Genomic DNA, 72,089 nt, shown 5'->3' with positions numbered 1-72,089 from the left:
AACAAGAAACTGAAATGGCAAGATCAGTGAGCGAAGGAAAAGAAAGGGAGAACCTGATCTGGAAAAAGCTTTAGTTTTTTTTTCAGCGTTTTTCTTTCCCTCTCGACTTTCTCTCTCGGCCGAAGCTTGCTCAGTATTTCTTCCTCTCACTAAAGCTTTCTCGTTTTTCCTTTCCTTGCTTGGTTTCTCTGGTTTCCTTCGTTTCTTGCCCAGACGATTCCTTTCCCAGTTTCTTTTCCCTTTTCTCTCTCGCTCAGTTTTCTTTCTTCTTCTTGCTTTCTGGTTTTTCATCTCACTCTCACTCTCCCTCTAGTTTCTTTTTTGGTTTTCTTCCTCTCAAACTCCTATTTCTTGTTTCTCTACGCTTTTTTCTAACTCCAGCCGCAACCCGTTGCTCTTCTCCCGATTCTTTCCAGCTCCCTCTCAGCTTTCTTTTTGCTTCAACCGCCACACTTTTCTCTCCTCCCAAAATTTTCAGCCGTCACACCCTATCCGCCCTCTCCACCTTTTGCTTCTGCCGTCATTCTATATCTCTCTCCCACCCTCTTTTTTTCTAAACCCTCGCTACATTTGCCTTTTAAACCCTCCAACCCTTGGTTGAACGATGCGGATGAAGCCCCTTCTTCATCTGTTCTTAGAACCGTTTGATAGTTCTTGATGCCCAAGACAGTTGAGTCTTCTAGATTAAAGCCATATGGCTTGTACTACAACAATCCAACGGAGCCAAAAATGAGAAAAATTGATGAGAAAGAGCTGGAAAAATAACGCAGCTGCCATTCCGTTTCTGTACTGGCCGAAGCCAAAAGTTCCTCTTTTTTTAATTTTTTTTAATTTAACAAATAATGAAATAATTTTAACGACAAAAAATAAAAATAAAACAAGATTTATCAAATAAAATGAAATGCTAAAAAATTTTGTTGATTTTGATTAATGATTTTCCTAATTTTCACTTAATAAACAGTAAACTTTCATAAAAGAAATAAAGCATATTTTTGTGAACAATTTCTTCTTTCAATAAATTTTAATAAAAATTAAGAGACTAATGAGCGAAAAATGAAAAATAATTGTCATTAAAATAAAATAACATAAACTAATATAATAATAAAGCTAAATTAAAAATTTGGTATCTAAAGTGCTATAAAATGTCTAAAATAAAATCATGAGATTAATAAGTAAATAAAAATTTGGTGTCTATAGTTTGCCTCTCTTTGTTTGAGTTTCGGAGAAACTCGAGACAAAAAAGTAGACACCAAAATACTTACCTGTTATTTCGCTGCAAACTTAAAAAAATGTTAGTGGGATTGACGCAATATCTAATGATGACGGGATGAAGTGAACAGAAATGAAGTGTTAGTGGGACTGACCCATGTCTAACGATAAGATGTAATGCACATTAGTGGGATTAACCCATGTTTAATGGCAATGTGATGAAATGCTCACTAGTGGGACTTACCTATGTTTAGTGTCGATGTAAATGAAATGCTCACTAGTGGGACTAACCCATATTTAGTGGCAATGTAAATGAAATGCTCACTAGTGGGACTTACCCATGTTTAGTGTCGATGTAAATGAAATGCTCACTAGTGGGACTAACCCATGTTTAGTGGCAATGAAATGCTCACTAGTGGGACTAACCCATGTTTAGTGGCATTCATGCTCACTAGTGGGACTTACCCATATTTAGTGTCGATATAAATGAAATGCTCATTAGTGGGACTAACCCATGTTTAGTGGCAATGTAAATGAAATGCTCACTAGTGGGACTAACCCATGTTTAGTGGCAATGCAAATGAAATGCTGGTATGTATGAAGAAACTGTATAATACTTACTTGAAAAATTATTCAAAGATTTGCCCCAGTGTGATGTGCTGTCATTTTCATTTGAAACTTTCCTGCAAAAGAGAAAAACAAAGAAATTGCCACCATCATTGTATCCACTCGCTTTCGAAAATCGTGTAAACATGAGTCTTCGTGCGACCTTTCCCAATCTTATCATCCCTGATGTCCATTTTTTGTTCGGCAAGCTATTTTGTCATCAAGCCCTTTTGAGACTTTCGATTTCTGACATTCCATTGAGACAAACTTCTTTGTCTAGAATCAAGGTTGTCAACTGTTCGTTGTTCCATTGTGCTTTCCCAGGGATGAGCAGATCCAAATACTCTTTTAGTAAATCAAGGGATTGTCACTTGCCCAAATCCAATGATTATGATCATACATTGTGCGCAAGACTTATTTTATGACATAAAATGATCATGCAAAACCTATTTTGATATCATGATGCAAGATGCAGAAGAAACAAATTGAATTATAATTATGTTATCCATAAACTGACAATGTACAATGCAAAACCTTTATTGAACAAATGATTGCAAAATATTGTAAAACATCGTTGTAAAGAGAATCAAAATAAAGTGGCCTTTGCCATGAAACGTCATCCTTGGCCCTTTTGGATATCTCTGCTCCGGAGTTCTGTGTTAGCGAAACCACTACAAAGATGAGGAGAAATCCAAATAAACCGAGTCATCAGCTGTTTCAACTCATGCCTGCTCTTGAGAAAACCCTACCTTAGTGCCCTTTCGGGTTTTCGCTAAGGTCGCCCCTACCCTTTTTGTTTTGTTTTTCTTTTCTTTTTGCTCTTCTTTTTTCTTTTTTCCTTTTTTTTTTTTTTTTTTTTTTCGAGGTGCCCTTTCGGGTTTTCACCTAAGAAATAACGGAAAACCTTGACTATTATCGACTCAAGAATGTGAATTGAAGATTTCTGGCATCAGTCGAATGCTCTTCCCTCATAAATTTAGGTGAAGGCATTATGGACATCACTTGCCAGTTGATTAGAAAATTTCCAATAGAAATATAGCAAGTGACGAAAGTCAGGACTTTTAGTTTTTGCAATGAGGTCCGATGGGGTGTTTTGAAAAAGGTTGAAACTTGAAAGTAGATTTGATGAAAGGTGTGAAATAACCTGAGATTGCATCATTTTGAAATTATCTCCAATTTTTGAACGAAATTGAGGAAAATTTGCCCCAGTTTGATTGGATTTTTTTCTCTTTGCATTTTCCTCACTTTTGCATTTTTCTTTAAAAAACTAAATTTGCCCCAGTGTGGGGTTTTTCTTTTCTTTTTGATTTCTCTCTTTTTTCGATCATCTCTCTTTCAAAATAAATTTGTCCCAGTGTGGGGTTTGCAATTCTCAGGGGCTGCCAAACGAACATTATTGTTCTGATAGCTCAAAGGGGATGACTAGAGATGAAATGTTTTGATTGAAAAGGAAGATGGCCTGACTTTTGTCTCGTCCCTTGCGTAACTTCTAAAAGAAATTTGCATAATCAAATAAAGAACTTCTTACACATGTCTGAGTTGATAGGTTTAGGGAATATCTGTCCATCCATCTCTGTTAGAACAAGTGCTCCGCCCAGTAGCACCTTTTGAACGACAAATGGGCCTTGCCAGTTTGATGTAAGCTGCCCTCAGCCTCCTCTTTGCACAGGCAAAATCAATTTTAACACTTTATCTCCTTCTTCGAATAGTCGTGGCTTGCTCTTCTTATTGTGCCACTCTTTCTACTTCTCATTCAAATGAATGCTAATTTATTCCCTTGACATTGACCCTAGTCCGGCTCAAGTTTCTCTTTATACCATTCGGGCCGCTTTGAAATATTTTCGGATGTCCCCTTACTACTCCTTTCGTTTTGAAATTCAAATTCACATTCGTGAGATGTTGCTACTATCAAACTTCGGAGCAAGGATATTCAAAGGGTCAGAGGATTTTATTCTTGGCCATTTGAAAAGAATACGTAAGTAACACAGTATCTATAAAACTGTACATTTTATTGCATTTTAAGAAAGAAACAAAACCAAACTGAATATCATGTTACTTGCAAAACGAAACACGTCTTCAAAAACCAGTTGATTGAAAACTTAAAAAAACATAGTTAAATAAAAGACACATGTATGAACGATTTTTCATTGGTTTTAACCAAAATAATTCCCCAAATTTATCGAAACTTCCCTTCCAGAGGGAGGAATCTCACTAATTCAGCCCCTTCCAAGATTTTCAAATTTCTTCATTTGGGATAAATGCCTTGATGGTGTCCTTGTGTCCAGGAAAAGGATTCGTACTTGAGCTCAGTCCTTGTTCTTTCTTTTCCCCTAACACTATATCTCCTGTTTCGATCATGTCCTGGATCTTATGCTTTAGTACCCAATAGTTACTGGTCGAGTGACCGGGCGCTCCAGAATGATAGGCACAAGCAGCTAGAGGGTCGTACCCAACAGAGAAGTCTCGACGAGGGTAGTTTAGAGGAGGTATGTCATCAATTTTACCGGCGGTCTTGAGCTGTTCGTACAGTTGGTCGATAGGTTGGCCCAGATTGGTGAAAGTTCGAGATCTGCCGAGTTTTTGTATTTCTTTGGTTGGAGGATGGGCTCGGTTGTTTTGTTGAGTAGGTCTTGAATTATAAGGAGGGCGAAGTCGAGTTTGAAGATTGGGTTGAAAAGTTGGGACGGGTAGTATAGGTGGGTTTGCATAGTTTGGCCGAGGTCGAAGGTGATTAATAGTAGTATGGTAAGCAGGGCGTGGGTATGGGTAAGGATATGAGTGGGTAGGTTGATTAGTAGGTAAGGGATTATACTGAACACTAATACTTCTAGCAAACAGTTGGTCAATCATGTGCCTTTGCGTGGTCACCTCCGTGCTTAAGTCATTGATTTTGTTCAACACTTCGCTCAATTGAATTCCCAAATTTGCAACGTCTGTTGGAGGTACCGTGGTGGATCTATCAGATGATTCTCGATGTGCGCTCGTGTTTACACGATTTCTCGAAACTCGGTTATGTGATCGTGTAATGATGGGGTTTCTTTTTAACTATGTTTGAAAAACACCTGACATTTTAGAAAACCTTATTTAGCATCAGCTCTTGACCGGTTGTTGGCAAAGCAAGAAAAGAAAAGAAAGAAAAAAGAAAAAAAAAACACGAGTTAGTATATATTGAGGTAACTCGGATGCATGCCCTATTGGGGGGCCCTTTTGTGCCAAGGGTAGGCCTAGAATGAGAATGCAATCCTCTAGGGTAGGCATCATACAATACCTGATGGATCCGATCAATTTATTGCCATTCGATTGGAAAACAATTTAACAATTTTGGACCAACTGAACAACGGGAGACCTCTAACAGAAATGAGGACAAATCCGAATGAATGAATGGTTTTGGTTGGCACAGGAATTCGTACAAATCGATTTAACTTTGACAAACTTGCTATTGGAGAGATTGTAATTTCTGAACATGGATCGAAACCCTAATCTATCCAAATGGAATAAACGCAATGGTTGATTTTCTCAAAAAACAACTAGTCATTCCAGTTCTGAATTTGACATCGAAATCCTAAGTTGTCAAATGGATCGGATGAAATTGATGAACTGTGCTGGATTACCCTAAAAATGGGTAAACTGGACAAATGACATCGAATGAAGTTCAAAATCGACAGGATTGTCCTAAAATGAATAAATTGATAAAATGATTAGGTGAAATTGATGAATAAAATGGTCCAATGGATTGAATGGAATTGATGGTTTATTCAAAAATCGATTGAATTGTCCACCGATTGGTAGTTTCAAAAAAATTCATTGCAATGCATTAGTCTATGAGCCATCTAAAATCAAGATTTGGCCTCAATATGTTTACCATATCAACAATGAGGAATCATTTGTGAATTTCTTCAAGTTATTGTCCTTTAAGCAAGGGATTTTTACCAACTATATTTAAAATGGCCAAAAAATGATTGTTAGATGCTCATATTCTAATGTACAAAATTGTTCCATCATTCTCGGTGTCGCTATTGTGGAAGGGATCGGATCCTACCTTACCTTGTGCACTACCCCTTTGGATGGTACAAGAAATATAGACATGCAAGTCTCATTGGATTATATATCCGAGACACAAGGCGGCTTATTCCTATCATTGGATCCCCTAAATGGTATTCCCTCTAAGGTTTATGCATAATGCCAATTTTATCAAAGCAATTAAATATGCAACGAAAGCATGACCTAACGGGACTCTTTGTATGCCAGGGTGGGCCTAAAATGATATGCAATTATTAACCTATAAATGTTATACATCGAAATCTTAAGCATGCAATAACCTATCTAAAAGGGTAGGTTCTAGAAGAGGATCATGTCAAATCTCTTATTTGCTAGTGTTTGTGAAGGCAAAAGACGAGAAAACAAGGAAACGTTAGTTCAACAGATAACACATAACACATTAGGCAATTAGATGATACAAAAAGTAAAAAGAAAATTAAAGAAAGAGAGGTGGGATCCCTCCCTTCGTGCTTAGTGTTCCTAGTTGGGTATGGTCGACTCTAACCTAGGTAATCTAATCATGGATGCATGAGGTTGGGGCTCACTAATGCATCTAGACTCGATAAGCTCAAGTCCCCAAGCCTTCAGACTCGTGGCCAAGGGTCATCAATTCCAAGGCCCTTTATCGGTGGCTCGAGCGATTCTCCAAACACCGCTACGCACACATCATGTCACGGCTACGTGTTTGAGTGAATCTATCAAATAATCCTCAACCTTCGACCATAAGCAGAAGGCTATCAACTCAAAGTTTAAAGCGGAAAATTGAGTGACCTCTCAGATCATGCTACGCACACATCGTGTCACGATCACATGTCCAAGTAGATCGCCTAATCCTAATAGGGTGGAGTGGCGTGTGAAGCCACTAAAATTAAAAAAAGAAATGAGGGATATAAAGTAAAGAGTATGCACGTATGAAGTGCCCCTATCGAAGGGAAGGATCGAATACCATAGAATGCGGGCGACGGTTCTAGGGTGGCTAACCCCCCTCCCCAAAATGCAAGCGCGATACATATAAGTAAATAAAAGGAATAAATACATCATTTATCACCACATACGGATATCGAGACGATTTGTATGTGTGAAATGCAAGAAAATCCTAAAAAGGAAAAATGCAACCCTAAACCTTCAAATGTAATATATGAAAAGGTTAAAAGAAGAAAAAAATTGACTAAATCAAATTTGCTCGGACTCTCTAAGTCCCCAGTGGAGTCGCCAGCTGTCGCGCCCCATTTTTTTAAAAAAATAAAATAAAAGGTTTAAAAAAGTGAATTTTAATTCAATTTTTGATTGGAAAATGAATTTTTGATTTAAAAAGAAAATGGGCCTAAATGGGACTTGTAATGCGACAATTTGAGCCCAAATTATAGCTTAAAATGGGTTTTTGAATAAAAAATCTGAGTCGCCACTTGGTATAGAGTTAAGGTGTACCAAGTCACTTAAAAATGAATTTTAAAACAAAAAGTAGAAAACCCTTTTTAAACGACTCCAAATCAAAGAAAATCAAAGAGAAGTGTTCGGGAGTCACATTTGAAAAAAGGGAAGGCAAGGATAAAATCCAAGACACCCTTTCAATCTAGCCAAAACTAGTTGCGTGATTTAGTTAAAAATTTTCTTATTTTAACGTAAGAATTTATCACATTTGGACGTACTATATGAATGCAAACCCTAGACCTAAGAGGGTATCGAAGAGATCAAAATATCTCTTCAAAATTTAATTGGTGCCAATCACATTAATTGTGATGCCCAATAGGTATTCTTTGAAGAGGTCACGAATAATGCAAAAATATGATACTCTAAAGAAAGAAAAGAAAAATAATAAAGATAATTATAATTATACAAATATACATGACCTAAAGGAATGCATCATGTCAGGTATGGGGGACTAATGTTCGTGACTCAATTTTTCCTTCAATAGAGGGAATACGAGCGTGCTAAGGTTAGAAAGTCAAACTCGTCCATATCCCATATTCAAGGGGTGTTTCCCTATCTAATCAAGCAAATGCACTACCCTAATTCTAATTCTTAAATGAAATGCAAGTCTAATGTTATGTATCACGCATAGAGATATATATATATATATATGAAAATTTGGGATAAGGGGTATACGTATATAGAGGAAATGAGGGGAAAGGGTTATATGTATAAGGGGAACATGCGAACATGATAAAAGACCCTAGAAAGTAAAATATGCATGAGATGAAGTGATTTTATCACTCGATCACGATCTAACGCTCGTAGGGTTCCTAAGGGTCTAACGTTGGACTAACCCATATCTATGAATCCTCATTAGCATTGGACTAGTGGGAAAATCGGGAAAAGGGCCACAACTAACGTTGGACTAGTGTGGTATCGAGAAATGGATCACAACAAACGTTGGACTAGTGTGATAACATGTTACATATTAATTATAACTAATCAAATAATATAAAGCATAATAAAGCAAGTAAACACATGATATCACATAATCATGATGTGTAGATGCAAGGTCCTAAGAAAGCGGTAACATATAGCACGTAAGCATGCACATCACACAAAGCAAAATAAAGCAAATAAAACCCTAACTATTACACTAGGGAGGCCCTACTACAATCTAACGGGGGAAGGAATAAAATAAATAAACCCTAACTATTACAATTTTGGCATTTAATGCCTTTCCAATAATCAAAATTGAATTGAAATAAATATACAAAATTAAAATAAATAAAGCGAATACATAAATAAATAAATGAAAAACATTCAAAAGGTATGCAATTAAACACATAAAGTTACATAGGGGCACATAAAGTCAAAATAAGGGATAGAGTGTACCTCCCTTGAGTTGGTGCCCTAATGGAACGAAATTACTTATTTACCCTCCAAAATAACAAAAAGGATCAAGGCATCACTTTAATTAACAATTAATTATACGAAACGAAAATTAAACATGAAATGAAAATTAAACACGAAATGGAATCACTTAAAGTATTTACATAAAATAAACCATCCATGTGCAAGAAATTAAAGCAAACAAGGTCCTAAATAGAAAGTTTTAAGAATTTAAAATGCAATGCTACAATTTAAGGGTTTAAGATGGAACCTATCAAAATCACATGCTAAAAGTGTCACAGAAGAAAAATGGAAACTTATTTAATAAATTACCCTAAATTCCACTAAAACCCAAATCCAATCATAGATTAACAAATGTTGAACCTTCAAAAACATCATAAAATTCACTAAAATCAATCCAAAAGTCACATTAAATCATTTTAAAGAAACGAGTAACATGTGAAAGGGACAAATCGATTAATTTTTCTAATGTTTATGGGTCTTAGTAACATTAGCTAGAAACTAAAGGGCTAAAGTGTAATTTTCAGAATTATTTCCATGCATGTTACGAAGCAATCTTTTCTTCCTTGTTAGTTTCTTTCTGCAAATTTTCATTGCTACTTTCTGCAACTTCCGTAGCTTAACATCCCCAAAGGTTACACAGAGCAAAATCCCAGCAAAACAACATCCTATACTCATGCACTAAAGAGACACAAATGAAACGTAAAACAGACTAAACATCATGACTGGAGGAAAACGTGAAAATAAACAGAAGCAGTGGACTGAAACAGGAACAAGAAACTGAAATGGCAAGATCAGTGAGCGAAGGAAAAGAAAGGGAGAACCTGATCTGGAAAAAGCTTTAGTTTTTTTTTCAGCGTTTTTCTTTCCCTCTCGACTTTCTCTCTCGGCCGAAGCTTGCTCAGTATTTCTTCCTCTCACTAAAGCTTTCTCGTTTTTCCTTTCCTTGCTTGGTTTCTCTGGTTTCCTTCGTTTCTTGCCCAGACGATTCCTTTCCCAGTTTCTTTTCCCTTTTCTCTCTCGCTCAGTTTTCTTTCTTCTTCTTGCTTTCTGGTTTTTCATCTCACTCTCACTCTCCCTCTAGTTTCTTTTTTGGTTTTCTTCCTCTCAAACTCCTATTTCTTGTTTCTCTACGCTTTTTTCTAACTCCAGCCGCAACCCGTTGCTCTTCTCCCGATTCTTTCCAGCTCCCTCTCAGCTTTCTTTTTGCTTCAACCGCCACACTTTTCTCTCCTCCCAAAATTTTCAGCCGTCACACCCTATCCGCCCTCTCCACCTTTTGCTTCTGCCGTCATTCTATATCTCTCTCCCACCCTCTTTTTTTCTAAACCCTCGCTACATTTGCCTTTTAAACCCTCCAACCCTTGGTTGAACGATGCGGATGAAGCCCCTTCTTCATCTGTTCTTAGAACCGTTTGATAGTTCTTGATGCCCAAGACAGTTGAGTCTTCTAGATTAAAGCCATATGCCTTGTACTACAACAATCCAACGGAGCCAAAAATGAGAAAAATTGATGAGAAAGAGCTGGAAAAATAACGCAGCTGCCATTCCGTTTCTGTACTGGCCGAAGCCAAAAGTTCCTCTTTTTTTAATTTTTTTTAATTTAACAAATAATGAAATAATTTTAACGACAAAAAATAAAAATAAAACAAGATTAATCAAATCAAATGAAATGCTAAAAAATTTTGTTGATTTTGATTGATGGTTTTCCTAATTTTCACTTAATAAACAGTAAACTTTCATAAAAGAAATAAAGCATATTTTTGTGAACAATTTCTTTTTCAATAAATTTTAATAAAAATTAAGAGACTAATGAGCGAAAAATGAAAAATAATTGTCATTAAAATAAAATAACATAAACTAATATAATAATAAAGCTAAATTAAAAATTTGGTATCTAAAATGCTATAAAATGTCTAAAATAAAATCCTGAGATTAATAAGTAAAGGGCTTCGCAAACAACGGCGAAAATGATTTTTTCATAAAGGAAAGGGAGGAGAACCCGTGTGACCCCCACCCCGCGGTGTGGAAACAGATTCTAGTAACACCTATCAAAAGCAAAAGCAAAAGCAAAAACTTGACCACTGTTGAAGTCACGTTCTCATCAGATGATCCAGAGCCATAGGAATGGAAACTGTCCTGGGGAGAGTTGCCGGAGATTGGAGAGCTTGCAAGGCGGTTCTAACAGCTGCAAAACGACTCCTCAGATAAGCCAGATTAGCTTTCGGCTGTCACCTTAACCCAATTTCTGAATCAGCTTTGGACCCCTTAGGAGTATGTGCATGCAACGACCAAAAGAACACAATACGATGGTGACGAGGTAGTAGCAGAGATTTCTTAGTTAACTTCTGCTATTTTTGTCCCCTCTTCTCTACAATATACATACACACACTATAATCTTTAACAGCACTGAAATATTACAAACTCCATTTATATAAAATTTTAGGAATATCTAAGCTTGAAGAGCAAAGTGATGGTAAGATACAAAATTTTTACTTCTTTTTTCCCCTTATTCTCTTGCCGTATTGCAACTAGGGGGCATATTTCTAAAGCTCGACATTATTCTTCTTCGCTCTTATGGGATCATCCAAAATTCTCATAAGAATTTATTCAGCTACAATGACCAATGGTTTAAAAATACCTGAAAATCATTAGTTGGTAGTTCATAAGAGTTATTGGCAGAAAAGATAGAATGTATATCAATTAGAAATTAAATAACTAAATCAATTATTAGCATAAACAAGTATAGAATTCTTCTAAAGTGTTTAAATTTGTTGACGCAAAAATTAGATCAGTAAGCAAGATAAACAACCTATAAATTGCTTAGCATAGAATATTTATTGCATACAAATGCTAACAGTAGAAGCATTATTTCACATGCTATTATCTTTATAATCGGTTGTCAATAAAAAAAATCAATAAAATTCTCATAATATGGAAATCAACGAACCATAGGAAAACACAATATAAATATGAATAACAGAAGGGAATTATTAGAATTCAAACTTTTTGAGAAAGTTGAAACAATTGCCAATAGAAAGAGAGAAACCAGGAAAAGCAAATAAAGTTTTGTTATCTAGTTTTTTGGGATAAAAATCTTCCAAAGTTAAGGGAAAAAAAACTTTTGGTCTCCAATCACTTAATAGTTTATTGGAAAAAATTCCTTTGTGAGCTAGAGATTTTATGTTAGAACCATGTTGGTAAGGTAATTGGTAATAGGCGTCTACTACTTTATGTTACAATTGGTACGCTATTCTTTTGTTGATTTAACTTATTAAGCTTCTTTGCTTGGGAAAAAAAAACTTATTAAGCTCGCATTTTCTTATTGGATAGAATTGGTCAAGTTGGGACTCATAAAACAAATCCTTGGAAATGTTTGGAAAAAACAAATTACAAATTGCTATAGTTTTGCAAATTATCAAGGATAGTATGCTACGTGAATTTCGGTGCCATAGTGTGTGATATGAAAAATAGAATAAATGTGCTTCTATACGTACTTACTCAATCGAAATTCCTCCACAGCTAATTGGCCTTCAATGCAATCGTTACGCAGATTTTGTCATAGGCATTTTCCAGAAACCTGAAATATGCATAGCACCATGACTTCTTGAACTGAAGGAATCCCAAAACTCCCAAGAGCCCCACAGCATAACCCGGTCCTATACCAGCATAAAACCAAGACCAATTAGACTTGCCGTGGCCTATATCATCATGAATATGCCCATTTTCCGTAGGCAATTTATGTTCCAGGCAGTCATTTGGGATTGGCTTGCCACAGAGTCCAATGTTTCCTTCATAGATAGATGGATCGGTTAAGGTCTGAATTTGATTCCCTGATGGTATTGGCCCTGATAGCTTATTGTGTGACAAATTCAGGAAGTTCAACCAGTTTAAAGCAGATAAGCTTTCAGGGATTGCACCGAAGAGTTCATTCATTGATAGATCAAGTGACTCAACTTGCTTCAAGTTGCCAATCTTCTCGGGGATCCTTCCAGTCAAATGATTATGTGAAAGGTTCAAAGTTTGCAAATCAACCAGATCCATTATCCCATCAGGGATCTCACCCACTAAATTATTTGTCGAGAGGCTTATGGATTTAACGCGCAAAAGGTTCCGAGATGAGTACTCAAGTTCTCCTCCTCCCTTGAAGTTTTGAAGCCAGGTGAAATCGCTAAATACCCAGAGATCGGTTCCCAGTTCACTTGCTACCATCATTGAGAAGTTGATAAAACAATGAGGAATAGATCCTGTTAAATTCTTATGCGCTAGGTTCAGCACTTGAAGACTTGAGAGTAGGCAGAGCTCATAAGAAATGACTCCATGGAAGTTATTTGACTGACATCTTAGAAACTTTAACTAATATGAACGGCACCAACCTTGTGATGCAACCCGTACAGAAAGGCTAGGATCTAGAAGGCAGGGACTCACGTTGATGACAAACGAACGCAACGGAATTATCTAAACCCGTTGATCACGTGGTCAACGAACCTCGGTATTGGTAGAAGACGCCACAATCTAGCGCGGTCCTAGATTGATAATTCGAATTGAATACCTAAAAATGATTCTAAGATATTCAATGATGCTTCAATGAAGTTTTGAGAGAACTCTCAAGTATTTTTTATTAATCCTCAAAAACTCCATAATACCACTAAAATTGACCTATAAATACTAAGATAATTAACTATGACTAATGGGCCAAACTACTCACTAAGTGGCCCACATGCCCTAGCCCATTGACCCGAGGACTAACAACGACTAAGGTCCAAATCACAAGCTAGTTGGACCTCTTTATTATACTCTACTAAACTAATAATGGGCCATGGACCCCTTAGCCGAATCATGGGCTTCTACTCTTCAGTGATGGCCGAAACTAGGACAACAAACCTAGCTTCGTTGAGGCCCTCGATGGCCTTTGGCTCTCCACTCGACTCTCGGGCCGCATGAACCAATGTTTGTAGTGTCTCATTCAATCTCTTCGCGCGAGCTCGTGTCATAGGCCCCAATGGCACCTTCACTTGCTTCACTTGGATAGCTCTCTCGACCTCCTCATCATTAACTTTGATAACCTTTCCCCAATCCATGTTGGTATAATATCCGTGAGTCCATTGTCACCGAGATCAAGAATTTGTAAATTTCTCAGACGCTGCATTGAGGATGGAAGCTTCCCAACGAATTTATTTCAATTCAAATGCAGAATCCAAAGTTGCCCCAAGTTGCCTAGTGAACTCGGAATTTGACCGCATAGACTGTTATTTGCCAAGTTTAGGACCAACAAGTCTGGCAAATTCCCCAAACACAGAGGAACTCTTCCAGATAGGAAATTGTTGGATAGATCCAGATATTTTAAATTTTCCAACTTGCACAAGTCTTCCGGGATACTACTTGTGAAATGATTATCACTGAGTATGAGAAAAATAGTAGATGCAACAGTTTGACCAACATCAGGCAATGGAATATGTCCGGTAAGAAAATTTTGTGAAAGATCTAATTCGTAAATATAAGATGGAAACGATTTGAGAGATCCATCCAATTTGTTGGACTTTAGAACTGTGCTTGGAGAATTACCATCAGGAGGACTCTTCTTCATTTGTTTGAACTCCAACAGATTCCAAGTCAAGTTGTTGTTGAAGAAATCTACAAAATAAATTTCATAACAAAACACTCCAAACCAGCTGGGTATGCTATCCGAAATGCTCGCATTCTGCATGTCTAACCACTGAACCTCTTTTTCCGTTCGCAGCCAAGCAGGAAATAGCAGACCAACTTTGATGGATGACATCATAATATCTCGGAGTTGAAAACGAGGAACCCACCAGGAGCTCACATTCAGAGCGAATAAGTTTTCAGATTGGTTCAACGACTTTAGCTCTCCGAGTTTTGCAAAATGGTCTTCAGATAATACACCAGTTAATGAGTTGGAAGAAACATCTAATACTTGCAGCTTCGAAAGTTGGCCTATTTCACTTGGTATCGACCCTTGCATATCATTTAAACTCAAATCCAAATAATTAAGACTGCTTACATTGCAAAGTGACTTCAACGTTGATGCATCAAAGAGGTTTTCTCCTAGATTGAGATCAACTAGAGAGGTCATTTGTTCAAATAGGCCATGAATTGGACCAGAAAGATGATTAGAGCTAAGACCAAGATCATGGAGACCAGTAAGATTATGGAGCCAAGGAGGGACCATGTAGTTGTTGAAATTATTTTCACCGAGTTCAAGGGAAGAAAGAGATGTGAAATTGACCTGTGAAAGATGAGGATTCATGAAAAGTCCACAACCAACTAATTCTAGTCTTGTTAGTGAAGGAAGCATGTTAATTGTCTGTAACCCAACTTCAACGGCACTAAGATTCACCCCAGACAGGACTAAGCCTTCCAGAGAAGAGAGTCCAACAATCCACCTGAGATCCTTCATTGTCAATCGATTCCATGTTAAGGAGGGAGTTACACCTCCAAGTTCTAAATGCCGTAAACATGAGAGATTTCCTAGATGGCTTGGAATTTCATCGTCAAACACTACATTTACAAGATTTAAGTATCTCAAGTTTTTCAACAATCCAAGGAATGTGGGAACTTGGATTCCTGAAAAATTATTCTTGCTCAGGTCCAGGTATTGCAAATTGGTCAAATTGACCAAAAATGGACTTAATTGAGCTCCCAAGCAATTTTTGCAGTAAATAAATATATCATTTGAATGTAACGGGCTTGCATTGTATAGATCAAGTTTCACCAGACGGTTAGTGGTTTGATGGCAACCAATGCCTTCCCATGAACAACAGTTCTCTCCTATCCAAGATGACAGACGATTCGATTCATCTGTCAACCCATCTCTGAATCGAAGAAGAGTTTGTCGTTTGCTCTCAATACATGAGACATTTGAATAATTATAAGTTTGTTTGCTGCAGCCAAATGAGAAGTGAGAACTGGCTGGTGACAAGAATAGAACTGAATAACAACAGTATTAGTGAAGATGAAGGAGTACAATGAAGATGATGCTCCATTGGATTTCTTTTGGTATTGGTTTATTTGACAAAGTATGGTTAGCTGAGCGGTTTCATTTATACACATTTAAATGTGTCATGTCACCGTTCTGCGATTGAAGAAACTATATGAAAGTGATAAAATGCCGACGACCGGAATTCTTCATGGAAAAGTCGAGCCAGTAAAGATTAAGTGTTTAACTGACTACGATATAGGAATTAAGATGCAAAATTAACAATATTCTTCTACTTTTCTTATCTTCAACTCTTTTAATGGCTATGGATCATGGAGTTGGCGAGGCATTTGCATTTTAATCTTGCCCAATCCGACGGCTTAATGACTTGTTATTGCGGTTCATTATTTGATTGGGACCCATAAACGATCCAAAAGGGGTTGAATTGGAAACATAATCACAGATATGAACTGGAAAGAATAGATAATGGGATTCCGAAGGCTAGCATGAAATCAATAATTTGAGGTGAGTAGCTTTTATTTTACAAGTTAATTCTGGTTTATGTTTGCATTCGCATATTCGTTTCCCATTTGTCAATCGAACATGTAACAAAATACACTATGCTTGGGAGAAAAAATAATAAAGGGTTATTGGAAGACAGAATTAAAAAATAATAAAGGGTTATTGGAAGACAGAATTAACTCTGATAAAATTGTTTTTCTAACGTGGTGGTTAGATAGGCAAGCTAATAATTTCTTGACTTAAGCTGATAATATCTTGATTCTGGTCATTCAATCTGCCGATCTAGATTAAGATGACGCGACATTTAGAAAGAAGAGTAGTAAACAAACTTGATTAAGTTATGCAGAAAAGTGTTGTGTCCGACAATGTTAAATCAAGGTTAAAAGATATAAATTTTCATATTATTATTTAGCAATATTTTATGTTATGGTTTTAGTAATTCTGTTTGATTTAAATTATAGAAGTTTTATTGTTTAGAAATTAGTATTTTATTAGAAAGTTTCTTGTGGTTATAAGACTTATTTACCGAGTCATCTAGTCGAGTCTTATTATTATTACTACTATTAGTTGAAAAGAATGAAATTTGAGAGTCTTGTTATTGATATATTGTTAATTTATTTCTCTTCTCCCATATATCACATAGTTGTATGTGTGAAATTTGTCTGCCCATCTAGATTGGTCTATGAAATTTGTCTCCTATAACTTTCCATTGGAATTTTTTTGGGTCCCACACACTGGACAATGGAAGTCTCTCAACCCGCCGTGGAAAATCAAGATATTCTTGTGGAGAAAATCCTTGGAGACATATTCTGCATTCAACTAATGGAAATGTTCATTTCTTAGCAGCAGCTGGTCGTAAAATTGATTTGCTGATTCACGTTATCCTACAACTTCAACCCTCCCGTTTGCAATTTCAATTAGGATTAATCTTTTGTACCCTAATAGTGTATATGTTAACGGAGTTTGATGCATACTATATATGCAAAATATTTATATTTCGAACTCAAATTCATATCAGTGGTCATGTATCCGACCTTGATGGTATGTATCATCAGTATATAGAAAAATAAATTAATGTAAGAATATTTGACAGAAAATCAGCAAACCAATTGAAATTTCACAAATGGAAAAGATGACACTTTATACCTCTAACTTATGGGGTTACACCATTTTCGCCTTTAAAGTTTTATGAAAATACATTTAGTTCCAATAATTTTAATTTTTAACTATTTCAATACTATTAACGACAAATCATTTAATCTGGAAGGACAAAAAAATTTCGCAAGTAGTTCATTTAGTCCTTTGAATTAACCTTTTTTTTTTTTCTAAAGCATCTTTAATCTCCAATCTTTTATTTTATTCATGTAGACTTTTTATTTTTAATTCTTAGACTTGGATGGTCTAAGGATTGCAGCAAATAATATGCATCATTAAAATTCTTTTATTTAGTATAAACGCTAGATTTTCTGTTTAGTGGTTTATATTGTTAATTTCCGTCATCAGTCTAGCAAGCAAATGGTTTAACTATTTAATTGACTGCGATGTAGCAAATGGTATCTGCATAAGATGAAAAAACCAAAAGAGTATCCGCTTAAGATGTAAGACAATAGTAGTAAGTTATGATTAAACAAAGCTTAAGGGGCTAATTAACGATGTTGCTGATCTTAACTTCAACTGGAATGGATTGTGGGATTGGTGAGGCATTTTCGTTCCAATCAAGTCTATTGTGGTAACTGCCGATTGACTTGTAATATTCCCGGGCATTATTTGATACCATTTGCCCACAATGATCCAAAATTGCAGGGAGATGCAACCTCAATTATAAGATTTATTCATGACAAAGAAGACAGGACAAAGAAGACATCGTTTCTGATTCAGGTCCAATTATTGAGGACGTGCATTTAGCTTTATTAGATCAGCTTTATATTGATATTCAATGAATCAATGGATTCCAGGAGAAGCAAATTAAGGTAGCGCATACTTTAACCCATCATGCTAAGAGTGCTAATCTTTTTTAAGCTCTTTGAAATTCCCTTCCAAATTTTGTCAAGCAACTCATGAACGATTTCCTGTAACATCATTAATAAAATGTGTGTATCTTTTTCATCAAAAAAAAGCATATGCTAAAAAAAAAAAAAGATTTACATCAGAATTATTGGCATGGACCGCTTAGTTAATGGCTGGTTGGACTGGTCCATGTCCAAGAATAAAACCAACCAAAAATTGATGACTTGCAAAATAGGATCCACACACTTAAGGCACATGCTATAAAAAAAAAAAAAAAAAAAAAAAAAGGATTTGCATTAGAATTTTTGGCATCTACCACTTAGTCACTGGCTGGTTGGATTTGTCCATGTCCAAGAATAAACCAATCAAACTTGATGATAACTTAGAAGATAGGATCCACAGACTTATGGTTGGATTAATCAATGTCCAAGAATAAACCAACCAAAAATTGATAACTTACAAAATAGGATCCACACACTTTGCTAAGTAGATGAGCTTGCGATTGTTCTTCAATAAAGTAGACTGGTACACATATTAAAAAAAATTTTTGACTTTGTTTCATGAAAACTCTTTACATTGTTTATATGGAGCGTATAAATTTTTTTTATACAAGTAGGTTTAGATAAATGTCATATTATCACTGTTCAAATTTTGAATTCAATTTTTGCTCATATGTCATATAGTTACACCTGCTAGTATAAAAAATCTTTACAGTAATAATGTATACAACATGAATTTATAGTTGTGTATATATGTACTTCTTTATGTCTTCAATGAGACTCGATAAACCCTTTATTCTGACTTGATAAATTTTTAATAAGCAAAAAAGTTTGGGTGGTTTTTAAACTATAAAAAGATTGAGGCTAAAAGAAGAATAAACAAATCAAGAATTTCAAATATGCATTTAAAATTAGGAGAAGCAAAGAAAGCCAAAATATATAGCCTTCAAAATCTTGACGGCCACATATAATGCTCCAAGTTGGGTAGAAATTTCATCGACGTGTTGGGTCTAAGTCCATCCATCAATGGAAGTCGTGACCTACTGTGGAAATTTTGTGCTGAATTCATGGAAATTTTGATTCTTTATCAATTAGTTGTGAAATTGATTTTTCAATTTACGATCCTCTCTTTTGTAATCTAAATTAATTTAAAATTGTTTGGCATAAAATCACTAAAAGGATTGGAAATTTGTCACATAACTTAAAGTTGATAGGTCAACGTTAAAGAAGTAAGCAACGTTAAAATCTAAGGCCTTGTTTGGACAACAATTTTTCTTTTCTTTTTTTCAATGTTTGGAGAGCAATTTCAAAGAAATATAAACATATTCCGTAAACACATTTTTCAATTATCTTTTTACTTCACATATATCAAATCATTACAGTAATTTTTCTATAAAAAAAATCCAGAAAAATACAATCCAAACAAGAGTTTTCCATGAGAATAACAAATTCTAAAGCATGAGGGACAAAATTAATACTTAAAAAAAAAAAAAAAAGTCCGCAATGCGTGTTGGATGGTTACCAAAAATGGTGCACACTTTGTGAAAAAAAAAAAAAAAGTTTGTACAGACTTTGATATTTCTTTTTTTATGTACTTGTTCCTTATTAAAATTTGATCATTCAAAAGTTTACATCGTTGAATAAGATATTTGAGCATTCAAAAAGCATTTATACATAAAGTGAGTTACATGTAGTGTGGCAAACACCTTAATTGGATGACCTCTATTAGTTTCTCCCAAAGGAGATGTCTCATGTATGTATGAAACTCCTTTTTCTTTTTTGACTTTTTCCAGCTAATCCAAATTTCTCTCTCCAATGAAGACGTTCTTTGACATTTATGTGACATCAAAAAGTGTTGCCTTCAAGAAAAAAGAATAGAGCAAAATTCCATGTGACGTTAAATTCAAAATTCCATGTATGATGGACGCACAAAATTCCAAACGATGGATTAATTGTATACACGTAGACTGGAAAATGTTTCCAATTGGATGGAGATTCTCAGCTATTGCATCATACAATTCATTGAATTCAAGGAAATTAATTATAACACTTTTGAAAAGTTTACGAGTATAAATGGACACCGTTTTGATGGATGAGGAGGAGGAGGAGATGAGAGTGGTAGGTTGTTGAAGCCTTGTGAATTGTGGTTGAAACTGAAAGTGACGAAAGGAGGAGTTGAGACTTCAGACATCGCGGAGAGGAGAGAGGAAGCACAGCGATAGTCGTAACACAGCATCCTTGAAGATTAGACAGAGAGTTAAAACAAAATTGATTTAAATTTTTTTTATCGACACGATAAATTCTATTCCATACTGGAGGAGAGAGATGAATCTAAAGAGGTCCACAGAAAATTCGAGGAAAAAATGGAGAGAAAAATGCAAGGCATTGAATTTGATTTAATTGAGTTGGTTCAAAATTGATTTAAGTAGGCAAGGACATTTTTTTGGCATCTTCGACGGAGAGCAGCAGCTGGCAGAATGTATTGTTTCACGGAATTAATGTTCCAAGGACCAGTTTTGGCATCTACGACAAAGAGCAGCTGCCAGAATTTAGTATTTCAGGGCATGTTTATGGGCGTTCGTGCAGAGATAATAAAGTCCTGAGTGACTGGTTCAGATTCTGATTCATTTCCTCATATTCATATTCATGGAGGGGACAGCTATAAAGCTATGAAGTCAGTTTTCATGCATAGGTACGTACGTGCGTGGCAGCTAATTCCATTATTGTCGAGGGAGGGGCCTGACCGCCTGAGTATTCCATCGCACGCTGATTCAGCAAAACGACAGGGCGCGAAATATGAACCAGGTGATTTTCGACAATCGACACCCCTCTCTCTTCTCCGGATTAATCCACTCTCCGTCTCAGTGCTGTTTGCTACCACTTTGTAGTGTTTTGTGGGTTTCTCATGCCGAAAAGTGAAAACCTGAGAATAAGAACGTCTGGTTTCTTTTCGTTTGAATTAGCTGTTTTTTAGAATATTTTTAAAAAATTTTATTGTATCAGAGTTTTTATAATATATTTTGAAATATTTTAGAAAATTTTTTAAAATATTCAAGAGTAGAAGAGTTTTTAAAATATATTTTGACATATTTTTTAAATATTAAAATAAATTTAGATTACTTTTTAGAATACTTTTTAAAAATTTTAATAGTATTTAAAAAACTAATTTTTGAAAACAGGTACATTTTGTTAACTACTATGTACGTTGGTTAATAATTATTAACTTATGGATGACAAATTCTTGAGGGATCCACTATCAGAACTTACTCTTGTTCAGGCAGTTAAGATATCCTCTAGTTCACAAGTCCGTACCAAATTTCAGGCTCTTACCTAAAAACCACCGTTCTTCCGCCATAATCAACACCTCAAAAAAGTTTCAGCAATTGTTTGGAAAACCATTTTCCCTCAAAAAAATTTTACATTTTTCGTGATTATATTTCTTAATCATCTTTTTATTTTATATATGTCAAATTGTTACGGTACATTTTTTTACAAAAACTTCAGAAAATAGCAATCTGAACGGTAACAGTTAATGTCCGTTGAACAAACATACCTCAAATTTACAGTATATTAGCACGAGATTAACAACTTCATTTCATTTTCATACATCAAAACTTTCTCTGGCATCCTTCACGATCTCCCTATAGCCCCTTTCAATTTCAAGTCTAGATCTCCCCATAAGTGCGTATGGTCTATGTATCTGAGAGAAAGAAAGGCAGGGACAGAGAAAAATGGAGAGAGAAAACAGCAAAGAAGGGAGCTAGAATGGATAGCCTTACGAGTCGGACATGAAAAATAACTTCAATTCATTTATATGAAAAATTTTCGCAAGCAATAACCCAATCAAACAATGAAAAATCAGGAAAACATTTTCTGGAAAATATTTTCCTACCAAACAAAAAGATCCCAATTCCCACCTCGAGTTAAGGAATCTTAAACCAAACAAAAGGATGCATAGAACGAGCACAATGGCAACTATGAATGGAGGTAAACAGGTGATACAGACAACACGAAGAGGTCCTTTGGGGATTAGTTCATGAACGCTGTATTTGTATCGGCCACAGGAAGGGCACCTTGGAACTTGGAAGATGCTACCTTCATCTGTATCACATGACTACGGAACATCCCACATGCTTTTGTCGTCACACAAAGTGGAAAATAATCTTGGCTCAAATATTAGTGCTTGGGCCCCATGCATTTATGCTTAGTTTTGCAAGTTGTATAGGAGGTTACTGGCTAATTAATGTTAAATGAATTCATAATAGAGTACTAACACGTTTGCGCTTGATCTTTAATTCTTTTTGAACGTCCAATAGCATCATCCAAAGCGTGTTTTTTTTTTTTTAAATCAACTTTTTTATTTAGAAATAATACAAGAGTAAGATTTTACATAGACCTAATTTTCCAAATTGAAGGCATTCCTAGCCTATCAAGGCGAATTGCTCCACGAGCCAGTCTTGGAAACGTATTAAATGTCTCGTATATCTTGATTTGTTGGTCTGGATGAGATACGCCCACATTGGACAACACATCAGCCACCTTGTTCGCTTCCCTGTAACAATGTGAAAAACGATCCGGATCTTCCATAAACTGCCAAATCTGCCTAATCACCAGTCAGATGTGCCAGGGACAGTGAATGCGATGCTGAAGAATTCCAATTAATAACAAAGAATCCGATTGCACATAGATATTCTGAAAAACCTTATGTAAAGTGTGGGTGCCCTTTAGTTTTTATTATTCAAAGATGACCTACTTCTTTAGATTTTTGAATTTCATATCCACAAAATAATATTAGTTTCTGATAGATGCATGTAATCTTGGAATTCAGTCACTTCCAAATATAATTCTCTCTCTCTCTCTCTCTAAAAAATTGTGGCATACTAGCTAAGGAGAGCAAGGAATTTGGCTATGTTTCAGCATAGACACGTCTCAGCTGTGGACATACTTTCTCTGTGTTGGCTTCTGCGAGGGATGTGGTAGCAGGTTAGAGGAAGATCCCTTTGACTAGAACCAGCTGTGAATTGGCTTTGGAGCTTGGCTTGCCTCATGTGTGTTTTAATTCTTGATTATTTGTGTACTGAAATAGTGATTAGTACTGCCAGGTTGTGTGTTATGTAGGCCCTATTTAGCGAGTGAATTTTTTGTATGTTTATATAAAATTTTATCATATCTTATTGTAAAATTTGTAAAAAAAAAAAAAAAAAACTTTTTTAGATGTGTAAAAATTTTCCTCTTTTTTTTTCTTTTCTTTCTTCTTCTCTTCTTATCCTCCACCTCATTGTTTTTCCTCCTCCATCCCTCCCCGCCGCTCACGGTAACCGGCGGAGTCCTTTTATTTTTTTTTTGCCCTCTTCCTCCCTCCCTACCTCTCTCTCCTCTTCACTCCTCCTCCTTCCTCTTCCCTCTCCTCCCCTCTCCCCCGCCACCTCCTCCATAAGTGAAAATTCAGTGCAATAGTTGACAATTGAAAGACTAAATTAATATTCTAGAGCAGAAATCTAGAATATTTGAAAAGCTGAGAGACCAACAATATTGTAGTTTTCAAATAAAAATCGTACTTGGGCCATTTTTGACAAAAGAATTTGCAGAAACTCAATAATGTCTCTAAGTTGTGCTGTTAAAGTAAAGACCAAAAAAATGGATCAATAGTACTCCATACGATTTGATTAAATTGTTTTTCGAACTTTAATATGGATACAATTTTCGAGGAACAATAAATCATATGCTGAGTTACTGGTACTCATTGTGACTCGATTCTAACAGTTCCATCAGTAGATACAATGCCATTATTTAACTTCGTTCCCATTACCTCTCTCCTGAAAGGTGTATCTGGAAAGGGCTTCTTATCACATACCATCAACCACTATCTTGGCTGTAAAATTATTTGTGGCACATATATGTTAGCTTTAAGTTAGTTTATTTTATTTCTTTGATATTGTTCAATAATAATCTACAGATTTTGTGGCAATATAAAAAAAAATAGAGAAATGTAGTTTTCTCTTTGCAATTTCAGAAAAAATTAAAGTTCAATATTTATAACAAGAAAAAGATATATGGAAATTAAAGTCAAGTCTGTCTAGTCTGAAATATACAAATTGCCAAATCATTACTCCTTGCAATGGTGAAGGAGGTAGAAAACTAATCCAGGAGATGCAACATATATCAAAATTACATGACTATAAGAATTTATCCAGCTACTATAATCAATGGTTCAAAAAAACTTAAAAATCATTAATGAGTAGTTCATAAGAGTTAAATCAACCACCAGCGTAAACTAGTATAGAATTCTTGTAAAGCGTTTAAATCTGTTGACGTAAAATTAGATTAGTAAATAAGATAAACAATCTAAATCGCTCGACATAGAATATATATTGCATTCAAACGCTACTATCTTTATCATCAGTTGTAAATTTAAAAAAATGGCAATAAGATTCTCATAATATGAATCTTAATGAAACATCGGAAAATGGGATGTAAATATGAAGAATGGAAGAGAATTATTAGAACTCAAACTTTTGAGAGAGTTGAACCAGTTGACAGTAGAAAGAAAGAAACTACATAAAGCAAACAAGGTTTTGTTATCTAGTTCATTTCGGGATAAAAGTTTTCAAAAGTTAAGCAGATGAAAAGAATTTGTCTCCAATCAGTACAAAGAAGATGATGCTCCATTGGATTTCTTTGGTGTTATTGCTTTATTGAATATAAAGTGATGCTCAGATGGGTGGTTTCATTTATGCGAGTTAAAATGCATCGCTTCACCGTTCTGTGTTTGTAGGAAGTCTTCAAATTTGATATTAACACGACGACGACGACGACATCTTCAAATTTGAAATCATGGTGGAAATGGAAACATTGATTCATTTTTATTTGGATTATTTAGTTTGATATTGATACCTACATTACGATCAAAAAAAAAAAAAAATCAGTCCTAACCTAGTTATAATTTTTAGTTGTAGAAATTAGTTTTGCATGTTGAAAAAAATTATGTTTTTATAATCTTTTGTGAAAATACAACATATACGAGTAGTTATTTTTCATTAGTTACCTTTAATTATAATGATTAGCAACAAAGCTAAAAAATTCCACATAAAACTAGAAAAAGTAATTTTTGAATATGGTTAGGCCATTTTACCCTAGTGTAAGAACAAAAAAGGTAATATAAAAGATGGCACAAAATTTTAACACCGCAACTCCTCCTCCTGTTTTGTTTATAGTTGGATATGAGAGAATGTTTCATAAATTAAACATCAATAAATAATAAAAAAAATTAATTTCCAACTTCTTATTTTTATTTATTTATTTATTTATTTTGGCCAGCAATATGCAAAACTTGATAGGTTATGATTTATAAGATAAGGAAATAAACTATTTTTTTTTATGACAATACAATGATCTACACATGAGGGACTGAATTAGTTTTTTGGGGGAAAAATTGAAACTCATATTAGTCATAGCTGCATATGCTTGATTAAACTGCAATTACACCCTTAAACAAACAAGTTTTTTTTTTTTTTTTCTGAAATATCATTTTGCCCCCTCGAGCAAAATGATGAATCACTACGATATAATTTTAATACGACAGTACATGTGACATACAGCCAAACCCCCGAACCGAAAAACCGAAAGATTGTGAAACATTGGGTTTCTACTATTGTTCACTTTTTTTTACTACGTATTAAACTTCGAGGAAGCATCTCACCAAATTGATTTTGGCTGATGAAAAGAAAAGTGATTAGCTAGAAACATTAGTGTAGTAATAACACTAATGGCTAGTTTGTGAGTTGAGGATAGAAAAGACAAGAACAGAAAGCATAAGTTATGAGAGAAAAGAAAGGATAAGAAAAAATTTTGTAAGCTTCTATCAGTTTTCCTTCGCTTTCCGCCCGTTTTGGTCAGAAAAAATTTTGCACTGTAGCAGCTTTTGGCTTCCCTTCAAGATCCGTTCGTTTCTTTTCTTTTCGGTCCTACTTAAATGTCCCAAACATAGAAAAGTCTACCTTTCCCTTCCTTTCTTTTCTATTCCTTTGAAATCTGAACTCCCAAACTAGCTATAAAAGAAAGAAACGCTGCATTGGATTCCCTTTTTCTCTTGTTTGTTTTCGGGTTACGTGTTTGATGTAGTAGCCAACAGCACGATGAGTTCAAGTCATGACCCGTAACCGCGGCGTAGAAAATGGACAGTGACTTTTCCTGCAAGTCATGCACTGGCACCGAAGAGCATGGTGTTTGCCTGCCCAAACAGGTATCCATCGCTGTCTAAATTTACCGGTTGAAGCACGGAACAATAAAGACGAGAAATCTTATCCGATAGACAGCCATATAGACCAGAAAGAGACTGGAATCGAATTGTCAATTCAGCTGGCTACCCTGGTACCAGCGAGCTAAGGGGTGCTCACACTTCCCAAAAAAAAAAAAATTCGAATAATCAATTGATCCAATTTAGACCGATAAATGAAATTTGGAAAAACCGATTAAGATCCAATTTTAAATTTTGGCAAAACAGTTTGTGATTTGATATTGAATTTCGATTCTCAAATTTTCGATTACCACCGGCTGAGTTACCGAATTTCATATTTTAATTAAATATTTTATATATTTCATGCCTATTAATATATCATATTGCATATTGATGAATCAATCAATAGTGTTATAAGTTGTAATATATGTTTATAGACAAATATATGACCTTAAAAGCATATTAATGAACATATTAATAACTTTTTACATTATTAATTACATATTAAATATACTTAACTAATATATATTAGAAAATCAATTTAAAACTTTGGATATTTTACTGAAATACTAATTATTCGGTCGTAATCCAATTTGCAATATTCAATTACTAAATAAAAGTTTGAACGGTAATTGGATGTTGACATTGTTGAAAAAATTGAAAAAAAAGTTGAATTTTTAATCAAATTATCGGCCGATAAACACCCTAGTAGTCTAGTACCAGTGCGAAACGTACGAAGACACCGCGTGAAGGGCGGCCATGGATCAAAGCAATTCATGGGCATTTTTTTCTCTGCATACACCGAAAATCACCAAAAAGGCTGAAAATTTCGCCTCTCTTCGTCTTCCTCATCTTGAGCATTTTCTTAAAGTTGCTCAACTGCATGCCTACCTCTCCAAATGCCTTCTCCTCCTTTAGTAAAAAATCTACTTACTAATCTTAGGTTATCCCTTATTGCCTATTCTCAAAATATTAGCTATGATAAAAATATCTTTTGGTTAATTGGCGATGGAGGTTGGCCAGAATTTTGGCGGGGCAACTCGATGCCTTTATTGTAGCTACTAGGTCTACAGCCATGCTAGCGGTGCCTCTTCACCCTTTCCCAGGCAGAACTGAAACCGTAAATCAAAGAAATTGATAGGAATCACTACAAAGGTCCTTCTTTCTGAGTGCAAACGAGACGAGTCAAGTCAAGTTTTTATCTAATTGAATCGAATCTCAACTTAATTTTATGAAATTCAAACTCGAATTTGAGTTCAACGAACTCAAAATGTAAAGTTCGAGTCGAGCTTTAACTGAAGCTCGAGCTTAAAAAAAATAATTATTTATTTTTTAAAAATAAATAAAATAATAATTTTTCTTAACAAATAATAAAATATTAAGAATATATATATAATTTTATTATTAAAATAAAAAATAATATATATATTTATATAATCGAGTTGGCTCACGAGCTATCAAGTTGAATATTTTCGAGTTTGAGTTCGACTTAGTCAGTTAGAATTTACTATTGATCGACCTCAATTCGATCTCGGACTCGAGTTGCTTTCGATTCGTTTGCAACCCCACCTACTTATTTGCCTTTTACTTTTCCTCTTTGTAACGTCAGGGCTTATGGATTGGTGACAAGGATTAGTACAGGAGCTCTCATTGAGTTGAACTACTTTTTGTAAGTTCTCACTTGGAACGAGTTGAAAGCTATGGCATTATAATTATCATTAGTGAAGTCCAGTTCTTGTTAGTAGAATGATAATACGCTTGATAGATTTTAGTTCTTAGTTTATCACTTTATATACTTAGTCCAGACATTGAAACATTAGGGCTTTTATTCGTAATGGCTCAATATGAAGCATGATAATACTCTACACTGATCATAGAAAATGTAAATCCCTTATGCAGCAGGGAAGACAGCGATAAGTAATTTTGACTCAACTAACTTGTACGGGACAATTTTAACTCAATTATATTCTAAGAGTTTACAAGCTGATAGTGAATTAATGCAACTCATTGAACCGCTTTTACGTTGCTCAAGAACGGTTTTATTGAAAATCGTTGCTGCCCTTTTTCCCTGTTTCGGTAGCAATTAACTCCTTTCACGAATCATGAGAAAAAATTTACCAGGCTTTCTCTCATCTACATAAGCGCTTGTCAGTTAGTACAAGTGGCAGTTGATGATAAGCTTATCCAAGCTTAATAATATTCACAAAAGCAAGTTCAATATTTATCTATGTCTATAGAAAATTGTTGATAAAATGACAACCACTTAATTCTATCCTTTCGACCCAAAAAAAGAAAAAAAAGGCAACCACTTAAAAAGATGTCAGAATGATGTCAGAATTATTGGCATGGACCACTCGGGTAAAAACCGGTTGGATGGAATAGTCCATTTCCAAGAATAGCCGACAAAACGTACGGAGTAGGATCCACATACTTTGCTAAGCAAATGATCTTGCAATTATTGTCCATTAGAGTGGATGAGTGCACAACTAAAAAAATTAAAATATTTGTGTGGATCTAGGTGTAGTCCTTTCTGTGGAGTAATCCTTGATCGGATCTAAATTCCATCAATTACAATTTGGTCAGGAAATGCAACACAGATAGGCCAATCAAGAGTGCAGATCTTCAACAATATAGGTCAGTAGACTATTTGACGTATCTATTCTCATATATTTTTTTTCATAACAAAACATATTTCATTAACGAATTATTGAAAATCATCCAACACGATTGATATTTATCATTGCTTTAATGACAGATAAAAACATGCACTAAAATCTAGAAATATGCAGCACAATTAAAACTTTCATGCTAAAAAAAAAAGAATTGATTAACTCGAGTCGACTATTTTATACCATATTATCTGTAACAGCAAAAAAGACAAATGCAAAAGATATCGCCATTCATTAAAGATATCGGAATGATGATTACTCTGTTTGGACCGGAATGTTTTTCAAAAACAATAAAAATTTTTAAAAAGTACTCGAAAAGGTAATTTAAAAATTAGTTTAAATTTTTTAAAAATTTTAAAAAATAGTTCAAAATATATTTTGGAAACTCTTCTACTCTTAAATATTTCAAAATATTTTCTAAAAATATCCTAAAATATAATCTAAAAACTCTATTACAGCAAATTTTTTTAAAAATATTTCTAAAAACAGCTAATCCAAACGGAGTGTTTGTGTGGAAAAACTCGGCGACGGGTTAGGTGGGGACAAGTGGACGATGGAAGTCTCAATCCGCCATGGAAAATTAAAGATATTCCTTTTGAGAAAATCTCCTTTGGGAGGCATATCCGCGTATCAGCTACAGGAACCATTCATTCCTTAGCAGCTGAGCTGGCCGTAAAATGTCGAGATCCCTATTGGACAATTGACCTTTAAATCCCAGACTCTATCAAACCAATCCACGTCTGTACGGTCGCTGTCTAAAAAAATTCCAAATGATGTACTAATAGCATACACGTGGTATGTGAAAGTCTACAGTTAGGCAGAGGTTCTCTGTATCAATCAACTCGTATAATTTGTGGAAATTAATCACGAGGCTTTGACGAGTCTTTGATGGCACCCATTTTGATGAGGATACGAGTGATATAAAAATTGATCAATCAAGAAGTTACTTTACATATGCTACATGCTTTGTTTTGTTATTATTATTATTATTATTATTATAAAGAAAAACTAAAGGCCTAATGTTAAGAACATAAAAAACCAAATAATACCATAAGAGAGAATAAGATGAATCTTGTTTTTTTTGTTATTGTGGACAATTTCATGTCTATCTATGTCCATAAACAATAAAATCTTGTATTCGTGATAGAAAAATATTATTGTTATAGCAATATTATTAAGTAAATTTAATAGGTAAAAAAGAAATATGAAACTAATATCATTAAGTAAATTTTATTGTTAAGTATATTTAATCTCATAAAATGATAATAAAATGTAAATCTAATATTTCAATAAAGTAAGTGATTAAATTTTATATACACTGTTAGTATATGTATTATTACTGTTAAATATATGACTATTAGTTTATATACTATCACGATTGAATGAATGACACATGAGTAAATTTTGAATTTATATACTATCATGATTGAATGGATGATATATGAGTAAAATTTGAATTTTAAATTCAAATTTTATATACCATCACGATTGAATGAATGACACATGACTAAAATTTGAATTTATATACTATCATGATTGAATGAATGATACATGAGTAAATTTTGAATTTATATACTATCACGATTGAATGGATGATACATGAGTAAATTTTGAATTTTAAATTCAAATTTAGCACATATGTCATATATCTAATAATGATAGTATATACACTATAGTGTATATAAGATTAATCCAACGTAAATTTAATATTGTTAAGTAAATTTAGTCATCTTAAATCTTTACCAATTGCTACCTACAGTCCACCGCCTTCATGGTTCCCTCTACCCGAGCCTAAACGCACAACCTTGCGGTGGACCCATTGCCAACGGATACGGGGCAGGAGCGGTCCTCAGACGACCGCTCCTGAACGGTCTCCTCACAATAAAAAACGTGAGGAGACAAATGAGCCAAGTCAGCAAGGCTGAAGCAGGGCACAAAAACGGCACCGTTCCAAATAAAAAAATGTTGACTTCCAAACGTGAGCAAACGGAGCAAACGGAAGAGAAGTAGATTTTGAAATTCAAGTTGAAATTTTGAATTAGTCGCAGAAAACAAAACTGAGGGAAGAGTCTTGGCGTGCTTCTGAAGGAGCTCTACTGTGACAGTCTGACCGACCGCTCATTGAAGGTAGAAAGCTGAAGTTCGAGTGGAATTCGACTTACTAGCTCTTTCTAGTGAAGTGAGTGTAGTCTACTCTGATGAAAATAGCAATTGACAGAAAAGTGAGTGGAAAGGCAGGCGGCAAGGAAGAAGCAAAGAGAGATGAAGCCAAAGTTTGGAGGGAAAACTGAATAGCAGAAGCAGCTGTAGTTTTCAACTGGGTATAAGAGTATTGTATCTATTTTGAATGCGCACAAGGCAGGCGGTAAGGTAGAAGCAAACAGAGAAAGGACAAAATCTCACGAAGCCAGATTTTGTCCTTCAACTTAATAGCAGATGCAGCTATGCTCTCCGACTTCGGTGAAACGTGAAGCGTATTAGCAGACCAAGGTAACATGACTAAACCATGTCAGTAACTGTGGCCAATAATTTGTCACCCTATTTTCAATTGTTAAATGAAGGATAAAATTAGAGTCAGTGACCATTTAGTTTTTCAGTGATGAACTATAAAGGGATAGTAGTTTTTGGAAGACCTAGGGGTATGTATTCAAATAAACCATCGAACGGAATTAGGGAAAGATGAGAGAAACAAAGTCACATTTAACAAGTGAATGAATGTACATCTTGTTGTAAATTAGTTACATGTTATAGCCACCGTATTACAATTGATATGAATCATTGTGCATCTAGTAATTGGTCCATGCTCATGGAGTAATATTAGTTTGTCCCTCTCTTGACAGTGTAGTGTGTATAAAATAGAGGTGTAGAGTTGAATGAGGTGAAACTGAGGAAAAGACATATATGTGAATAATAAATGGGTGAACCTTGTATTGTAAGTAAATTACATGATGTAAAAAATATATTACAATGAGTAGAAAGTGATTGTTTGGCCCTCAAAATATAGAAATAGTAGAAAATGCGGAGTTGGCTTATGCGGTTGTTATTAACGAATGACATAAGGTCCAGTGAGCTAAAGAATCTAGAATCAAAATATAATCACCAGCGTGGATGTACATACAGTTAAAATAGACTTACATCGTGTGACCAATACATTACAATCCGTATAAGTTAGTGTACATGGAGTTGTATTTGTGCACAGATTGTGTTAGAGTAAAAGTAAGATGATGTGAATCATTAATCATATTGATAGCGTAATAATAGAATTTGGTATACGAGTAATGTATGATTCATAACACATTATGAATGGTAATATACATTTATGTTGTCGTTTATGTACATACAATTCATGAAGTGTTGCAAATTAGGGTGTTTGATGCATAATTGGTAGGATCAGAAGTAATGGATTGCAGCAAATTGGTAGAAGATGGGACCCCTGAGTTAGGAATGGAGTTCAACAGCGAAGAGGATGCGTACAAGTTTTACAACAAATATGCCTTTAAAATGGGTTTTAGTGTACGTAAAGACTATCTGAATAAAGACAAAGACGGCGTGACCACGTCTAGGAGATATAGTTGCTGCAAGGAAGGTGTGAAGCGCAAGTACGAAGGTGATGTGATGCCAAAGAGGACACGAGCTCCGACGAAAACAGGGTGTGGAGCTAAAATGGTTATTGTGTTGTTTAGAGGAACAATGAAGTACCGTGTGCATGATCTTGTTTTAGAGCATAACCATGAGTTGCACATTGCTCAATGTGCGCACATGATGCCATCACAAAGAAAAGTGAGCGAGGCTCAAGGATTCCAAGCTGAAATAAGCGAGGACGCTGGGCTTTCATTGAAACAGAGCCATGAGCTTATGGGAAAGGAGGCAGGTGGGATGGGAAATGTGGGATATACTCGGGAAGACCTGAAACGATATCTTCGTACTCGACGGGAAAGGAGTTTGAAATATGGAGAAGCAGGTAGCATGCTGAATTATTTTCAAGAGCAAACACTCGAGAATCCATCGTTTTTTCATGCCGTACAGCTGGACTGTGAAGAGCAGATAACGAATATCTTTTGGGCTGATGCAGGAATGTTAATTGACTACAAATTTTTTGGAGACGTAGTCACATTCGACACAACCTACAAAACAAATAAAGAATACCGACCACTTGGAGTGTTTGTGGGTTTTAACCAACATAGGCAAATTGTGATATTCGGTGCTGCCCTTATGTATGATGAGACTATAGATTCTTTCAAATGGGTGTTTGGTACATTTGTAGAAGCAATGTGCGGAAAGCGTCCAAATACCATACTAACCGACCAAGATCATGCCATGGCAGCCGCTCTTTCAGTTGTTATGCCTGAAACATTTCACGGTCTATGTACGTTTCACATAAGGCGTAATTTTATGAAACATCTTGGTAATCACTACAAGGAAAATAGTGATCTTCCATACATGTTTGGTGCCTGCATGTATGAGTTTGAAGAAGTGGAACAATTCAATAGGGTGTGGGAGGCGATGGTGAAGAAACACAATCTTGAAAATAATGAATGGCTCTCCGGGTTGTATAAAATTCGTGATAAATGGGCAAGGTGCATGATGAAAGAAAGATGGACCGCGGGAATGCGAAGCACCCAACTCAGCGAAAGCCTAAATGCAGCAATTAAAAATCATTTGAAACTGGATCATGACCTTGTGCAGTTCTTTAGACATTTCAATCGGGTGGTTGATGAAAAGAGACATAATGAACTGATTGCAGAATATGAAATGAGGCAAAAGCTTCCCATGGTAGGGTTAAGGCAAACACCTATGCTTGTGCATGCATCAGAGACGTATTCACCAACCGTATTTGTTGCATTCCAAAATGAATATGGCGAGTCAACAGCTATGGTTATATTGAGACAACAAGATGCAGCGATGTTTGTGGAGTTTGCGGTCATGAGGTATGATGGAGGACTTGAAAGAATAGTAGTATTCAATCGGAATGATCTAAGTGTACATTGCAGTTGCAAAAAATACGAGAATGAAGGCATTTTATGTGGGCACGCGTTGAAGGTGTTTGATACCGTGGGCATAAAAATAATTCCTCCTGAATACATTAAGAGGCGATGGACAAAAAGAGCTCGGGCTGGAGACTGTTTTGATCGGCGAGGACAGGAAGTTGTGGCTGATCCTAAAGTAATGATTTCAACTCGTTATCGGGAGCTCGCTCCAGCCATGATTAAGGTCGCAACTCGAGCAGCAATGTCGGAGGACACCAGCAAAGTAGCAATCACTGTCATATCCGATTTGTCAAAGAGAGTTGAGCTCCTCCTCTCAGAAAGCGAAGAGCAACCTTTGCAAAATCAAAAAAATCTGAATATGGAGGAACGAGATAAAATTGAAATTGTAAATGAAATGGGGGAGGCAGTAGTCGCAAGAGGCATTAAAAAACGAGGCGGTGGGAAGAAAAGTAGAGTGATGCGAAGTTGGGTCGATAAATTTGACAGAGTAAAAAGAAAATCTAGATTATCAAGAACTACACAGACTACGGTATGGATCAAATTTTGGTACTTGGGGAACATTTATGCTAAAACTAAGTTATTGTTATACTATTAACTAAAGTTTAGGTAACATTCATTATGAAATAATATTATTGCCGTGTCAATACTGTAGGTCTCAGAATCGGAGCCGACATCGGTTTCATTTGAGGAATACATGTTTATGGGATGCCGTTCATCTACTGACTCTGTTTCGGTTAGTATAAAATGGACATGACTCTTACTTTTATTTGGATGTTTCTAACAGCATAAATAGTTACATTGATGTTACATTGTGTGATAATGTTGTTACGGCCGTCATCCCTCCTGATATACGTATTTTGTTTGTCTTATACAATGATTTGGCCCATACGAAACTTGTAGACGCATTCAATGAGTCAGACAGTGAATGGTCCTCCAAATGTTGTTGCTCCCGATATCGATGAAAGTCAAACGGTATGCATACATTTAGTAGTTAAAATAAAACCTTCTTGTTCATGTAGTAGAGCTACCTTTTTTTCTTTAATTGTAACGGTGGGCTCCCGAAGGCTGTCAAATCATGCAAATTATGTAGTTAACGTATGCTCGCTTTAATAACGTATTATTTTTTATTATTTCAAGATCCACCGTTTGGCTAATCAGGGGCCTCCTGCAAGTGTCCCTACAGAATGGATGCATCCCAGATTTCCTATTTTTTCCAAGCATAACTCCATCAGAGATGTCTTAATGGTCTGATATATCATTTTTGTTATAATGTCTAGTCCAATTTAACTTTATAAGTGAGCAATATAGGCACTGGTAATGATTTGTTGACAGTCGATTACTTATACTATATAATGTAGGAGGAGCGTGGGGCAATTTCAACACACTGTGATGTTGATGCATATCATGTATTTGCACCATCACCTCAGGTGATAAACTTTTATCGTTACAGCACATATTTATGTAATGTTATTAATTGGAGACTTGGACATCGTATATCATTAATCGTATGTTTTATTAATAATATTTGCTGATTTGCCATCGTTACCCATTTCAGGGAAGAAATAACACACAGGGATTGCAACTACGCGTTGACGTCGCCTCCCCCCAGAATGAGGTTGATGAATGATGTGTAACTATATATTTTCAACGAGACATTAAGTGGTTGTCCCAACCTGAGAATGTTGCATATGTACGTTACAAGCAGTTAATAAGTTGTTACAACTTATTGACGAGGTTATACAGGCACCATTGATGTTTCACTCTTTTCAAATTTAGACAAGTGGATTACAATTGTAATCGCATCTAGTGTTAGTAGTCATCAATTAGAAAATTATAAAGTTGGTAGAAAATTGAAGTAACAATTTTACAATAGAATTGAACGTGTTTTTTGTGATCGGATTTTTTTCACTAAATCGACCATAACAGTTGAATGGTTGTCGTGATATGTATATCATTCTACTACGTTCAATTGCATAGCTTAATAACATATTTATTGGCATAGATCGCACCGTCAAAGGTACGATGTATAAGATAACACAATCTAAAGTCTAAATTGTCTTGATTTTGTTATGATGATAAATTCGAATTATTATTGGGCTATTTTTATAAAACATTATCATTTAGGCCATTTGTTTTGCATCGCTTGACGAATTTAGTGCACCATTGACATGATATATCACAGGCACATCAATTGGTATTACAAGTTTTTAGGTTAATTAAATTATGATCAAACCAGGTCACGACCACGTCTAGGTAATAGGTGCGCATAAGAAAATGATTCCTTGGACAACTAATTTGTAACGTTAAAATGAAGTTTTACAATGCAACAAAAAGGAATAACGAACAGTACACAATGGGTTACAACCAGTTAGGGATCTGTTACTGTTACGTTACAACTAGTTACGACTGAGTAACAGGCATTATTAATATCCAAATATGGTAAGCAATTTATTTGAGTAGAGATTATAATGAGTATAGTTTTACCGCTACCCTAACAAACATTGAACTACATCCCTTGTTATCAGTTGTATCCCATACAACACCTGGGAACGCCGTCATGCATTAGACAATGGGGTATGTACCTTTGAAAGTCATCGTCGCTTGATTCAGTAAAGTCAGATAGGTCCGGGTCCGATATAAGCATGGGATCTGCTAAAATGTGTTGAACATCAAAATGTTTTCCAATACCATGTATTTTTGCGGCCTGGATCTCGTGGAACCTGTGAAGCCTACGCTCCATCTGCATAACTTCTCGCTGTAGTCTATGTAATACGCTGGCATCATTGGCTTGTGGTCCTATAACAAGATCCGCTGACCTTGTTCTCGGGACGCGGATGCCATGCCAGCGACAAAATACCTCTAATTCCATTCTTCGCTCACGAACAGGCTCCCATATGGGTTCATGGTCCATAACGAAATAGCCAGACGGTAGATGATCGTTGACGATATTTTTAAAAATGTGACCAGCTAGTCCCAGAGAGTTGTTGGTGTTAAGTGGAGCGTTCCTGAACTCGCGTTTGGTACCATATAAAACCCTCCCATCTGGTGTTTCGTACTTGCTTATGGCATTTGTTGGATCCAACGATACTTTCCGTCTTTTTTGCCGAACATTTGATGGTAAACTTGTATGAGATCCTTCGTTTGTGGATTGCATGACTATACTAATACCTACTGCTTTTTGGTTGGATGTTAGAAGTATCTACTGATAAAGAATTAGGTGAGAGAAAAAAAGAGGTAGAAATTTTTAACAGAGCACCTATTTGAGACCATACATAGTAAATGGTTTCTTCTGGCAACTTGACCAACTGCTTGCTATGTCATTTCATGTTGTTCTCCACGGGATAGTACTCCTGGGTGATTAGATGAAGGCATGACAACCACCTATTAACGAGAGAATAGATTCAACGTTTAGTCAAATGTATAGTGTGTGGATGAAATAATGGTTTAATTTGATTGGGTCATAACCTGTACTCCAACAACAATTGGTTCAGGTGAATTTCCAATTATTCGTCAGTCACCTTACTTTTCAAGTGTAACAAGAAGTTGCCACTAGCATATGTACGTTACAGGACGTTAATAAGCTGTTACCGCTTATTGATGTGCTTGTACAGGCACCTTGTCATTTGCCTATATGTTAAAATTTAGACAATTTGTTTACAATTATATTAACGATAAGTATTACAGATAGTATTACAGGCACTTCAATAGGTATTACTCTTTCAGTACAGAAATGAACTTACAATTTGCGGCATGGTTTGGTTCCACATGACCACATAATAAGTAACAGTTTCGCAGAAGAACATGATACTTCATTGGGACAAGTAATTTGAAAGTAGGGTAACTAATATTTAAAATGCAACAAATTTTGATTACTCTATGTACATGTTGAGTTACAACCAGTTATGTATTTGTTACAATTCATTACAACTAATGAATTTGCAATCGGCAGTTTTTCGTCTTATCTAGTTAAAACTACTGATATTACAACTAGAAATTCCCTGATATTACAACTAGTGATACTACAACTAGTTAATATCTGATGAACTTTTCCTCTTCTCTCGTTTGTGCAATTGCACTTGGCACAAACAAAAAGTCCTCCCCTCTAACACATAAAATTTCTTAGACACTTTAGTAAGTGTCTATTGAGAATATAGAGATGGTCGATTCGAACCCCAAAACAATTGATGTAGCGAGGCCTTCTCGAACATCTCATTAAATTAGCGAGATCTTCTCGAACATCATGCAACCTACTGGCTGCTATTTGGCACCCAAGAACTTGATTTCTGTGTGAACCCTCTATTGATGACACTGCAATTGAGGTTAGAGGAGGGTTGGAAAATACTAATAATAAATTTCATGCACGGGTTCATTGCCACCCTTCAGTAGAAAGAAATGGGAAGTGTGAAGTTATTGAAAATGGAAAATGTTTGTGTAGTAATGAAAGGTGGACAGAAAAATTTTTGTTGTTGAGGGATATACTTCTGCAACCGCCCCCTTTTATACTCCGCAGGACCCTCACAATGTGGTAAAATATCACTGGACAACGCATTCCAGGCCAAACAATTTTGTCGTTGCAGTTGAAGCTGTAGAGTTCGATGCATGCCATTGAATTGTAGTGGTTCTCTGTTCACACAATAAAACAAATTTTGCAGCTTTTGTCATGAAATGACCTGTACACCAATATTAAGGGTCATGTGGATAAACAGTTACACATCAGTGACCTGTACGTTTCACTATGTACGGATTGCGTTACAACCAGTTAGTTGTATGTTACAATTTATTATAACTAATGAATTTGCAATCAGCAGCTTTTCGTTTGCTCTATTTAAAACTGAATAATATTCCAACTAAATATTCCCCGATATTACAACTAGTGATAATACAACTAGTTAATATTCGATGAACCTTTTCTCTTCTCTTGTTTGTGCTATTGCCCTTGGTAGAAACGATAATTCCTCCCACTGACACATTAAATTTCTTAGACACTTTATTAAGTATCTATTGAGAATAGTTACGATGATCGTTTCGAACCCCAAAACATTGCGTAGCGAGACTTTCTCGAACATCTCATTAAAATAGTGAGATCTTCACGAACGCATATGAGGGCAACTAGTACATCACGGGAGAAGAGACTGTAGACCCACATGCAGTGCCTGAACCATGTCGGATAAGTTTTGTTACGTTTCCAGGCCAGATTTGTTGTACCGACAGTGAATATACGTGTTACGTGCTGTTGCCAATCGTTTACAGACTTCAACACATGTTTGCAGCTTTTATCATGTTTAGGTCCTGTCCACCAACTTTTAAGAGTCACGTGGATACAGAGTTACACCTTAGATTCATGTACATTTCACTGTGTGCATGCACAGTTACACTGTCACAGGGAGGTATGACAGCCCAAATTATGCAACAGTTTCTTGGCCAAGAGTCAGATGTGTAACACTCTATGACCTTGGTCGGTGTATGACCCAAATTTACTACCTCTATGAGCGGTTCGTACCTCCTTCTGCTCCAATGCTCTATAGGAGATTTCAAATTCGACCAGAAATTTTATGTATGTTGTAACTCAGAACGAACAAAGAGGTAAATAATAACTTACGAATTGTAACAATATATGAACAGTTTGTCAATCGTATGGACAAAATTTGTTGAACTATATTTTTAGTATCGATACATAAAATAATAAGTGTTACGTCGTGTCACTAATCAGCATCAGAAAATAAAATACCAATTGGGCAATTTTTATCATGGTAAGACCTGTATTGCAATGTTAAGGGTACCGATGTGAATATTGAGTTACACATTAGTGACCTTAATTTCGACATTGTGCATACACAGTAATACGCAAAATATTGTGCACAAAATCTCACAATGAATGTCAGTTTTTTGGCCCAGAGTCATATGTGTAAAACGTTGGTCATTCAATGACCCACAATGTGATAGTACCTGAATAAGCACCTCCTTCTGCTCCTGATGCTTTATTAAAGATTTTCAATTTTACAACTAATTCACTGAATGTTGTAACTTAGGACGAACAAAGCTGTAAGTAAGAACGTACGAATTGTAACAATTTACAATTAAGGTAACCATTTGTGCATCATTATACAATTAATAGTTTCAATTAGTTGGAGTCATTAACACAAAACAATTGAACAACACAGGTGATTTCAGATAAAAGAGCAATCATATAACTCCACAAAAAACTAATAGTGTGACTTCACCAGTTTCATACAACTATACGACTGGATCTACTGTTTACTCTATCTTCTAGATCACCTGCCAAAATGGAAAGTCAACAGTACAAGGATGTCAGTGTAACTTTGCCTATGAAGGATACATCTCCGACAAACTACAGGCGAAGTTTATACCCTCCCATGGGGCGAAAAATTGAAAGTGCTGTCAGCGAAAAATTGCTATTAGGATCAACAGAAAGGCGACCGCTACCGATATCATCATGAAGGTTTTCATTTGTCGAATATCTTGTTCGATTCGATGCACATGATACGGGAAAGAGTTTGGTTCATTTTGCACTGTTCCGGGACTGTCGAAGGAGCTTTCTCTACTTATTGCTTGTCGATTCGGTGAGGGAGGGCAGTAGTTAGCCTGAACTTGCTCATGATTCCTCCCTATTGGATGACACCAAGCGAAAAAAGCACAAGTTTTTCCTTCACAATAGAAGTACAGCAACCCCTTCGTTGGTTTCTGTGACTCCACGATCTTCAGCCCAGCCCTTTTTCCGCAGTGGCAGTACCGATATTGGTACCTTAACTCAGTAGATCCGCTACCAAAATTGCTCGATGAAGACATTTGAACGATCTAAAACTCCTTTTGGGTCACATAAGCTTTAGTGTTTTAACCTTCTGTTGAATTAATGGTTGTGTGTCGATCATGAGCTAACACGGACGTACACATAGGTGGGAGTTAATATGTGGCAAGAAACGATATAAGCTAGTAACTAAATTCTGGAGAATTAGTAAGTATAGAATAAGTAACATGTTTTTTTAAGACATACACAAAACCCAAAACATGTAATTGACTGTTACAATTGGGTTTACGTATCACTAATCCAATAAATAAATTGATAATCAAACTTTTTGAATAAATGTAATAAACTACTGACCCGATTCGACACATGCATGCCATTTTCGAGTGTGTTCAAATAAACTATTTTATTTGAATGCCATTCGTCATTTGTCACAATAACTATTTTGTAACAACCTATAAGCACACTGTAGCATGCAATCATCAAACATGGAGTTTTGTATTAATTTTCACACTCTAACTTCCCATTGAAGCATTTTGTAATAGTCTTTAATAACATTCAACTTCCCAATAACTATTTTGTAACAACCTACAAATACTTCGTAACTAACAATTTTCAAATATGGAGTTTTGTAAAAATTTTCAAACTATCCCCTTGCGAGTAACTGTTTTGTAACGGTTTTCGAACATACTGTAACTTCCCAATAACTATTTTGTAACAATTTACAAACACTTCGTAACCAACAGACTTCAAATATGGACTTTTGTATTAATTTTCAAACTGCAACTTTCCAACTAACTATTTTGTAATACTTAGCGAGCACATTTTGTAACTTTTAAAAAACTATTTTGTAACAACCTACAAACACTTTGTAATTAACAGTTTTCAAATATGGACTTTTATATTAATTTTCAAACTGCAACTTTCCAACTAACTATTTTGTAATACTTAGCGAGCACACTGTAACTTTTAAAAAACTATTTTGTAACAACCTACAAACACTTTGTAATTAACAGTTTTCAAATATGGAGTTTTATATTAATTTTCAAACTGCAACTTCCCAACTAACTATTCTGTAACATTCTACGAACACACTATAACTTTCCCAAAACTATTTTGTAACAACGTACAAACACATCGTAACTAACAGTTTTCAAATATGAAGTTTTGTATTAATTTTCAAACTGTAACTTCCCAAATAACTATTTTGTTACAGTCATACAAAACACTGTAACTTCCCAATAATTCTTGACTAACAACCTACAAACACTTTGTAACTACCAGCAGTTATATATGAAGTTTTGTATTAATTTTCAAACTGTAACTTTTCAATAACTAATTTTGCAACAAACTAATTGGGCGCTTGTTCTATAGTTACACATTGTTCAATGTAGGTTCTAGTATAGTTGGCACAGAGTCACGACGAGCATCTTTGAACCATAGATTCACGACACAATTGAACCAATTAATGCTCCGTTAATGTTATTACTGACATTATTCTAGTGTCAATAGAAAATCTGAATTAAATTCAGAATTTATGGCCACAAATGATAAATAAACAGCACCACGATAAAAATTGCTAATCAGTATTGATGCTAATGTCTCCAGAAAAACAAAACTACTGTCTCAAAAGAAAGGTCCTTCTGAGTAGACTCCATAATAAAATTAGTTACAGTAATCCAAAAGCTGTAATACACATGTAATAATATACAAAAGCACGTCAAATGCAATTTTGTGAATTTCTTTCTCTCCCAGTCATGAATACTTATAAATCAGGCATTACCAACATTCAACTGCGCCCGTTTAGGTACTTGCAGGTTTGCGAAGCTGTCCGGAAACTTTGAGTTCTCCGCTGAGTTACACAATCGAGCTGTGTACAGCACTCGATACTTGCCAACATTTTCCTATCAGCACAAGAGGTAGGAATTAGCATAGTTGAGTGCCGAGGTAACAAGCATTAAATCAATTTCAGATGGATTGTAGGGAGAAAAGGGATATCAATTGTAATACCTCTGTAAGCCGAACAGCCAACCTTCCGCTCCAATGCTCTAGGAATGTCATAACGAAAACACCACTGTCACACCTGGTCACGTTGTCTTCTCATTAGTCAGTTATGGTATATATGTTGGACAAAAAACTTAGTACACGCTCTAACAATAATGACGGGAGAAGTCAAACTATTTACACTTTGTTGGGTGAGTGATGAGGGACATCGGCAACAGAAAATCCGAAACTGGAGAAGTCAATTTCCTTGCCAAACTTTGCCGCCACAACCAAACCCAGTGAACGTTTCTATATCACCAAAGATTATGTAAAACTGATTACAATCCACTAATGTGGCACTGTCATGTCGTGTAATGCATTTAGCAATTTGTCCAACATACCAGTCGATTCAGTACACTAATGTCTTTGCTCTTTGCTTGACTGCTATCAGGGTCTAGCACGTGCACTTCTTTCTCTGAGACACCGAAGCTGTAGACAAACCAAGACCCCTCTATGCATACTGGCACAAGTATCTGCGCCAAATGAGGTATGAAAAAGGTCAGACAGGTCATTCTACATAACCGAGTATGACTATGTTTTGAATGTTTAACAGTCACATAAGAAGTTTTGGATTAAAACTGATAATTGCATACCCAATCACAATTTGCAGGATCAACCCCCGTATTGTTATTGCGAACCTTGAAGAGCTTTAGAAGCTTAGCAGATAAGCTGGCATCAGAGAGCTTGTCGAATTTTCCCATTTTTAAAATTCCTTCCTGCAACCAATAACATAGCCGAGTGAAAGGTGCATAGAAGACATTAATAATGGTGTGTTGGATCGTAATACCAATTCAGATATGATGATGAGCATCTTTAACACAACTGTAGGATGCAGTCCAAATTTCAAACTCACAACTGCAACAGGTTCTACGATGTAGCGTTCAAGCTTCCTAATTTTGGCAGTTCTTCCACCCCAATTCATGAGACGGGCAAACATATCAATCACCTAATCAATGGCAAATGGTGATCAAAACATATAATTGAGTGTTGCTTGGGTGAGTTTACGTATGACTATTCCAATCAATAGATACATAATCAAACTTTTTGACTAAAAGTAATGAACTACTGACCCGATTAGACACATGCATGCCATTTTCCATTGTCTTCAAGTCAAGCCGAGTCAGCGAAAATTGATACATTTGAACAAGTATGTCCCTATCACATCCAGGACACAATTAAACGATTTACTAATAATTATTACTCCTACTCCAAAACACGAAAATCTGACTAATGTATATGAACTCCAATCTCATCCATATTCAATCTATTTTTCTATGCCATCTTCTTATGAACCACACGCGTACTTATTGTAGTGAATGGATCACAAGATCGAATTAATAGTTTTGTCAAGAATCTTACTTGGGATTTTGGTCCGGATCCCATGCATATGCAGCCACATTTTTTTCGTATAGGCTAACTGTCACAGGTGCTGGTAGAATGAACTCTGCTGACCGCAGAACAGTGCTCTTCTTTGTTGCACGTGTAGACTTGTGCTTCACCTCAACGTCAAGGCCTCCTACAAAAGACAAATAACATGCATTTCATATGACATTCATTTGTTGTCGTCTAACAAATTATAAGGTATTTTGCTTCATTCTTCAGACACAATGCAATTAGCAGTCATCAAACACCAATCGATTATTTCACTAAATGCAATGTAACTGTCCTAAGAACTATTTGTACAACTCTTCAAACACACTGTAACTAACACTTTTCAAACAGTTGTGATAAATTTTCAAACACACTAACTTCTCAATAACTAATTTGTAACAGACTTCAATCACACCATAACAGTATGCTAAACTAACCGTTTCTAAGAGTTTTCAAATGCACTTTGACCAATAAATAAGTGAGTATCAACCTACAAACACACATTTAAACAGCAATCATTTAATATGGAGTTATGTTTGAATTTTGGAAACTGTAACTTATCTATTAATTATAATGACTAACAGTCTCCAATAACATTCAACTTTCGTCTAAATAATCACTCATGTAACAAGTTACAAACACTTCGTAACTAAAATTCTTCAATTACATCACCTGCATTAATTATGAAATAGCTTTCCGGTAACTATTGTACAATAATGTAAAATAAATTCCGTGACTAACGATCCGCGAATATGGAGTTGTGTATTCAATAGAGCAAACTGTAACTTTCAGGTTACTATTTCGTGACAAACTTCAAGCACACTGTAAACATTCTTCAAACATACTAATTTTTAATCTATAAGTTTCCACATTTTTTGGTAACAATTTTTAAACACACTGTAACTTTTCAATAACTATTTTGTAACATTTTTCCACTGCAATGTAACTAACATTTTTCGAAACACACTAACTTCTTAACATCAATAAAGTCATACTTTCATAATATGCCTAATTACGTTTGTTACATCAACTTCATATGTGTTTCATATCGGACAGGGTATGACAGTATGCTTAACAAGTTTTCGATGATGACAAGCCAGAGTTCAGACCCGTGTACGTAGCATCATGATGGTATAAACACAGTTACCGTATATGATAATAGATGTTACAGTCATAGTACATGAATTACAACCTTATGAATAATAACAGTATACCAACCTTTCCGCTTTCGACCATATGATCGCAACTTTCGTGGCATTTCTTGCTCAAGCAGATGTGACGTCGATGCACTGGCGTGCAAAGGTGGTTGCACCGTACATTGACCCTCTTCGGCAGGTTCTATGACGTTTGACCTGTATTGCTCCTGCTCTTGCTCTTGAAGCTGTATAATGCTTCCTTGCGCAGTTGTTGTCATGGTGGTCCCTTGTTCCAATCCGCGACTGCTGTTATCGGGTACGACTGATGAGGTAGGAATTGGATTCTCCACGTCCATTACATCTTCATTCAGCTCTGGATCTTGGATACCTTCAATATTTGTCCTCGTATTGGCATCGTCTTTCTCGGCCTGCGCTGCATTATGCTCGTCTTCATCAGACCCTTCCGCATCAATTTCTTCAGCATCATCATCCTCGTCGTCTGCCCCTTCTTCGGCAGATTGAAATTCCGGCTCTTCTTCGGTATCAGGACTCTTGTGCATTGTATAGTCCTCCTGTACAGGTTTTTTTCCTTTGTCCAATGCTTCAGTCCCAGAAGTGGAAGCTTTTGCTCTCGGCTGAGAGGAGAGGATTTCTGCAATCTTCAATATCCTTCGTTGGCTACTAACAGCAATGTTATACAGCTCATTTAGCTCAGCCTGCAGTTAGATGATGAAATTATCAATCCATAAATGAGCCACATGCTCTCAACAATTTCATACAATACAGGCATATACAATAGTACATTTACGCAAAGGTTCTTAATTTAACATTTGAATTGCGGCCATAGGTTCTATAACTGTAACTTATATACTAAAAAATAAAATGGTCACCCGGGATCATTGAAACTTCATACATTTATAACATGATTGGCCAAGAGATCACTATATTTCTGTATTTCCATTCATGTGACTTAATTTTTAATAACTCTCTAGACAGGGATGTAATATTGGGATTGGTATCACATATTAACATGATACTACAACATGAATGAAGTTGATAGGCCTATCAATAACCAATAACGTTGCTTACAATATGCAGTAATTACGTCTAATCAAACAACAAATTTCATTAAATCATGGAACAGACCCACTTACACCGATATCGGCGTGCCCGCTGTTCATCAGCATTCCTACCAAATCAGGGGGTAGTTCAGTACTCTGCCCATCATATTCATTATCTTCCGGATCATATTGTCCAATCTTTAACAACAAATTAAACCAACCATTTCAATAGAAAAGCCACGCAATACATAGACCACTACCTTTTATATGAAATGAGATCAATAATATATAACATTTTACCAGTTTTCCTTTTCCATAAGCTCCAAGATTTTTAATCTCAAGTGCATCCCTTTCAGAGATCAGAGCATCTGTCCATGCCTTAGCTCGCGGAGTAGTCCTCGACACTTTATGCTTCAGTATTTGTACCCGATCAAGATAATGAATCTGCAATACAATACAGTAATTAATTCAACTGTAGATAAACTTGACCACACTGTTAAAACATCATCGTAGACGCATTCATTTGAGCATAATCTAATCAATCCATCGCACTGAATTTGATAAAATGTGGAAATACAGACAGTAGTTATGAAGGCACGCAAAACTAATTGACTCTCTGGTGCACTGTGTAACAATTAGAGCATATTTTCGTCATGACTACAACTATCTAATCTTACCAGCAGAACGAAGATACAACCGCCAACGTATTGGTGCTGCTTTTCACTTTTCTTTTGCACCTCTAGCACCTTATTGCATAGTACGATCCTCACATACTCAGCCCAGTTCAATCTGGCTACCCTATCAACCAATTGCGTACAGTTCCAAACCTTTATTTTGTGCTCGGCTCTAGTGGTTGGAGCCAGTAGACATCCACAACAAAATGCCACGAATAGTCTTAAGAATTCTTCCCCTGCATTCATGGCTACCAACTCATTTGGGAGCTCATTCCATTTGTATGTCCTACGACTTGGTCCACTTCCCCCAACCTCGGTTGTATCGGTGTCTTCAACTGGAACGGGACCTTCGTTCGGGATCCCCAGGATTAAACTGATATCCTTTGACGTTAAAGGTAGCACACCATCTCCACCAACATTTAAACTGCTCAATGTCGGATTAAAGTTGTCAACAAGCCAGGTAGCTATGCCACTAGGAATCCAGTGACACTGTATGTCTAGCAGCCCTCCAAATCCTATGTCTCTAATCTGCTGCTTCTTAGTTTCATCGATTCGTGAAACTAAACTTGACATCTGCTTTGGCGAGCATCGGATAGTGTACTTCTGATTCTACACCATTTTTTAGATATATGCATTAGACTAATATAAGTTTCATTAAATGTTTGATGAATCATGCCGTGTATTTACCTTGATTTGAACCCGTGCTTTTCGCAATATCGGCTTTCCTAGACGTTCCATTTCTTTCTCATACTCTTCTTTCTCTTTCAAATATTCCTCCTTTCGCTTCCTCATTTCTTCCTCACTCAACTTATTATATGCTGCCCGGGCAATGTCATTGTACTGCATTGAATAAATAAAATCAAAAAACACGTTAGACTAAACACAAAATAATTGCTCGTTTCACTATTTTTCCCTTAGGCACCCCATCGGTTCAATGATTCTTCAGTTTATTTTGCTAGGACAGCATACCTCGGTCAGCTTAACACCCTTCGCCGAAACCGTGTGTTGATACTCTTTCCTGTCCACATTCAAAACTCCAAAGTTATATGTGCTATTTAGTACCATTATTTTTCCCTCATATTCAATAATCTTACCTGAACTTCATCCATGGATTCAATGGTGGGACTGGTTCTGCGACCTCGCTTGTTCCCGCTGTAATCAGTTCTTCCTCCCCACCTAAACGATCATTCCTTTTACTGCTTCTTTTCCTTCCCATCCTGCCCCTGAACAGTCAACATTGTAATGCTGAATAATGATGCCAAGTCTAACCTGCCAAGACCTTACGCAAGCACTGGCCACTTACCTATTCGATGAAGTGGGTGCTGCACCGTGTTCTGTACCACCACTTGTTTCGGCGAGTTCTTCTCTGTCTGCTTCCTGAAGTGTGCTTCCTGCTCGCGTTCTTGCCATTGTAAACTAATGTTTTTAACAAACATATTGCACTTCAGTTCCAAAATTTTTTTTCCAACCACAGTCATAACATATCATGAAGTACTGCTAAACATAATATATGAGCATCAAATATTAGTCACGCTAGTTATAGTACAACCTGTAACATTTTTTCTCACACTCAGTAACTCATTCTTCACAGTTTGTTATTTATTCCAACTGCCACTAATCTACATAATCTGTTGTTCTACCTATCAGATTGTACTTCATCCATCAATTTCTTCTTCTATTTATTATGCTACTGTACAATACCAATGCAGTAGAATAAGGGGCCATCCAAATTTATAGTATCTTCATGAAATTCTATAGACCAGTTCTATTATTGTAACTTCTGATCTATTACGTGTAACAACTATCAAAGATGATGTCCAACCACAACAATTATTGTACAAGTAATCTTCCTTTTCACAATTTGTTTGTCTCAATACCAAATTTTCTGGTTAATTATCCCTCATTTAGTCATTTCATAATCTATTCCCCTGCCTATCAAGTTCAATTCAATCACATTCTCCTTTATTTATCACCCTCTTCAACAATATGAATGAAGCAACAAACCCGTTAAACAATTTTACGTCATTGTTCATCCAATTTTACAGTGCACTTCTCCTAGTGTCACTATTAAATGACTGCGTGTAATGACTATCCAACATGATGTGCACCTACAATAACTAGTAAGATTCTTAACCGTTATTCCACACTAACTATGCTAAACCTCATGATTTGTTATTCCGTCTGTCTCACATTGCCAACTTATAACCTACTCTCGTACTCATTCACTTCCAACCTAGAAACTTGTCTCTCTTTATGCAAGTAAACCAATAACCTGTAACATCAATGTAAAAGAAAATATGAGAAGCACAACTGAGTACAAAACATTAAAACTCTGTTATTTCTCTGTACCTGTTAAACCACAACATGTAACAATTATCCAACACTGTGTTAATGCACACGCCCTAATACAATAAACTTACACCAATCAAGACACAAATACGACATCTCAATTTCAAAATAACATTTTCATTAGCAAGTATGAGACGCACAACTCAGTACAAAACATTTGAACTCTATTATTTCTATGTACCTGTTCAACCACAACATGTAACAATTATCCAACACACTTACACTATTCAAGACCCAAAAACGCCATCCCAATTTCAAAATAACATTTTCATTAGCAAGTATGAGACGCACAACTCAGTACAAAACATTTGAACTCTATTATTTCTATGTACCTGTTCAACCACAACATGTAACAATTATCCAACACTGTGTTCGTGCACACGAACTAATACAATAAACTTACACCATTCAAGACCCAAAAACGCCATCCCAATTTCATGATAACATTTTTTCAATTATAATCTGCATCCATTTTTTCAATACTAACTATCGAACCCATGCACACATTTTCTCAAGCAGTTGTGCCGCACGATTTCCCCCTTCTTTCCCACTCTCACTCTGTCATGCTCAAAAACTAACTCATAATACTCCTATCATGCTGCACTTACTCATTACTATACACAAAATTGTGCTCACGTGATATCCCTCTAAGCGATCATCCTACTGTACGCCAACAACATCCACAAGTAAGGTCCTTCAACAAGCATGTCAAATCACACATGTTACTGCATCATCGTAGGCCTCAAAAAAATTTGAATACCTGACTGATTTTCGGTCGTTCACTACTCCCGCGCCTACGATCTTCCGCTCTTCAACCTTGGGTTCACCTTTCTTCTTCTTATAACAAATCCGAATCACCAGAAATTTGTCCACCACTCCACCACTTCTTGCTTCTCCTTGCTATTTTTTCAGTATCCAATGTTGCACTTCCACAGCTTTTCGCAATGTCACGCCGGAGAGTGTTGCCAATCTCGTATTTTCCCCTCTTATTTCTCCCTTCGTGGCTTTTCGCATGCAACTGCTTCGTCTGGTTTGGGTGGGAGTCTAAGTGCGGCTTTTCATTTTGGTTTGGGCGGGACTTTGCTTACTAGTGGTCATAAAGTTCCGTTTCTTGCCGTTACGGTCAGCAGAGCATAACCATTTTTTTTATTGTCTCACTTAATAAAACGACGTCGTTTTGGGCCAAACTGAAGCCTTTTGACGTGGTTTATTTCTGGCCTTACCTTTCTTTCTGTGAGGGGACCGTTCAGGAGCGGTCCTTCTGATTAGGAAAGCAATACAAAAAATATTGAAAATTTTTTTGTTCTCTTTTTGTATTTTTTTAGTCAATTTGCTAATTCTCTAAATTGTTCAACTATATGATTTGGAATCTTGTTATATCTTTCGAGGATAGGAACTTAGATTAGTTCTTTTTTTTTTGGGGTATGATTTGTAAATTTTAGTTAGGAAAAGAACACAAAAATGTTGAATATTTTGTAATCTTGTGTTGTGTTTGTTAGTCAATTTTGCTAATTTGCTAAGCTGTTCAACTTATATGATTTGGAATATTGTTATTTCTTTGGAGGACAAGAACTTAGATTATTAGTTTATGTTAGTCAAAGATTGTTTTTTAGTCAATTTTTTATATTTATTATTATGGATATAATTATTTTTAGTTTCAACTATGTATAGATTTTTTTGGTATATTTATTTAATTGCATTATTAGAGGGTTGAACATTGTAGGGCATGTTTGAAACTAAGTAAAATAGGGAACAGAAGAAAAACTAAGGTGTGCTACAATACCCAATCCAATCGTTATATTTGGTATGATTAATTAATTGCATTTATTAAGAGAGTGACTATTATATGCCATGTTTGGGCTCCTGTAAAGGATGTTAAAGCAGGCTAGAGGAAGATCCCTTTAACTAGAACCAACTGGGAATTGGCTTTGGAGCTTGGCTTGCCTCTGTTGTCTTAGCCCGTGATGGCTAATTCGTATGCTTCACTTCTGTGATCAGTAAGAACATATTTTGCTATGAGATTATTTATATATGAGAGTCACATTCACATTGAGGGCGAGGAAAAAAAATTTTCTTGCTTAAGACCAAACGTCACAACACCATCACAGCTGTTGATTGTTGAAGGATTGAGTGGGAAAATCTTAACAACTTAACATAATTAAATAAGGGGTGATTTGAACTTTATATTTCTACTAGTAGTGATATATTTTTAACATAATTAAATGGGATCATTCCAACTGACATATTTTGCAGTTACTTTTGAGGTGAAAGTATTGAACTTTACATTTCTACTATTACTGATCTATCCAACTAGTAAGGGCATGTTCTGCAGGTCACTTTAATTTTTAAAGTTATAGAGAGATGGCAAAAAGTGTAAATTAAAATTGCACTTGAAGCAGCAGTGAGACATTCATAATTTAGATCAGGTTAGTACATTGAAAGGCACTCATTTCACTTTATTGTACCATAGTTGAAGGATTTCGTAGACTACTTGAGCACGCTTTTTACTTCAAGAATGTTCGTGGAAATTTTACATTTCGAACAAAACTTCTAGTTTGCACCGATTGATTGACGGGTTCTAACTTTGCCTTTTGTCAATTATCACTCGATATGCAAATTCTTCTAAAATCTAGCGGGTGTTTAATTCAACGGTGATTCAGTCCTCGTTGGTCTCAAGGATCCATTTGGACCAGTTCCACTTCCCCCGTAGCTGCCATGTAATCTCCAGAAAAAAAAAGAAAAAGAAAAAGATCTTTCTTCATCCAGTTGCGGATGAGGTTAGGCGAGTACAACGGTAGTCTCTAGCAATATTAAAACACAAAAATAATACCATTCACCTTTTTGAGCGCAGAAATGAGAAATCATGTCATTCACGTTTTCATGTACGGATGTTTGGATTTTCTAGATGCTGAACATCCACTTGAGATAAACCCATCTATAAAATGGTCAGTCATTCTGCAAGTGAACTCACCAAAGCAAAGCTGCAAAAATCACTGAAAAGAAAGAAAAAAAAATGGCTGCCTCTTTGCAACCACTGTTCTCAGCAATAACATTCCTGTTGTTGATTGCTTCTCTGATCGGGCCCTCCGAAGCTGCTGGAATTGTCCGGTACTGGGGCCGAGGCCATGACGAACCATCAAGTTTGGCTGAGTTCTGCAGGCAAGAATTCGCTACCGATGTTAATATTGCCTTTCTGGAAGATTTTGGCGGCGGCCGCATGCCTGAATTGAACATAAGTCATCCTTTGCCGAGCGCATCAGACATAGAATCTTGCCAGAAACATCAGACCAAAGTGTTTATTTCTATCGCAGGACAGCCGAGCCTTTCTTCCGTCGAAGATGCGGAAGAAGTGGCAGCCTATGTCTGGAACACTTACTTAGGTGGTAAATCAAGCGACCGTCCATTCGGCAAAGCTGTTTTAGATGGCGTAGAGCTTCACATCCACAGCGGAAACACGACTTACTTGGATGATCTTGCTCGGGCACTTAAGGGATACTCAAATGTAATCTTAGCTGTAGCGGCGGAATGTCCTATTCCTGACCCTGCTCTCGACACAACTATCAGAACTGGAGTCGTCGATCAGGTGCGGGTGGAATTTTTTGACAACCCATCTTGTCAGTTTACCCCTCCAAAAGATACCAGTCTCCTCTTCCGGAGCTGGGACAATTGGTCTGATTATCCAGGCGTTCATAAATTGTACCTGGGAATACCTATCTCCCCTACTATCGCACCTGAGGGCGGTTACATCCCACCTAATGAGCTAGTTTATCATGTTCTTCCCTATCTGAAGAAGTCTCCTGTTTATGGAGGCATCATGGTTTTCCCCTACCTTCATCACGAGGTAAATTTCCAGTCCATGCTACGGTCCTATGCTCGTGCTGCCTGATCAGTTCCTCTCGATCGCTATCTGCTGAAGGAGGGATGAAATCAAATGTACTCCTGCTTGTTAATGCCGGAGACGAAAATGATAAATAAATAAACAATGCGTTGTTTATAAGTATTTTTTCTTTCAGTTGTCCTATGTATCATCACTAGATACACATTCGTTCTCCAGTACAAACATATTCACGCAAGAACCTCTATGGTTCGGAACAATAGCTCACGATGACTTGAAACAGGCACAATGACTTGAAGTCTTCGTGGAAATCATTACAACAATAACTACAGAATATAATGGACGTAAATATTAAATGCTAAAGATAAAATATGTAGATAGATACTACAACAATAAGTACAGAATACATAATAAATTTTATCACTCGATGAAAACATGTATCAGCAGCATAAAGTAGTTACATACTTCATAATATCATTATTCGGCAATTTTTTGGAATAAACAGTCTAAGAATCAGTCAGGATAATTGATTCAATTGCTATACTTGTGGTTGGCTAACGGATGGTACTTAGTCTATTCTTCTAAGAAATATACTGCGAGTTAATTTTTCTAGTTCACTTTACAACAAGACAAGTGTTTTTGTCGGACTAAATGGTTGTCACGAAACTGATGAACGTTTCGGAAGGTTCATGACTCAGATTTTGCCAATAACATAAAAATTCATGTTGTAAAGGTGAGATAACGATATATGTAACTCTAACTCAACAAACTTGGAGGGTCGTCGTGAACAGTAGTTTAAGTATATAACATGTGTGTTTTAAGAGTTTATTACAAATATTTGATAACTTGCCTGTTGATTCCCTTTTACATCGTTTCGAAACGATTCTACTGACGATTGTCATTACCCCTCTCCCATTCCTGTCATAGCCAACTTGTTTTTGGAGATGATTTTTTTTTTTTTTTTTTATCAAGCTTTCTCGCAAGTGACAATTGATTAATAAGCTTATTTAATGCAGCAAAAGTGACAGGAATATTACTACCAAATCAATCAGCTAATAATGATGAAGTAGTATTAAGGAGATGCGTATTCAATTCCTTTGGTATTGGTCGTCTGATAAAGTAAGCTCTGATAAAGCATCATCTATGGTTCTAAATGCTTGTAGAAAATTGCTGATAAAATGACAATGACTTAAAGTTCCTGAAAAATATGTATTCATTTGTCGATCTGTATCAGAGTTACTGCCATGGACCACTTAAATAGTAACTGGTTGCAGTAGTCTATTTCCAAGAATAACCCAAAAAAAAAATTAATTACTTATAGAATAGGATCCACATACTTTACAAAGCCTTTACAGATATTTGCATGGATCCAGCTATATTTCTTTTTTTTTTTTGTGGTAAAAACTTTGTTTAACACGTTCAATGAGACTTGATAAACTCTTCTCTTTTTTTTTTTTTTTTTTTTTAAATATAAGCAAAACATTTTGGTGGTTTTGAATATATAAAAGGTTGAAGCTAAAAGAAGAGTAAACAGATATTTAATGAATTTCAAATGCACATTTAAATTTTGGAGTAACCAAAACAATCGTAAATGAACAGCCTTCAATATCTCGACGTGCCCATATAGCGTTCGAAATTGGGTACAAACTTTGTGACGTGTTGAGTCTGGCAACTACAAGTCTACCCGTGAAGAAATTAAAGTCATGACCCACAGTGGTAGAGAGGCTGGACGTTGCATGCAGCCTTTCATATACTATATTCCTCCCAATCCAGTGACAGCAGCCAGAGGGGCTGGATGCTGCACACAGTTAAATTACATTTTACTCCCCTATGATTTAATATTTTTTTATACATAATCTTCTTATGATTTCAAAAGTTATACATAACTCTCTTATTGTCTGAATTAAAGCGTCAAATTAACGAAATTTGCAATCTATAATGGAATCAATTAAAATATAAAAAATGCCCTATATAAAGTTGAAAATTATTTATTAACTATAAGGGGATTATGTATATATAGTGAAAGCCATAAGGGAGTTATATGGTAAAACATTAAATTATAAGGGGTTCTATGGTAAAATATAAAATCATATGGGGTTAGAGTGTCATACATATTATGTTTATGTACTTTGTTCGCTTCAGCCATTTGAGTTTCAAAACAAGGGTAATTTCAACTTTTAAATAAGTTTCTTTACGAATAATCATTTTGTGACGGCCCCACCTTCTCCTAGGGCATACCCTAGAAATTAGCGGACCACCTGCCTGGCTTTCGCCAGGGTTCAATCACTTACATTAATGTCAGAGATAACATTTCGATAAACCAAAACCAAACGCTCAAATCTTTTACAATACCAAGTTCAATATAATAGCCTCAACCATAATATGATATTAAAGGATTTACAATCACAAAAGTGTTCACGTTAACTCCCTAAGATCCCTCGTTCATTCCCTGACCACCAACTCCTGTAAGGAAAACAAAACTAAAAGGTTGAGCTAAAGTTCAGTAAGGTTTGTCGAACAAGTAACATTCAATAAACACTTAACCAGTAAAATTAAGCAACTAATGCACATTTCACTGTATAGTCACTTTTGAAAGGATACAACAACCAATTAGCAGTATAAAACATTCACCAAACTTAACAATTCAGGATATCAAATTTAATAAAAGTAATCAATCACCTCAAAGGATACGGTACTGATACGGACTCTAGAGGTGGCTCCTGTCCGTTCCAGACGTAGCACTTAGTTCCGTTCAGTAATTCAGTGTCATTTCAATGTCATTGCACACTCGTTTCAGTGTCATTGTACATTCATTTTAATATCATTGCACACTCCGCCAATCCACCTCCTTATGTCCTCTAAAACAATAAACAATCCCCTACATTCAGTAATCAGTTGAATAATCTCCCAACTTCAGGGTAATACTCGAGTATACCAAACAGTTACCCAAAGCTTCCGTCCTATCCGACCAAGCCCTTTGCTGGCTCAAATAGTCTATTGAACAGAGGGTTTTGAGGCCCATTTTAGCCGATGCGATAAAGTACACATACGGCTTACATTCATACACACTAACAGTAACATTTAGTCAATTATCAACCTTCAACCTCAACTAAGCCGAGTGCGATAAAGTACACCATCGATTTAGAAGGCGAGAGACAATTGAGATACACTTTACAATAAATCACTAGCAATATACATAATAAGCACATTTATCACATAATTTCACTTAAATAAACATAAATAGTTAAACACATAAATTCGGAAACACTCACCCTAATCAAAAGTTACACTTCGATCTCTTAATTGCTTTCTTGCACACCGCTGTCTCCTGAGACAAGTTATAATTGCCATAATTATTTAACTACTCATTTGGTGAAGTTCTAAAGTATAATCAACATACGTGTTGTATGCCAGCCTTAAGTCACCATTCCACCCGAAATCTAAGTCATTGCTATGTTTAAATGAGGCGACTAGTGCATTTTCTCACACTCACTTGTTACTTCGACTTTTAATTTCCAAAAGAAAGGAAGTTTAAGTAGCAATTCCAGTAATGTCACTTCACTACTTTTATGCTGTTAGATTTATCATACTAAAACTCAACATTAACGTTTAACAAGGTAAGTTTAGAAGTAGCTAACCTTAAAGTACTTTCTTGTCACATAATTCCATCTGTTATTAACCAAGACCACATGCATAACTAGTTTATTACCTTAAGATGTGTATACAATTTATATAGAGCCTATTAAACCAAGTAATAAATGGATATCTTCTTATATAAGTTACAAGGCTCCTTTGATTCCTATAGTTGGTATAGCAAACTTTCCCTTCCATTTTAACTATTTAGATTTTATTTCCAGCCACCAATCACTCACTAACAAACTCATAATACACCAACAAGTACAAATCAAGCATTTCCAGCAAATTTTATACTAAAATATCCATTCAAATGCCAAGAAATTCCATTAACTAAACTGTAAATGGTTTATTAGCCTAACAGTCTTTCAAACAAGAATCCAGCCGTAAAAATCACATTTTCACCCCAAAATTCACATACATGACCATCTAATGATATTATAAGGTGTAATCAACCTTAATATGAAAGTTTACAGCCCAAAATCTATAGAGAAATATCAGAAAATATCCCTTCCATCTCTCTCGGCTGAGGTTGAAAAATTCCAGCAAGTAGGTAGTTTGAAAAACAAGTTTTCTCCATAAAATTCTTTATTTTCCTCATTCAAACTTAATATCTAGGTGATAATTATTATTCTATGAGGTGTTTTGAATCACAATATAGAATTTATAGCCAAGGTTTGAAGAGAAAAAAAGTTGGAGAATACTCTCTTTTGTTCTCTCAGCCAAGATGAAGGAAAAAAGTATGAAATTTCCTCTAATAATCTCTTCATTTTACACTCAAATCTAACTTGCAATCATATAAACATTAGAGTGAGAACATGCAGCTTCAAACGAACATTTCCAACTTTGACAACCTTTGTTTTCCAGAAAGTTTTCTTTTACTTGGTTCCAACTCAGTCTAAAAGACTATTAGCTAAACGTAGAAGAAAAGGAAGAGAAAGACAGTAGTTTACCTCTGGTTCTTATGGTTCTAAGTTAGGAAAATAAAATTCTGGTTTCTCTCTCCCATTCTTAGCTCGATAGACTGCATTCCTGCTTTCTTTGTGGCTGGTTCTCACGGTTGAAGGAGGCCAGAAATGAGTTCCTAGTTGTTGTTGTTGTTTCTTTCTTTTGGTCCTTCTCTCCTTTTCCTCCTAATGTCTCTCGGGTAGCTAAACTAAGGACAAGAACTCATTTCCTCTAGAATTCAGCAAGTGCAGATGGCTCCAAGTTGAGCTTCGGTTCCTCAAAATTGCACCAACTCTCACTCTTTCTTCAATCTACTTCACTCTCATTCGATTGAGCCCGTTAAGTGAAGTATACCACCAGAATTTCTCTCCCTCTCACTCACTTTGGCTCACGGTTTTGAGGTTACAAGCTGGAGAAATAAAGCTAGCAAATGTCTAACTCTCTTCCTCACTCTCTCGGTTGAAAACTGGAACAAGGAAGAACCAGAAATATTTTCCATTCTCTCGGTTGTGCCTTGAGATGAAAAGAAATGGCTTAGTCTCTCAGTTTTGCTCTTGGTGTTTGGTTGGTAAGAAAAGAATTGAAGCCTCGCTTCTCCACTCGGCCACCGCCCAACTTAGCAAGCCACTTTCTATTTGTTTCCTCACTTCCACCGCTTGACTTAGCAAATTATTGGCTGTGGATTTCTCTTGATTTTTCCTTCAGCCACCGCTTGGACTTAACAGCTTATAAGACTCTAGAATCAGAAGGAACAGTGCACTCGGTGGTCAATGTTTCCCAGTCGGTGCTACTTACTACTTGAGCTGTTTTCTTCCTAGTGTTCTCTCAATCACCGCTCTAGTAATTAAGCATTTGATTGCCTAAGTTCCTCGGTTGTCCAGATGCTCAATTCCTCTCTTGGTTGCATGGTTAATTGTCCATCCATTAATGGTTAAATTGGTCCTTTAGTTTATTATTTCATACATTCACTCCTAACTTAATTTGTATTTTCGTGGAAAATTTTCTTACGTTGATCTAGTAGATTTTCACACATTTAGCTTTAAGAAGGATTTATTAGACATGTACCTATTGAACTATATAGTATATGTTACGTGTCTAGTAATATTTGCAAATGACATAAATTACGATATGAATGCCATATATTTATTTAATTCATAAAATTTTTCTACACTGTTCTAGGATATTTTCTAAATTCTCAATTTCATAAGGATTCAATTAGGCATTTAATTTAACCATTTATTCGTTATATATAATATTTCTAATATCAAAGTAAATAAAATGAAATAAATTTAGGGCGCACACATAATTTTCTCTGGTTCTCACACATTTCCGTTATATATAGCTTTTAAAACAAAATTCGTTAGTTGCATATCGGATTACTATTTTACTACACCGGTATCAACTCCAGCGCGAGATGCGGGACTCATCCCCAAATGCAAAATAAGTAGCAGTAGTAGGAGTAGCTTGCCCCTTTGTGTCATTAAAGTTCACAAACATAATCCACACATCATCGAAAGCAATGTCGAAACGGGCTGCCTTATTTAGGAAACTTTTATGCATCTTCAATTAACTTTGTACCTAGCCAAATTCAACAATAAATAATCCAAATTCATCAATAAATTACTATAATTTGAATAATAGCTTGAATTTATGAATAAAAATCAATCAAAAAAGAGAAAAATTTTTCACAATTACCATTATTGAATAACATGACCTTAGATATTAATGGACAACAAGAATTTCACTATCCCTCTAACAAGGTTTTTCAAAACATTCCTAGAACTAATGGCCTATTTGGCAAATGAATTTTTGGCTAAGTTTGTTTCCTATCAATTTTTTAACAACTTTAATTACATATTTCAAAATATCCAAAACACACAAAAAAAATTTTCTTCCTCCTTTCTCCTTCCATCTCAACCCACCACCACCTCGGCGCCGGCCGATCTTTTTTTTTTCTTCCTCTTCTTCCTCTCCCCCTCTCCTCCTCTCTTTCCCGCCACTTCTCTCCCCCCTTCTCCCTCCCTCACCACCCTTCCCTTACCCCTTTGCCCGATCTGGTCACACGACTAGAAAGCACCCGGGAAAGGGGCGAGAGGGGAGGGGAGAGAGAAGAGAGGGAAAGAGAAAAGAGCAAAAAAATTTCTTGTTCCAGCTGGAAGGGAGATGTGGCAGGGGACGGGGAAGGGAGATGAAGAAGAAAGGAAAGAAAAGAACAAAGAAAGAAAGAAATAAAAAGAAAAAGAAAAAGAAATAAAAAGAAAAGAAAATTTTTTTTCATTTTAAAAATTTTTCCTACAATTTTTACAGTAAGTTATAGTAAAATTTTAGACAAACATCCAAAAAACTTATTCACCAAACGAGGCCTAAGTTTTACCCAGATATTTATTGGGAGTTATTTGCCAAATAGGGCCTAAGTAATATCTCATTCTCTTATCAACTTTTATCAAACTTTATTGGAATTGCCCAGTTTTTTAGAGTTTCTCTCTTTTTTTATGAATTTTAATTTGTGATTGGGATCCGTTCATATAACATTCCTCATTGGGAGGATGTTCATGAAACCCCTTCTGCTCTTACATGTTTGTTTAAAAGATCAGGAGGCCTAGGACACATTTTTATTGCATGTCTACCAATTATTGATTGCAAGAATTAGTTTCTAATAGGACCATTTATGGCATTCGATGAGTTAGAAATTTAATTTATGTTCATTAGTTTTTCTCACATGGCTTTATGATCACTTGATTTGAATCTTAAAACTACTTGTAATTCTAGATTGAAAATCATGAGTGGGTGATGTTATTGAAAAGGATTATATCTTGAAGAAATTTCTAGGTGGTTATGTTATAATATTTCTAGATCCACTGTGATGGCATGTAGTATGAAGTAAATTCGGGGTGCAACTGAGAATCTGGCAAATCAGAAAGTGAGAGCACGGAATTTACTAGTGGAGTTTTTATTGATAGTAGGTTACTTTAATGAATAGTAAGACATGATTATCACTTTAGAAATAACTAAAGTTCAAATGAAAATAAGGTTAATTAAGTGGAATTTCTTCTTGATGTTTGGATTTATGTTGACGCAAGGGAAACGTAATGGGCATCAGGTGTTTGAAATTTCTATGGCCTTGTAAAAAGAATAGCGGATTTGAACATGAAGCAACCCTTCTTTGGTCTAGTGAACCTCTTTGATATACAGGTGAGATCTTCTTCCTCCAGCCCCATTGGTCCAGTTGGATCATTCCCTAATATTGGTTAGAGTAGGAGTAGTAATAGGAGTTGACGATTGACCAAAAAGGTGAGGAGGGGAAGGAGAGAGGGGGGGACATGAATTGTCCTTGAGTAAATAATATCTATGCTCTATGTGAAGGTGGAGAAAGCTTTTGTGGTAAATATATAAAGGGGGAGAGGGCTTTTGGTATACATAAAATTTTGTCATTTTATATTATTTTTTAACTACCCTTGCTAGCTACCCAATGTAATCAACTATCGATTATGGTTATGGATTACTGCTAAATAACTATCTATTTGTACACTTATTTTCATGAATTTTCCAATATCCATTGTCAAAAATATAAAACCAATTCCTTTGAAAATGATTTCAACAAATTTACTCAAAATTTTAATAATATGTTTTTTATTAGGTGTACACACATTGGTTTGTGCCCTAAATACTAGTAGTTTAATTAATACTTGTTCATGTAAAGTGATATAATTGGAAGGGCAGTTTGTTTTTATGCTAATCTGGTCAAATTAAGTTTCGAGAATGAAACTTGGGTGGGTAGAATTAATGTAATACCTGAAAATCATTAGTTGGTAATTCATAAGAGTTGTTGGCAGAAAAGCTAGAATGTATATCAATTAGAAATTAAACAACTAAATCAATTATTAGCATAAATAAGTATAGAATTCTTCTAAAGTGTTTAAATCTGTTGACGCAAAAATTAGATCAGTAAGCAAGATAAACAACCTATAAATTGCTCGATATAGAATATTTAATGCATTCTAATGCGAACAGAAAAATAATTATTTCACATCCTATCATCCTTAGATCTCCGAGCGAATAAGGAGGAACCCACCAGCAGCTCACATTCAGAGCAAATAAGTTTTCAGATAGGTTCAATAACTTTAGATCTCCGAGTTTCGCAAAATGGTTTTCAGATAATACTCCAGTTAATGAGTTGGAAGAAATGTCCAATACTTGCAGCTTCGAAAGTTGGTATTGACCCTTGCATGTCATTAAAACTCAGATCCAAATAATTAAGACAGCTCACATTGCAAAGTGACTTCAACGTTGATGCATCAAAGCGGTTTTCCCCTAGATCGAGATCAACTAGAGAGGTCATTTGTTCAAATAGGCCATGAATTGGACTAGAAAGATGATTAGAACTAAGACCAAGATCATAGAGACCAGAAAGATTATGGAGCCAAGGAGGGACCATGTGGTTGTTGAAATTATTTTCATCAAGGGAAGAAAGAGATGAGAAATTGACCTGTGAAGATGTAGATTGATGAAAAGTTCACAACCATCTAATTCTAGTCGTGTTAGTGAAGGAAGCATGTTAATTGTCTGTAACCCATTTTCAACGGCACTAAAATTCACCCCAGGCAGAACTAGGCCCTCCAGAGAAGAGAGTCCAACAATCTACCTGAGATCCTTCATTGTCAATTGATTCAGTGTTAAGGAGGGAGTTACACCTCCAAGTTCTAAATGCCCTAAACATGAGAGATTTCCTAGATGGTGGGGAATTTCACCATCAAACGCTGCATTTGCAAGATTTAAGTATCTCAGGTTTTTCAACAATCCAAGGAATGTGGGAACTTGGATTCCTGAAAAATTATTTGATTGGGAGCCATAAACGATCCAAAAAAGATTGAATTGGAAATATAATCACAGATGGGTGATAGGATCGAACTGGAAAGATAGATTATGGGAGTCCAAAGACTAGCATGAAATTAAAAATGGAGTAGGCTAGATAGACAAGCTAATAATGTCTTGACTTGAGCTGATAATATCTTAAGAGTCTGGTCATTCGATCTGCAGATATAGATTTAGATGAAGTGAAATTTAAACAAGAAGACCAGTAAACAAACATGATTAATTTGTGTAGAAAACTTGACCATCTGTTGCGTCCGACGACTGCAAATCCACTGGCCAATGGAAGTCCCGATCCGCCGTAGAAAATCAATATATTAATTCTTCGGCTTGGATAATTTAAGGACTACATCAAATAATATGCATCAGTAAAATTTTTTATTTATGTAAGTGCTAGCTTTTCTGTTTCATGGATTATATTCTTAATTTTCCTTGTTAGACAGTCTAGCAAGGAAATGATTTAATTGTGGAGTTAGCCTTTTATACACCTGACGGAATATATTCTATTATCCAACTTTGAATGAATGATAAGTAATGTAAATTCGAATTGAAATTTTAAATTTTAATTATGTGTCATGCATCTAACAGCAATAATATATACACTATCAGTTTTACTCTTAGCCATTTAATTGACTGTGATATGGTAAAAGCCATCTGCTTAAGATGTAAAAAGCAACAGGGGTAAGCTATGATTAAACAAAGCTGAAGGGGCTAATTAACGATATTGCTAATCCTGACTTCAACGGGAATGGATTATAGAGACTTCAATGGGAATATGGTTGGTGAGGCATTTGCGTTCTAATCAACTCCAATTGTGACGGAGGACTGACCTGTTATTCGGATGAGAAAAGCAAATCTAAGCCCACAACTTTGTATGGATGGGAATGATAGAGTTTGTCCAATGGGATTCTGAAGAATAGGACGAAACTAATCAGAATATCAGACGAGCGGCTTATAATTGCAACTACAAGTTAATTCTGATTTATGAATTAACTGGACATTTATGCTGTAGGTTTTCCCGGTTGGAAAGAGACTTGTAACAGGAAGGCGACAAGTATCGCATTGGCAATCATAATATTGATGAATTATTTACTGATTTACGTTGCTACATAAATAAGTTTGGATCCTCTCTTTTGCAGTTCAATTAACATGGAAGTTTCCTGCAAGAAATCACCAAATAAATTGAATATTTTGCAGAAATTCGAACCTATATTTTTTATTATTATTATTAAGGAGGGAGTTACACCTCCAAGTTCTAAATGCCATAAACATGAGAGATTTCCTAGATGGTGGGGAATTTCACCATCAAACACTGCATTTGCAAGATTTAAGTATCTCAGGTTTTTCAACAATCCAAGGAATGTGGGAACTTGGATTCCTGAAAAATTATTCCAGCTTCAATTCAGGTGTCGTAAATTGGTTAAATTGACCAAAAATAGACTTAATTGGTCTCCCAAGCAATTTTGCAGTAAATAATTATATCATTTGGATGTAACGGGCTCGCATTTTATAGATCAAGTTTCACCAGACGGTCAGTGGTTTGATGGTAACCAACGTCTTCCCATAAACAACAGTCCTCTCCTATCCAAGATGACAGACGATTTGATTCATCTGTCAACCCATCTCTGAATTGAAGAAGAGCTTGTTGTTCACTCTCAATACAAGAGACATTAGAATGAGTATAAGCTTGTTTGCTGCTGCCACATGAGAACTGGGAACTGGCTGGTGACAAGAATAGAACTGAATAACAACAGTATTAGTAAAGAGGAAGGAGTACAATGAAGATGATGCTCCATTGGATTTCTTTTGATATTGGTTTATTTGACAAAGTATGGTTAGATGAGCGGTTTAATTTATACACGTTTAAAAGTATCATTTCGCCATTTTGCATTTGAAGAAACTACATGAAAGTGATAAAATGACATTTTGCGTTCATGGAAAAGTCGAGCCAGTAAAGATTTTTTGAGTGTTTAACTGACTACGACATAGGAAAAGCAATCTACTTAAGATGCAAAATTAACAATATTCTTCTACTTTTCTTGTCTTCGACTCTTTTAATGGCTATGGATCATGGAGTTGGCGAGGCATTTGCATTTTAGTCTACCCCATTCCGATGGTTTAATGACTTGTTATTCCGGTGCATTATTTGATTGGGACCCATAAACGATCCAAAAAAGATTGAATTGGAAATATAATCACAGATCGGTGCTATGAACTGGAAAGAATAGATAATGGGATTCTGAAGGCTAGCATGAAATCAATAATTTGAGGTGAGTAGCTTTCATTTTACAAGTTAATTCTTGTTTATGTTTGCATTCGCATATTCGTTTCCAATTTGTCATCGAACGTGCAACAAAATACACCAAGCACCATGCTTGGGAGAAAAAATGATAAAGGGTTATTGGAAGACAGAATAACTTTGCTAAAATTTGTTTTCCTAACGTGGTGGTTAGATAGGCAAGCTAATAATGCCTTGACTTAAGCTGATAATATCTTGATTCTGCTCATTCAATCTGCTGATCTAGATTATGATGACACGACATTTAGACGAGAAGACCAGTAAACAAACTTGATTAAGTTGTGCAGAAAACTTGACAACGTGTTGTGTCCGACAACTGCAAGTGCACTATGATGGCATATTAAATCAAGGCTCAAAAATAGAAATTTTTGTATTATTATTTAGTAGTATTTTATATTAGGGTTTTAGTAATTCTATTTGATTTAAATTATAGTAGTTTCATTGTTTATGAATTAGTATTTTATTAGAAAATTTTTTGTGGTTGTAAGACTTGTTTATCAAATCACCTAGTCTAGTCTTATTATTATTATTACTATCAGTCAAGAAGAATGAATTTTGAGAACCACGTTATTATGTATAATTAATAATATATTATTGATTTTTTCCTCTTCTCCTGTGCATACTTGTATGTGTGCAATTTGCCTTCCCATCTACATTGGTTCTATGAAATTTGTCTCCTATAACTTTCCATTGGAATTTTTGTGGGTCCTGCACACTGGACAATGACCCGCCATGGAAAATCAAGATGTTCTTGTGGAGACATATTCTGCATTCAACTAATGGAAATGTTCATTCCTTAGCAGCAGCTAGTCGTAAAATTGATTTGTTGATTCACGTTATCCCACAGCTTCGGCCCTCTCGTTTGCAATTTAAATTAGGATTAATCTTTTGTATCGTAGTAGTGTATACATTAACGGAGTTTGATGCATACTACATATGCAAAATATTTATATTTCGAACTCAAATTCATATCAGTGGTCATGCATCCGATCTTAATGGTATGTATTGTCAGCATATAGAAACATAAAATATTTGACAGAAAATCAGCAAATCAATTGAAAACTTTACAAATGGAAAAGATGACACTTTATAACTCTAACTTATGGGGTTACACCATTTTCGCCTTTAAAGTTTTATGAATTTACATTTAGTCCCAATAATTTAATTTTTAACTATTTCAATACTAGTAACGACAAATCATTTAATCTAGAAGGACAAAAATATTTCGCACGTAGTTCATTTAGTCCTTTAAATTAACCCTTTTTTTTCTAAAGCATCTTTAATCTCCAATCTTTTATTTTATTCATGTAGCCCTTTTATTTTTAATTCTTAGGCTTGGATGGTTTAAGGATTGCAGAAAATAATATGCATCAGTAAAATTTTTATATTTAATAGAAATGCTAGATTTTCTGTTTAGTGGTTTATATTGTTAATTCCCCTGTCAGTCTAGCAAGCAAATGGCTTAACTATTTAATTGACTGCAATATAGCAAATGGTATCTGCTTAAGATGAAAAAACCAAAAGAGTATCTGCTTAAGATGTAAGACATTAGGGTAAGTTATGATTAAACAAAGCTTAAGGGGCTAATTAACGATATTGCTGATCTTAACTTCAATTGGAATGGATTGTGGGATTGGTGAGGCATTTTCGTTCCAATCAAGTCCATAGTGGTGAGTGCCGATTGACTTGTGATATTCCCGGGCATTATTTGATTGAGGCCCACAAATGATCCAAAATTGCTGGGAGATGCAGCCTCAATTGTAAGATTTATTCATGATAAAGAAGACAGGACAAGAAGACATCCTATCTCATTTAGATCCAAGCATTGAGGATGTGCATTTAGCTTTACTAGATCAGCTTTATATTGATATTCAATGATTCCAAGAGAAGCAAAATAAGGTAGTGCATACTTAATAAAAAGCCATAGCAAAGACAATAGAAGTGAACGAGCTGGTGTAGTAAAAAGTGTCGGCGCCGCATAAATTGACGGAACACTACGGACTTAGCATGGCGGCCGCCAAGCCGCCGGATATCCATGGCAGCGGTGCTGGAAGAAGCTTTGCTGCAGTTGTTGCCAATGGGTCGCCAGATGCAGTGTGTGATGAAGGGATCGGTGAGGTTTCGCTTTATCGGGGGGAGCCTTCGCTACGTCTCTCCAGGCAAGATATGTGTGCTCTGGCGGCACCATACCGGAACGCACTGGTAGGGAGATTTGCTGCAGCCAGACCTTCAATGGAGGTTGTGCGGAAATTTTTTGTGTCGCTGGGACTCAAGGGAGAATGCGATGTGGGGCTGCTGGATCAGAGGCACATTCTGATTCGGCCTGCTCTTGAGGAGGACTACACCAGGCTCTTCTTGCGTAGGGTCTGGTTCGTCAATAACGCTCCAATGGTGATCTCGAAGTGGACCATGGATTTCAAGACCAATCAGGAGCCTTCCATAGTTCCGATATGGGTAGCTTTTCCGGGCTTGCCGATCTTTTTCTTTGCAAAGAATCTGGTTACCAAACTTGCGGCCACGCTGGGAAGAGTTCTCAAAATCGATTCTGCAACATCCACGCTGCGCAGACCATCTGTAGCCAGGGTGTTGGTGGAGATGGATGTTTCTAAGGAGCCGGCGAAAAGAGTCTGGATAGGTGATGATGACTATGGCTTTTGGCAGCCGGTGGAAGTGGAAAACTGGCCTTTGTTTTGTCACTTCTGTGACCGGGTTGGCCACAAGGAGGAGGAGTGCTTTAAGAAAAACCCAGCTCTGAAACTTGCTGGTGAGAAGAGGACCAATCTGCAGCAGCATGGGATGAGGGATTCACGACAGGCTTATCGGGTAAAGGAGCGAGATATCACAAAGGAGCATACAGCGGAGTTGCCAGGCAATACCAGCACGATTAATGCAGCGAAACCACCAAATGGGAATAACTTGACAGAGACTAAGGATACGGCGGAGGCCTTAACTAGCAGCAGTGATGTGCGGGTGGTGGGTTCGGCCGCACTTGTGCAGCGCACGGATGAAAATGGGTTGGTCACAGCAGGAAGGTCGGAGCCACCAAGTGGAAATAAGTTGATAGAGTTCAAGGATAAGCCCGAGGACTCAACGAGCGATAGTGGAGTGCAAATGGTGGACGCATTTGTGCAGTTCGCGACTGGACAGGGCCTGGTTGCAGAAGGAAGGCCGGAGCTTGTCTCCCTTCCGGGTGGCATGTCTGCTGGTGGCCAGCAAACTGCCCAGGAGGAGGGAGCAGATGGCGGTGGTAGCAAGGCCAAGCGGTGTGGCCAGCATGTGCAGACTGCTACGCGCGCTCTGCTGGCTGTGGATGATGGACAGATTTTATCTAGCAAGGATGAGGAGGTGGCAGAGGCAATGCAAGCAGTGGGGGAGATTACGGTGCTTCTGCCTTTGTCAGTAGTTGAGCAGAGGGATACTGGTGCCCACATAGAGGTGGTTGAAGGGACGTATGGCAAGTCGAATCAGCCCTCTGCTGCCTTGTTTGGGAGTAGAGGCTCAGTGAGTGAGGGGGAGGATGAGGAGATAACGGAGCAAGAGGATGCGAGAGGTGTTGGTGATGGCTCGAGTAGGGAGGACACTTTACTCCGGTTACATATTGATCAATCCAAGGTGATGGACAACGGTGGCAAGCGTGCGAGAAAGAAAGGTCTGGCCCCATCAGATAGACAACTTCGATCGACGGTAACACACTCTCACAATGCTCTACAAAGTTTATCTCATGATTAATGGTCTGTTTTGGAACATACGAGGGATTGCCAAACCCCCTAACTTGCGCAGATTGAAAAGATTGATTCGTTTGCATGATTTTAAGTTTGTTGCTATATGTGAGCCAAAAATGGATGTTTCTCAAATTGATTCGATTAAGATAAGATTACCCTTTGATTCGGTCGTAGTGAATTCATCGACTGATATATGGGTATTTTATAATACCCCCCTAGTGTGTGCTGTACTTGGTAATTCTTCACAGCACATAACGATATCTGTCCAGCATCCTTGGCTGGCCCGGTCCTTGTGTTTTTCCTTTGTGCACGCTAAATGCACCTTGGAGGAGCGGAGGACTATGTAGCAGGACTTATTGGTGGATAAACCTGATTCAATGGCATGGTGTGTGTGTGGGGATTTTAACGTCATTGGGGATCCTATTGAGAAGCGTGGAGGTCGGCCTTTCACTAATTCTGAAGGATTGGAATTACTATCCTTTATGGAGGAGGCCGAAGTCTTTGATGCAGGTTTCTCTGGGGCTAGTTTCACTTGGTGCAATAATCGGCAAGGACGGGCTAGAATCTGGAAGCGATTGGACAGGGTACTCATCAATGGTGGGTTTGCTGAGGGGGCACAAAATTTAGCGGTGGTCCACCTGGCACGTCACCCATCGGATCATGCACCGCTCAAGATTTCATTCTCTTCACGCATGGGTAATAAACCCAGGGCCTTCCGATTCTTAAACGTTTGGACTACGAATCCTGGGTTACTGAATGTGATTCGTCAAGCCTGGCAGGAGGAGACTCCTGGATCACCTTTGCGGGCTCTTTGCTCCAGGCTCCTGCGCACAAGGAGGGCCGTCCAAGATTGGAATAAGGGGGTCTTCGGGAATGTATTTGAGAATGTTCGGAGGGCAGAGGAGAAGGTTTTAGCTGCGGAGAACCGCACGGAGGAGGATGCCTCTACGGAGGCTCAAGTCGAGCTGAATCAAGCCCAGGCTGAGCTACGGAATGCACTTTTGAATGAGGAGAAGTTTTGGGGACAGAAGGCTAGAGTCAAGTGGCTTCGTTACGGAGATAGGAACTCTAGATTTTTCCATGCAACTGTTCAGCAACGTAGAGCTCAGGGGGCGATCCACAGAGTGAAGAATGAGGATGGTGCATGGGTAGAGGATGATGAGGGGATAGCCGATGTGGCTGTAAAATATTTTACGGATATGTTCTCGGTTGCTGCTGAGGGGACATCGAACGAGTGGGCCCATCTAATTCCAAATGTTGTTAACCAAGCAGATAGGATGGCTCTTGAAGCTTGTCCAACGATTGAAGAGGTGAAGCGGGTGGTGTTTGAGATGGACGGGGATAGTGCAGCAGGCCCAGATGGCTTCACCGGTCAATTTTTTACATTTGCATGGGACATTATTGCGCAAGATGTTTATACTGCTGTTTTAAGCTTCTTTTGTGGGGCAGAGTTGCCTCGCTTTGTGACCTCTATATCCATTGTCCTAATTCCCAAAGTGCCTAACCCTCAGGATTTTTCTAAATTCCGTCCGATTAGTTTGTGCAATTTTTTTAATAAGGTGTTGTCTAGGATTTTGGCGGATAGGTTGGCAGTCATACTGCCCAAGGTTATATCTTCTCAGCAGACAGGGTTCGTCAAGGGCAGAAACATCACAGAAAATTATCTCCTAGCCCAGGAGCTTCTGTCGGGGATCAAACACAAGTCTAGGGGGGGTAATGTAGCGGTAAAGCTTGACATGGCAAAGGCGTATGATCGTGTGTCTTGGGCTTTCACTGTAAACGTTTTGCGTAAATTTGGATTTGGTGAAAGGTTTATTGACATGGTGTGGCGATTGTTGTCTAACGTTTGGTTTTCAGTCATTATCAATGGGGCATCGTATGGATTTTTCAAATCGAGTCGGGGCGTTCGCCAGGGCGATCCGCTATCGCCAGCGTTGTTTGTCATTGGAGCTGAGGTCTTATCCCGAGGGCTTAATAGCCTAGCTTTGCAGTCCGGATTCTTGGGGTTCACTGTTCCCAGGGGATGTCCTACGGTTACTCATCTAGCCTTTGCGGATGATGTACTTATTTTTGCGAATGGCTCTGCCAGATCTTTAAAACACATTATGCAGGTATTGGAGATGTATCAAAGGGCATCTGGTCAATTGGTAAATCCCCAGAAAAGTGGATATTTAGTGCACCCATCAGTGTGTCTCTCTCGCCGAAGGGTAATAGAGCGTATTACAGGTTTTCCAAGGCAACAGTTCCCGGTTCGGTATCTGGGATTTCCTCTTTATGTAGGCAGAGTTAAATCCGCGTATTTTGGGGAGGTGTGTCATTCCATCTCAGCAAGAATCCTTTCCTGGCGGTCAAAGCTTTTGTCACCTGGGGGGAGGTTAGTCCTAATAAAGCATGTGCTCTCGGCAATTCCGACGCATCTTCTATCCGCTGCGGTCATTCCGATGGCTATTTTTAAGGATATTGAGCGGTTATGCGCTACTTTCCTGTGGGGATCGTCTGACGAGCTGAATAAGCATCATTGGATAAAGTGGTCCCAGCTGTGTTATCCGGAGGAGGAGGGAGGCGCGGGATTTCGGCGGGTCCGAGACGTATATAAGGCTTTCTCATGTAAGTTATGGTGGATCTTGCGCACAGGATCGTCTTTGTGGGTATCCTTCATGAGGGCAAAGTATTGCAAAGGGGTTCACCCATGTCAGGTGGGCTGGGCTCAATCTGCTTCAGCAACATGGAGGCGCATGCTTGATGTGAGCCGCCAGATGGAACTATCAATGTTATGGTTGTTAAATGATGGGGACTGTGACTTTTGGTATGACAACTGGGTGGGAAGTGGAGGTCTTTTCCTTAGAGCCCCAGTGGTGCCAGCCAGTTCATTTGCAGATGTTATGACTAATGGTGCCTGGGACAGGGGTCGTTTGCTGCAGATTCTCCCATCAGACACTGTGGATTTGGTGATGAAAACTCCGGTTCCTAGTGGGAGGGGGACAGATCAAGTGGTATGGATGCCTACGAAGTCGGGGGCATTCACTTTGGCATCTGCGTATCAGGAGGTAAGGCAGGGACGCACTACCTCGCTGGAATTGTCCCGTATATGGCAGGCTAGGATACCGTTGAGGGTATCTTTTTTCATGCTTCGCTTGCTTATGCGGCGCTTACCGTTAGATGATGTCCTAGGTGAGATGGGTTTCAAGTTGGTGTCAAAATGTTTTTGTTGTGTGGATGCAACGGGTGAGACGTTGGAACATATATTCTCCACGGGACAACTGGCACTGGAGGTCTGGAATTACTTTCAGAGTATATGTGGTATAGCTAGTGATAGCTCTAGCATTAGGTCACATTTGTTTGCCTGGTG

At 36.6% G+C, this 72,089-nt stretch overlaps 5 protein-coding genes and 2 long non-coding RNA genes across 7 annotated transcripts; 3 read left to right on the top strand and 4 right to left on the bottom strand.

Moving 5' to 3' along the window:
* Positions 1 to 13,858: 13,858 nt before the first annotated feature.
* On the bottom strand, positions 13,859 to 15,097 carry LOC113718134 (uncharacterized). The gene has a single exon (XM_027243053.1). It carries the CDS (start codon positions 15,095 to 15,097, stop codon positions 13,859 to 13,861), a length of 1,239 nt encoding a protein of 412 aa, XP_027098854.1.
* A 17,351-nt stretch (positions 15,098 to 32,448) lies between these two features.
* LOC113705932 (protein FAR1-RELATED SEQUENCE 5-like) lies at positions 32,449 to 34,830 on the top strand. The gene is made up of 3 exons (XM_072072927.1): positions 32,449 to 34,566; positions 34,690 to 34,770; positions 34,822 to 34,830. The coding sequence occupies exons 1-3, from the start codon at positions 32,449 to 32,451 to the stop codon at positions 34,828 to 34,830; spliced, it is 2,208 nt and encodes a 735-aa protein (XP_071929028.1).
* A 111-nt stretch (positions 34,831 to 34,941) lies between these two features.
* On the top strand, positions 34,942 to 35,847 carry LOC140021071 (uncharacterized). Its single transcript, XR_011825049.1, has 4 exons — positions 34,942 to 35,009; positions 35,175 to 35,282; positions 35,396 to 35,464; positions 35,593 to 35,847. It is a non-coding gene; the product is annotated as an uncharacterized lncRNA (long non-coding RNA).
* A 6,553-nt stretch (positions 35,848 to 42,400) lies between these two features.
* LOC113719016 (uncharacterized) lies at positions 42,401 to 43,355 on the bottom strand. Its single transcript, XM_072072922.1, has 4 exons — positions 43,185 to 43,355; positions 42,986 to 43,092; positions 42,811 to 42,883; positions 42,401 to 42,704 (listed from the first exon to the last, which is right to left on the bottom strand). The coding sequence occupies exons 1-4, from the start codon at positions 43,353 to 43,355 to the stop codon at positions 42,573 to 42,575; spliced, it is 483 nt and encodes a 160-aa protein (XP_071929023.1). The 3' UTR covers positions 42,401 to 42,572.
* Positions 43,356 to 45,659: 2,304 nt separating this feature from the next.
* On the bottom strand, positions 45,660 to 48,495 carry LOC140021637 (uncharacterized). Its single transcript, XM_072072917.1, has 9 exons — positions 48,389 to 48,495; positions 48,180 to 48,308; positions 48,055 to 48,103; positions 47,773 to 47,925; positions 47,089 to 47,694; positions 46,712 to 46,855; positions 46,505 to 46,609; positions 45,739 to 46,066; positions 45,660 to 45,694 (listed from the first exon to the last, which is right to left on the bottom strand). The coding sequence occupies exons 1-9, from the start codon at positions 48,493 to 48,495 to the stop codon at positions 45,660 to 45,662; spliced, it is 1,656 nt and encodes a 551-aa protein (XP_071929018.1).
* A 3,898-nt stretch (positions 48,496 to 52,393) lies between these two features.
* LOC113719150 (acidic endochitinase) lies at positions 52,394 to 53,434 on the top strand. Its single transcript, XM_027244239.2, has one exon. The coding sequence runs from the start codon at positions 52,448 to 52,450 to the stop codon at positions 53,318 to 53,320; it is 873 nt and encodes a 290-aa protein (XP_027100040.1). The 5' UTR covers positions 52,394 to 52,447; the 3' UTR covers positions 53,321 to 53,434.
* Positions 53,435 to 55,556: 2,122 nt separating this feature from the next.
* LOC113719151 (uncharacterized) lies at positions 55,557 to 58,553 on the bottom strand. The gene is made up of 3 exons (XR_003454768.2): positions 57,856 to 58,553; positions 56,542 to 56,597; positions 55,557 to 55,732 (listed from the first exon to the last, which is right to left on the bottom strand). It is a non-coding gene; the product is annotated as an uncharacterized lncRNA (long non-coding RNA).
* Between the last annotated feature and the right edge of the window lie 13,536 nt (positions 58,554 to 72,089).

This window comes from Coffea arabica, chromosome 11e, assembly GCF_036785885.1.
Source record: "Coffea arabica cultivar ET-39 chromosome 11e, Coffea Arabica ET-39 HiFi, whole genome shotgun sequence".
Classification (NCBI taxonomy): domain Eukaryota; kingdom Viridiplantae; phylum Streptophyta; class Magnoliopsida; order Gentianales; family Rubiaceae; genus Coffea; species Coffea arabica.
Note: the sequence above shows the minus strand (reverse complement) of the source record. Positions and strands in the feature narration are given on the sequence as shown.

Coding starts and splice junctions, on each gene's coding strand:
- LOC140021637 (XM_072072917.1), bottom strand. CDS start 48,495: ATGGCAAGAACGCGAGCAGGAAGCACACTTCAGGAAGCAGACAGAGAA. Junction 48,309..48,388: donor GCACCCACTTCATCGAATAG/GTAAGTGGCCAG, acceptor TTGACTGTTCAG/GGGCAGGATGGGAAGGAAAA. Junction 46,067..46,504: donor GCGGGCACGCCGATATCGGT/GTAAGTGGGTCT, acceptor ATCTAACTGCAG/GCTGAGCTAAATGAGCTGTA.
- LOC113718134 (XM_027243053.1), bottom strand. CDS start 15,097: ATGAAGGATCTCAGGTGGATTGTTGGACTCTCTTCTCTGGAAGGCTTA.
- LOC113719150 (XM_027244239.2), top strand. CDS start 52,448: ATGGCTGCCTCTTTGCAACCACTGTTCTCAGCAATAACATTCCTGTTG.
- LOC113705932 (XM_072072927.1), top strand. CDS start 32,449: ATGGATTGCAGCAAATTGGTAGAAGATGGGACCCCTGAGTTAGGAATG. Junction 34,567..34,689: donor CAAGAACTACACAGACTACG/GTATGGATCAAA, acceptor TCAATACTGTAG/GTCTCAGAATCGGAGCCGAC.
- LOC113719016 (XM_072072922.1), bottom strand. CDS start 43,355: ATGACCTGTCTGACCTTTTTCATACCTCATTTGGCGCAGATACTTGTG. Junction 42,884..42,985: donor CATCACTCACCCAACAAAGT/GTAAATAGTTTG, acceptor CAACGTGACCAG/GTGTGACAGTGGTGTTTTCG. Junction 42,705..42,810: donor TGGCTGTTCGGCTTACAGAG/GTATTACAATTG, acceptor TTGTGCTGATAG/GAAAATGTTGGCAAGTATCG.